Source organism: Ciconia boyciana, chromosome 1 (assembly GCF_034638445.1).
Source record: "Ciconia boyciana chromosome 1, ASM3463844v1, whole genome shotgun sequence".
Lineage (NCBI taxonomy): Eukaryota > Metazoa > Chordata > Aves > Ciconiiformes > Ciconiidae > Ciconia > Ciconia boyciana.
This window is the reverse complement of record NC_132934.1, coordinates 110,587,049-110,659,137: the sequence shown is the minus strand read 5'-3', so window position 1 is coordinate 110,659,137 and position 72,089 is coordinate 110,587,049. Positions and strand designations below refer to the sequence as shown.

The 72,089-nt window shown below is 40.7% G+C and overlaps 1 protein-coding gene across 2 annotated transcripts; it reads right to left on the bottom strand.

Moving 5' to 3' along the window:
• Positions 1 to 13,107: 13,107 nt before the first annotated feature.
• CXADR (CXADR Ig-like cell adhesion molecule) lies at positions 13,108 to 50,558 on the bottom strand. Of its 2 annotated transcripts, XM_072844553.1 has the most exons (8): positions 50,401 to 50,558; positions 31,944 to 32,113; positions 31,087 to 31,291; positions 30,565 to 30,720; positions 28,333 to 28,455; positions 27,858 to 27,996; positions 27,317 to 27,503; positions 13,108 to 14,361 (listed from the first exon to the last, which is right to left on the bottom strand). In XM_072844553.1, exons 1-8 carry the CDS (start codon positions 50,453 to 50,455, stop codon positions 14,320 to 14,322), a joined length of 1,077 nt encoding a protein of 358 aa, XP_072700654.1. In that variant the 5' UTR covers positions 50,456 to 50,558; the 3' UTR covers positions 13,108 to 14,319. The 2 variants fall into 2 exon arrangements, with proteins under 2 accessions (XP_072700654.1, XP_072700646.1); XM_072844545.1 differs by lacking the exon at positions 13,108 to 14,361 and having other exon boundaries at positions 23,885 to 27,503.
• Positions 50,559 to 72,089: the final 21,531 nt, after the last annotated feature.

The following is a 72,089-nucleotide window of genomic DNA, read 5'->3' as shown; positions in this document are numbered from 1 at the left end:
TTTCACATAATGTGAAATTCACAGGATAATTTCACTATCCTGTTCCCTCTACAATGTCTTCCTATCCTTTCATATAATATCATTATGCATCTTCCTTTGGGGAATATGTTCTACACAAAAACCCCCTCGTCTACAAGATCAAAAATACATGATATCAAGAAATCCTTTTGTCTCTAAGTCAAAAGCTAAGCCACAGACTGTGTTGTTTCTTTGCATGTATATAATATTTACTTATCAACTACAGCCCAACTCTATCAACTACAGCCCAGTTACCTCTGAACACTGCAAAAAATCAGCACACAAATAGGCATACAACATCTGTCTCCTTATTAGGTATTTATCTGTATTCACTACAGGTTTGTTATTCATCCTATCGTGTGAATGATGGATTGCACATAATTGCCTTCTCATCTCACTGACCTATTTGTACGTTTTAGTAAGCACATCTAAGGAAGCTGGGAGAGGCTGGAGTTCAGTACAATTGGGTAATGCTCAAAAATTCATCTAATTGCTAGTAGGTTGCCATATACATCAGTGTCTTTTGTACAGATATATATATGTGTGTGTGTATATATATGTACACACATATACATATGTATATAGAGATTTGATTTTTGCTGTTTGTATAGTGAACTAACACTATAAAAAAAATCACATGCAGAACTTCAGACATATGATTTCAGTAAAACTGTTCATATGTACAAATCAAACATCTGCTTAGGTACGTGGCTATACTGGTACCCAGGCAGCTTGGAATGATTTGCAGGGACAGGAAGATTTTAGAAGCAAATCTATTTACTATTATTACGATAACAAATGATCGCACATGCCAAGTTTCAGGTGCCTTTAGCACCTTGTCATGTCTTGGAGGAATTTTAAGAGAAGCAAATATATTTTATAAGAATCTGGTGTCATCTCTTTCTCTGTCATGTACACATCTACAGGTTTCCAATCTGTCACAAGAGGAAAACTCATTAAGTCTTATTTGGTATTCTTCTAAAGTTTGTCATTAATGTTTAGTAACAATGAATTCTAAATACAGGTAGGTTTACAACACTCCTAAAGCAACCAAGGAGCTTGGGTCCTGCATCATAGTCCTTCTATCAGTTCTTGCAAGCCCGCATTTCCATGTCTTTGAATAAGAGTTTCTTGTATTAAAAAGATAGAGTCTGATGTTTGCTTTATGGCAGAAGATCATTGGTATGTTTCAGTAGCAGCACACTGTAGATGAATGAGGACATACAGAGTTGCATTACAAATATATAAAAAAGACAACATGTATTTATACTGCTTATTGCAGAAATACACCTGAACATCTTTGTCACAGCCTCGGTGGATAAAGAGGCTTTCAGTGGAGTTTTTGACCATGAAGGGTAGAATACATACACAGTGTGGCCAGCAGAAGTCTTATTTTAAAGGATTTCTCCAGCTGATGTGATGCATTTTGCCAAACTTGACCTCATTCCATCCCAGCAGTTTAGAGGTGTAAGTCTCCCTGTCACTTTTCATATTACGTTGTTCATTGCTGGAACTGGTGTCTCACCTAGGACAGTAGGCACCAGGGAAACAACCCTTTTGCCTGTTTCAAAAGAAGCTTCAAGAGCAGTTGCGATCTTCTTTTCTTCTCCCTTACTTCTAGCCTGCTGCAGAGTCTGAAGAAGAGACCAAGCTGATGATACAGGGAAGGAAACCTCTGACAGAATGATGAGTTTGGGATTGAATCAGAAGCAACTGGCTGACCTTTAACTGGAGCAGGGAGCAAGCTTCCCAGTGCTTGTTCAGGCTTGCTCTAAACACAGAAACCATGGTGCAAATTCGCTCTTCGTCGGTGAATCCCAAAGTTTTAGCTTGCTTGCACCTCTCCCCGGTGTGTCGGGGGGCAGGGGTACAGCCAGGACTATGGGCTGGAGCTGTTGCTGTCTAAACGGAGGAGACAGTAGTGCTGCTGGATCAGGACTGACCTTATCGTAAAGCTGCCTGGATCTAGAGCTTCAGCATGTGTTTATTTCCATTATCGCAATAACGGCTGGCTACTTCTGCTCTTCTTCCCCAAGGATTTTATACTGCACAGAAAATTTGAGCTTTCCTTCAAAGCCTGCCTCCCTTGCATACCAAAACAGATACCATTTCATACACAGAATGTACACAATTTCTCTCCTTTTAGTGCGTGATGTCCAAGTGAGTTCTTGTCCTTCACTTCTCTTCCCATCCCTTTACAGCCCCCCAGAGCCTGGCTCTGGACAGACGGTGCTTTTTAAGCCAGCAAGCCAGCTTTGTGAGGTGGGGAACGCAGGGAGTAATCATTTTATCTCTATTAATAAATGGCCAGAACCTAGGTCAACAGGGAGGCGGCACACAATTTGTTGTGTAAAATAATGACCTCACAGCTACAGGCATGATGGAGTAAAACATTAAACTGCAGAAACAGGACATTGCTGGGACATTGCTGTTTATATACGGATACCTGGTGTTTCTAAGCACCTTGTTGCTTATATCATGACAGCCCTACTGAGCTGAAAGACAGATTAATTTAGCAACATACACTATCAGTAAAATGGCAATAAAGCTCTTCTTCAAGCATCACTAAAATATGAATGACAAACTAGAGAACCAGTGGGACTGAACCCTGGCCAGATAGCGTTGTCTTCCCCTTGTCTCACAAATCAAGCTGTAAGCTGCAATGGACGATCGAGACAGAACCTTCAAAGCAGCGTTTAAACCTACATGCAACTGCTGTCAACGAAAACGCAGCTTAGGCTGCTTCCTATCACGCCTCCTCCCTCTCCCGAAAGTCTGGCCATTAATTTCCAGTTGCTTAGTAGTATGTCACATGATCTGTCTTCTAGACACAAACTGTCAAAATGCTGTTAATTAGTGTATGAAAATCCATTTGATAAAATATTGTTCTTTAAAAAAAAAAAAACCAAACCACAAAACAAGCAATGAATTGGCTCACGTTGGAGCTGTCTGCTGCATTATACAAAGTGCCTGCTTCAGTGGACAACTAATCCAAAGTAATCCTCTTTTGAGATCACTTATTCACCATCTGATTTGCACTGGGAATGCCTGCTGCTGCAAATTATTCCAAAGTGGCAGATTACTTTATTTTTCGCTGCCTACACTTTGATCTCCGGAAACAGAGAGAGCACAGTCTTTCCAACAGCTGATGAAATAAAACAGAAAAAAATAAGATCCACATATTTTTATAAAGTCATCTACTGGAAATAAACCTATAACAAACATCTTATTTTGGCAGTCATACCTCAAATATTTATGAAGGGAAAGTTCATAGGTTAAAAGCTTTCATTAACTTTTCCATAATCGTATCCTCCAGCTTCCAATTTTGTCTTTTTACCTAATGACTTACAATTCTGTCAGTCATTTCAGCTAATGCCTAATTATACTTTCTCTTCTTTTACTCGCACAGCTGTTGTTGCTGGAAGAATGCTGACCTGGTGAATGCATTGGACTTTGATACAGGAAACGTGATTTGGGGTTATCTTTCTGTTGCAAGGCTCCTTTTCGATCTGTGCTACCTTACTTAACCAACCCCTGGCTTGGCTCCCTCTCTGGAAAATAAAGACAACCATTTGCCCGCCCCTTCATTTCTCAGCATTTGGTTGGCTTTCTGTTCAGACTATAAGGTCTTATAAGGTCTATGTGGTAAGAATGGGTTTCTTACTGTTTGCCTGTAGTGTCCAACACAGCGAGGCCAGTCTGGGTCGGAACATTTAGAATCGACCCTACCTAAGTATAGCAATCGCACATTATTTGCTAGTGGTAAGAGTAAGCATGTTTCACATTTTAACCAAATTAGCATCTGAAAGAAGAACATTAGTAGGTTTCTCTTTCACTACATTCCTATTCCTTAACTACATCATAAAGGGTAACAATATTGTACATATGAATATATGTGTGAGGGTTTTTATATACAAAATGTTGTGGGTTTTTTTTACTTTTCATACTTGTTTCATATTTTTAATCAAATATTCCCCCCATAAATTGCCCTTTCATTAAGTAATTCCAGCAATTAGAGACTAAAGTGGAAAAAATGTCAAGTATCATGAGATACAATAAGACTGCAGAATATAGCACTTTCTCCATATTTGTATGTGCCTTTTCATGATCAGGAATGTATAACATAAAAATAAATCATTAAGGAGGAAAGTTTTGCTGTGGTTTTCTTCTCTTCAGCTACATAGATTAAGTTAACATTAACCAAGCCAATAAGGTAAATCAGGATTACAAACAGCGAACAGAGGAGTACAGAGGAGATAAAAGGACAGAAATATTTTCAGATTTCGGAAAGCTTTTAATTCATGGCTATGACACTTTGCCATATCTAGTGAATACACAGCGTGCTGGTCCCCACTTGAGTTTCTGGACAATGTACAGCAACAATATTAACAGTAATTTAAAAAACATTGACATTACTAATTAGCTTGAGGCTAATTTTATGAAGCCTGTCAGATTTCCTAGATGACTGTATGATATATCCAGCAGAACTGAGTATTGGCAAGAGGCTATTAACTACATTTCTCTCTTCTGTGTCTGCCAAAACACATTGAAGAGTCAATGGATATTCCCTACAGGAACTTCCAAAGAGCAGCAGTGTTCAAATGCATATAAGCAAATGCAAACCAGCTTCCCATTAGAAGCTTTGCTGCTTCTGTAGTGAAACTGACTGAAACTGATGCTTTTGTTATGCACCCAGCTTAGATCTCAGATTTTGATCAACACAGATTTCCAGAGGCAGCTACAGTACATCCTTTGCATTGCTTTTAATGAAGCTGCAGTTTTCATTCTTAGCTACATCTTGTTGCCTGAGCAACAATGGTGTGGATTTGGCTTTCTTTGTTTTTCAATTCTACTCGATCAAATTAAATGAAAAAAAAAAATCATCATGGAGCTCAACAAAAAGTGCCATGCTTTTCTAGCCCCACCTCCCTTTGATTCAATGCCTACCCTGTCCACAAGTTTTGCCCCAAAAGAAATAAAAAAGAAATTAAATGGGTACTTGCTGCACAAGTTTACAGGCACAGAGCTTCATTAGCAGCATCTGTAACTTATGGCATACACTTACTCTAATAATGCAAGTTACTTGACAGGAAATATTAAAAAAAGGAGAGAGACAGGAAGGTAGAGAGGGGAAAGGGAAAGTGGCCAGCAGGGAGAGCAGCAACAGGGTCCAGGAGGCTTCGGAGGCTCTCTCCCGTGCAGCAGTTGACAATGATGATGATGATGCTTTTTTGCCATGCTTTTCCTTTGGTACTATATACCGGTTCTTCCTGGCCCACCACTCGTGACCAACAGTCACGTCGAGGGATCTGCAGTGGCTGGAAGAAGGGGCCTCTCTGGTGAAGTTACCTGGCCAGTGGGAACCGAAATGAGAGGCATAAACAAGCTTCACGTAGGTTCCCAAGCAGTTTTCCAGTGGCATGAGCGCTTGCCTTTCATCCGCTTAGACAGAAGTCAAACTGACAAGCTAAAGACAACCCCAGTCTTATTTGCAGTTTTGCTTTCTAAATCTTATTTTTCAGGGTTTGTATACCAAAACCATGTTGTCATGCCCGGGTTGCTCACAATGAAGATGAGCCGAAATCTGAGCAGAATAACTGTTTCTAGCTTTATGTTTGTGTACTGTCAATTTTTTTTCTCTTTTTTTTAAATTTTGCCAGAAGAGAGAATTCAAATGCAGATTTTCTGAAAGTGTCTGTTTAAGATTAACATAACATGCTATTTGGAAATTAGGCACTTATCTCCAAACGAAAATCTTTCAGAGAAGGCTTTCTGCTGAGAAATGTTAAGCTTGATGTTCCCTTTCCCTTCAGAATAAATTAATTGTACAGAAAGAAAACCAGACATATTCAAATGCACGGTTTGTTATATCCTATGAATTTCCACTGTGCCTTAAAAACAAGTAACAAACATAAAATGCATTTCTTACAGTGCTCATTGCTGGATAGAATTCATGCCAATTACAGGGTTATATTAACATCTCTGGGAAAGCATGAATAATATGAAAGTTGGGAAACACGTTTATTCTGCTAAATATTAGCTCATAGCTTAGACATTTTTAAAGGAAATAACAGTTTGACATCTAGTTGCTGTTATTAACTTTAAATATCCATCCCTGTTCTAGTATTATATAAGTGTTGACAATTTAGTAAAGCAAAATCATATAATAAAATTGGAAAACCACCTCAGGGAGTGCATATTGTAAAAATATATACACATACATATAAAAAAATAATATAAATATACATAAATATGTATATATTACCTAAAATCAAAGAATAAACTGTATATCTAAAAAACATTTAAAAAAAAAGGAAGAACAGCAACTTAAGCAGAAATGGTCAGACAAGCAATCATAACTGCTTAAAATTTCAACTTTAGTTTAAATTCGTTTTATTAAATACATTTTTCCCTGCCCAGATATGGGTTTATTATTGATTTTTATCACAAGCCTCTCTTCAGTGATGTACTCTTGAAATCTCACTCTTTCTGAATATGCACATTCCCCATACATGAATCATCTCACAGCAGGACAAACCTAATCCTTATTCTTCTGCATGACAGCGCAGTGCCAAGCCAGTACATTCAGGGGACACAACAGAAGAGAAGCCACCACCAATATCAGCGTACAATATATTGTTTATCTTTCTTCCATACATTTTCTTGCTTCAGGCAACCCACTGACATGCCAAAATATGGCTTTTTAGTGTAATATAATAGGACAACAATTTACTTGTGTACAATGCATTTTATAAATAGTAATAGCATTATTTTAGGTCAAATAACAGTTGGACTTACTCTCCAACTAAAGGGATCAGTGGAGTTAGACCTAGGAGTCAGGAAAAGCGGCTCTGAAAGCCCACACTTTCCCCTTGGTCCCTTGGAGCTCCATGTTGTGAGAGCCACTTTCCTGCTACTAAAAGCAAAAAAGCAAAACATGAGTTTTCCATCCACCACAGCTGTAGCCAGGGAGTCTGGGAAAGGTAAATAAGCACGTTTTTACAGGAGCCTCTGCCACCAGAGGCCATTCAAAAGGCTCTGGCCCATGCCAGCGGGATCCCCCTCCCGCTCATGCCACCGGTGTCCCCTCCGGCGGGCGGCACAGGAGCCCAGCGCAGCTGCCTGATGCCTTCCTGCCGCTCCAGGCACCCCCAAAAAGATCACCATCAACAAGCCTGAAGGAAGATGAGATTGCCAGGTCCCAAGCTTATGTGCATACTGCTAAGAAAGAGAGGGCAAAGGTCCGGTCCCTGGGCTACAGCTTGTCCACCCTGATTCCCTTTTTTAGCAGAGTTGTCTTGGAGACACCAACTGGGGCATCCAAAATAGCACTAGGGAGTGAGCTTCCTCCCCACCGTAGGCAATCAGAGATCCAGTGCTCAAGCTCATTTCTCTTTTGCTTAGAAGTATACATGTACCCTGGGCTGCGTGGGGGAAGCCATCATCCTCCCTTCCGGTCCCATACCGATTCCTTGTGGATGATCACTTTGCTTCTTTCCACAAATAATAATAATGTGCTACAGGAGACAAGAAGGCAGCTTTGGTCAGATAGCACTCTCAGTAGTGGGGGTTTAGGAGTGTGGGCAGCCAGGGACATAGGCTGTCCATAAGGGGCCATATTGCATCAGAAAGATAGAGAGGGTGTTAGGTGCATACGTGCTCCCTTAGTCACCTGTGTGCAATAAGTACGACTGTTGCATTCTTGAACAAGGTGCTCAGCTGACCTCTAGGACCCTGAGCCCAAGTGTCCACTATGACAGATCACAGAGCATCTAAGTATCTGCTAGTGGTACAATCAAGCCACTCGGTTGCGGTCAAGCCCTGGACTATGAGCTGCTTGGCACACAAGTGTCAATGGGATTCAGAAATTAGGAGACTGCCATTGCAAGCATATGTTAAAAAAATAATCCATATTCCTCATCAAATAAACTGATAAAACCTTACTGAAAGAATCAAGAAATGTCCTTCTTACATGCCTCAAAATTTTTATAAAGAAAGAATAAATTACTACAATTTTCTCTTCTGATCAGCTATGTAGAAAAGTATGTGTGGCTCTTCGTACTACAAATACGGATTTTTATATGTTAGCATTTCCGTTGCTTACTACCATATAAACTAGGCCAATAGCATCTCTGCAGAGATTCTGCACTACAGTCATTAGAATTTGTATCGTGACATCAAGTCAGACCCATTGCTTACCACACCTTTGCTCTACACAGGTGCTTCCCAACAGCATCTCCTCTTCTGGATCTAGGTGGAGCAGCTGAAGATATTACCTACCCACCAGCTCCTTTTTGCTACCAGATAGTTCTGCTGCCATAGTAGAAATTGTATTTTTAGCTTATTGCTAATAGAAGTTGTATCATTAGCTTACTGCACTGAAGCCAAAGCAGAGGCCCTAGAACGATAAACAACCATTGCACGGTCAAACACTGATCACTGAAATACAATATTGAGAGATGACAAAAGACTCCTCTTGCTTTAAGAAAATAAGAAAAAAGCCAAGAAAGGGAAAAAAAAAAACCAAAAACAACCTTGAGCAAAATGTGGGACACCTGCTATGTCCTAGGAAAGTAACCCTCCCACCTCCCCATCTTTCTGAGCACATAATCCAGGGTGAGAGACCAAGGACTAGGAACCGCCTGGAAACTCAAAATTCTTATAAAAGGCTGAGATCTTTATTTGAGGGAGAGGCAGAAGGGCAGAGAAAAGAAGGCCTCCACCTCAGTTCCAGTTTCCCTGCCCAAGAGGCTCTCAAGCCACCGCACAGTCACCTCTGGGACTCAAACCGCCCGGGATGGCAGCTGACACTGGTAACTACAGGGCATCGGGTCTGTGTTTTGGGATTGCATGCTCGCAGCTAATCCAGGTGACGATTGCTATGGACCAACACTTTGCATACATAGTGATGATGACTGGTAATGCTTATTGTTAAAGACAGTTAGTCTAGTAAAATTTTGCTCTGAGATTTGAAACTAGCCTAGCTTCTTCTAAGCACTCCCATCATGGAAATGTCTAGTTCCCGATTTAAATTATAAAAAAAATATATCAAAATTTGGAATTGAAAGTATGAAACTTTTCTGTCTGTCATAGGGCAGGTTTTGGTGTGTTAGTACTCTCTTTCCCAGTTTCAGCAACTCATGTATGGCTTCCTTTGAGGAGTCCTGCAAGGCTTGCATGCACTTCGTTTCCACGTTAGTGCATGATGTGAGATTTATTAGAATTAACCACCTTCTTTTCTGTTAACATCAGGACTAGGACTATCAGAGCCTTTGGAAAAGTTTGTTTTCTGATAAGAGGACTGCATGGAAAAAGGTTCAAAGCTGAGAAAAACGTATCTGAAGGGAGCATGATTTTTCTGCAAGGACAGCAAATTCTTGTTCTATTAATGGTGCTTCAATCACGAGGACAGAGAGAACAGACATGGCAAGTTAGACACTCGGAAATGATAAAATGCAGCATGACCCAGTGTTAATCCAGAAAGCAGTAATTCCGCTATTATTTTTCTGTCAAACAAAACTTTCATGGCTTATGTTGTGATAATTGTAATTAATGCCATTTACTTTGTAACTGGGGATTTACTTACCAATAACACAGTACATACAGTGCATTGTAAACATTTTTGCATATTCAGTATCAGCTCAGGCTCCTGCTCACGTCTAGCTGCTTCTTGAACGTTAATGCAGCTTGCATTATATTATATAAGCAAACAATTCAAAATAAACTACTTGAAATTCTCAGGGAATCACATTTTCCTGTAAACAGTGAAAGTCATATGAGGAATACAAATGAACTGGAATGAACCACACTAAAGTCATAGCTACGTCATGTTAACAGTCATGTTCAAATCCAGTAAGCTGGGCCTTGGGTATGACGATTTCAGCAAACAATCTTTGAACATGGCATCAAATTGTGGTGAAAGATGCTGAGGTTTCCTTTTAAGTAATGGTTTCCCTCTTTACCTTCCACGTTACTGGAGTTGAGACTGAAGTAAGCTATTCCTCTTCATTTGTATTTGATCCATCTATATTTTGGAAGACCTGGAGAGAGAAAGAGACCTGGAGCCTGCAAAGAGAACTGCAGTGCCAGTGATCCAACTGCATGGCCACTGAAGCCAAAGGTGATTTGCCCACGTGGATGTTTCACAAGATGCCTTAGGGAGAGACTCGGAATTACTTCAGAGTCACATAAAGTAAGTGCATACATTTTTGCAAGCTCATAGTTAAGGACAACATCAGCATTATCAACTACCATCTCCTTTAAGTATTAAAAGAAAAGTGGCAACTGCTGCCAGCATGCTTTATCCCAACACTGACTGGAGTGGGATGCCCTGGGAACATGCTCTGGATACCTATGGACACTCGTAAAGGTTCATACGTGTGGTAGCCAACGGGATGCACGTGCAATACAACGCAAGCTGTGCATCCTATTTAGACTAAAGGGTTTCTCAGCAGGATAGGAGGCTAGAGGTGCATGGAAACATCAGTGTCAAAAGCTGAGCTGTCTGCAGCCTTCCAGCACCTTCAACTTTACATGGCAGCTGAGGATCAACTTTTTTGATGCAGAGAGAATTTGGGTACATGCATCTTTTTCACAGGATGACAGAAGAGCTGAAGTTGGAAAGCACCTCTGGAGTTTGCCTAGTCCAACCCCCTGCTCAGAGCAGGGCACTCAAGTGCCTTGAGCCCTTTTAGCACTGCTGCTGAAAGCAGTTGTCCGCCTTTTTCTTGTACTTTGATCCTCGTTTCCACTTTCACACTGCCTCCTTCCCCTGTTGTCAGCACAAATATTGGTGCAGCCGCCTGCTGAACTGAAATGATGAACATACCTGAGTTAAAACTACACTACACCATATGTAAGTAATTTTAAATATCGTGTCTCTGATGTGGCTCATGGCAGCTGCACCAATGCTTATGCTGACAAGATAAGAGGTAGCCCAAGGCCAGGAGAGAAAAGCCCAGAGCCAGACAGGCTGGGCCAATTCTTTCTGTAGCGTGCTGAACTCTGTCATTCAAAATGCATATGCTAGAGTCACGGTTTCAGGTTTCTTAATTTTATGCAAATACTTACAATGATATAAATTCAGGCATGGATACAGATGTAGCAATGTGAAGTTGCCTTGCACTGGCATAGATTTTCCCATTTCTGCGCCTGTTGCAGCCATATTGCCTGTAGAGCAAAGTTTGAATCCCAAGCAGCCCCTAGACCATGGGAAAGTTCATCTGGTGAACTATCTGGCTCACCCTAAACCCTAGGCAGCGTACAAGACACCACCAAGGCAGTCTGAACCCACATAACCAACCTCGGTAGCAGCTTGCAACATACATTTTCCAAAGCCTACATCAAACCTAAAGGTCTACATGACTGCAAGGCTTGGTAACCACAAAGAAGATGCCAGTAAACGTGAGAATGGATGAGCACAGTGCTACTCTTCAGATGTCTGTAATTATAATGGCTTTTGGAGAAATGAAACTGAAGTGGTCTGAACTAAATGGCGTAAAGTATCAACTCGATCTAACAATTCCCATTTGATAGAACAACATATTATGGAGGGATGGTGGGAAAGCACTGCAAGTTAGTTTATCTGTTTTGTGGCAAAGATGCAGGCCACCGAGTATAGGTGACATTTAGGCTTTGTCTGACTCTCCAGGTCTAGGCCAGTTAGCTTGCATATAAAACATCAGATGAGATATTTTTGGGTGTGGACAAGAGCACAGTTACCAAACGAGCACCTGCTTGAACTTTCCTGTGAAAAGCAAGCCCTGGCAAGAAGTTAAGGTATGTGAAACGCACCACTTCTTCTCATTTAATAGTGTTGGCACAAGAGCCAGGGTGTTTTCCACCCGCTGACCATGCATGACCAAGCTATTCTGAGTATTAGATACAAAGGATAAACGGTTGAAAATTCATCTATAACAAAGTAAAAATGCCTGCTGACATCTACAATCAGTCCTGAACACCACCTGGTCACGATAATCTACACAGGCATGACCTCTAGGCTTCATTGTTGTATATTCCAAGCCCGAGAAAGGTGGCAGAAAGCAGACTGAGACTCAGACTCAATGTTCAGACTTTGTGTGGCATCAGACAAGCTTTCAAACTTGTACCCTTCTTACGCCACAGCAATGTAAAGTTGACAACACTTACTTGGAGACCTCACTGGGGTAGACTTCTGGACTAAATACCCAACACACAGTACCTTTCAAAAGACTCAGTATTGGTATCTGGACATCTGATAAGAACATGTGGATTAGCCAAGCAACTCACTAGACAGATGACAAAGTAGTTGTGCAGTTACTAGTTTCCTGAAGAAAAACTAAATGCAAATTTCTTTGCAAAATGGACACACATTTAACTTCAATGACAGCATTTGTTACATACTACTTCTTTACTCAAAATATATGCACATTAAAAGTTAATTTAGGTAGGAATTTGAGTACAAAAAATAGTTAATTTCACTTATTCCTTCAAGAACATACTTTGGTGCATTAAGTTTTGCAGATTTTTCTGCAAAAAAAGAGTTCTTTTACAAAACTCAGTTTTTAAGCAAAACTATAAGCTTGCACAGTAATTCCTACCTTTCTCCTCCTTTCCTAAAACACCAGCAATTAAGCACTTAGATGATGGCGGTCATTACAGGGGAAAAAAAGACACTTATTCACCTTATATGGAGCACACCGTAGCAAAAAAGGTAAGTTATATCTATAAATCCTTACAGAACACACGCTAAACAGGCAGTTGCTGCTTCTTGACCAGGCAACTTTGATACTGATCCCAATGGAATTTTACCCTGATTAATTACTTGCCAGATTCACTCACAGACAAGTTGAGGCAGCATGGAGTCAAAGGAGAGAATGAGGAATGTAATGTTTTGGCATAAAAACAAGTGCTTCTTAAAGGCAAAGTATATTTTTTGTAATTATAATATTGAACTTAGATTTGGAATGATTTTTTTTAAAATTGGCTACTTAAACCTGTGACATTTAGAAACCCTCCTCTCTTTCATTTTTTTCAAGAAGACATTACTATTTTCTTAGATGGTTTTATTTGTTTTTTTCATGTGCAGTGACAAAATGGATTACATGGATCTTTTGGTCAAAAGCATCTGAGTTTATTCTAGAATTAGCTGCACTCCTCTCCAAAACAGAAGTAAAAATAATTCAGTAAGTAACATGTTTTTTCAGCATTATAACCACCAGTTTCACCAATGAATTATATGGTTTCCTTCAGACCACAGCATAACAGATATCTCTGGATTAAGGTTTAAATTAGTATCTACATATTTACAATAGTAAAAAACCAGCACGTGCACATACACCCAGTATTTCTCAAGAGCACAGAAAGATGTAGTTGATCAAAGACAGGTTTAAGTTTGCATATGCTCACTGCTACTTCCTAAATGCTGGGGTGTCGTTCAGTGTGCTCTGACTTATGCGGACTGTGACAGATAACGAGTTATCAAAAATGCCCGAGTACCAGCAGGGTACTAGGCTCCAAAAATTAATTACTAAGCTCCCCTCCATGGGATCAGTCTACAGTAGTCTCATCCTTACATGGTTAGGTAGATTAATATTTTCATTATGAAATCATACCCAAAGTCTCCATGTCGCAGGAGGGAACAAGGACCCCATAACTAGCCTGGTTTAAAAAGCACGCTCTTCTTCCCTCTGGTCTCCTGCAGGGTAAGTTGGGGAGCCAAAGGAATGAGGCAGTGTACAGACATAAATTACCACAACACCTGCATTAACAGATTATGCTGAAGCATGTGTTAACTGTAATGTTCAAGTACATTTTATTAAGTGTTATAAAATATATACAATCTTAAAATACAGCGCATTTCACACACAGGTTGTAAGACCTCATTGGTATCACTACAGCATTGAATAGATGATACACTTCCTATCAAATCAGCAGACCAGAGAGCTAGGAAAAAACAAAACTATTCCAGATTACAATCTCTTTCAACGCCCCACTGCTTTAGGCTACATTTTCTACTACCTGAGTTGATTTTGTTAACCTCACGAGCTTTTGAGTCTCCATGGTGGTGGGGCAAAGAGGAGTGATTGTGCACACTTTTCAAAATACAGAACTAGCAAGAAAAATGTTGGTAGTCACTTTGTAAACTTTGCATTAAAAATACATAAAAGAAAAAACTTGGTACTTACAAAACCGAATACAGCCTACTTAACAATCTTGAATCTAAAGTGAGATCAAGTAAAAAACCAGCACTTCATTTCATAATGTACTTCAGTTTCACCACACTTGAAAGTCATGCAAAAAATGATGCCCGTTTCTTCATGTCTATACCACTGTTATGTCACCAATCTTGTGTGCGATGTCATACTATAAAAAGAAAGAATATCATTAATCTATATTAACAAGAGGCTAGATGCTGTAATAGACAGTAATTAAACGCACGATTCCGATCATCACCCAAGTTACGGTCATTCAGATGAGAGTTTATACCAGTGTGTCGCAGAAAACCAGTGCAGTGGTGTAGCAAATTGACTCCATTTATCAGTAGACTTTAAATGACTGTAAGCTTAACTTAATAGCAAATTTTCAGTATCTTCACCTAGGTTATTTAAAATCCTTGTGGATTTCCTAGTGCATATCTACTGCCATCAATTTTTAAAGTATCTGTCAAAGTCTGCTTAGATGGCCGTCTCCCCAGTTTCATACCAGTAACTTAAATTATCAAAGAACCACACATTTTTGTTGTTTACTGCTAATCCAGCGACTCATCCCAATCTGCATACTTGGTTGTTTCACCGTTTCCTCAGAAGTCAGTTCTAGTTCCTTGACTATTTTTGTTGACTTTTTCTGGGGATATACTTTTTTGCACAAAGATAGTAAAAAATAAATCTTTGTTCCAGTTACAGTTCTTTAATAGCTCTGTATTCTTTGACTTAATATTCCAAGACTGACACTGTAAGAAAAAACATAACTGAGCATTTTAGCTGCCACTCCATGCTGCAAAACTGCCTCTTCTATATGCTACCTGTACTCAAACTCTGCTGACAGGCACCAATATTAATTTTCCAAACACGATATTCTAACAGAAAACAACTCTTCCTAATTAATAATCCACAAGCATATATGGATATATTGCTTTTACTTTATCTCATTTTCTTACTCTACTCTTACAGGTTTTTGTATTATTATACTAGTCCTCACAGATTTTTAAAACATGCCTCAATGCCACAATAGTTTCTCTGTAAGACCAGTAATTAAAAAAAACTGACTCAGGCTACCCCTGTAACATCTCACTTTCTTCCTTGCAAACCGTCACATTGCAATTAGAATTACACATCAAATAAAATCTTCCAGTTGCATGTGACAGTAAAAATAATGTGAGTACCTTCACAAAACCTTGCTTGGAAGCATAACTCAAATCGGTACCAAGTACTGTTTGGCATTAAGTCACCACATTTGCCTTCTTTCTATTTAAAGCTATTATCTAGCATGAGAATTTGTTTTACAACTTCATTCTGGCTATTGTTTATATACTCATTCTTCTAAGGAATGTAACAGTGTAAAAGTGCATTTTCAGGATCATTTATCTAACATTTTCTCCATTTTGGAAGATTTTTTCAGCATATTTTTTTTTCCTCCTGGAACTTATTTTCCACCCTAACCTAATACATCCATCCTCAGCTCTAGTATCACAGGAATAAGAACCCTATTATCAGCCTGAAATTGTATTTGATCAAATTAACTGGTATTCTGTAAGAGGCATATTGATTTGGAATGAACACTAAGGTGAGAAGTGTCCTTTCTGTCTGTATTCCTGTCTTTGCACCACAGCTAACACAACATTCCTATTTCCGACCTCTTGCATTAATAGCTCTCAAACAGATAACTAGTTAATAATTAGTAAACGTATGCTTTCTAAATAAAGATTAAGCTGCTCCCCACACAGTTCATCCTATCCCACTCCATTGGAAAAGCCTGAAGAAACAGAGCTCTTACATGCCAAAAAATCTATAAATCTAGCTATTCTTAGGGATAAGGCAGGCGTGCGAGGCTCACGTAACGACGGCTCTCCATCAAGCACGTCCTGTTTGCTCCCTTTCGTGAATGAGTCAAGAGACAATTAACATTCCCTGCTTATGAAGAAAAAAATCTGCTATATGGCACACAGAGACTAGCTGGGATGGGATGAGAGCTTTTGATCCCCCTGTTGTTTGGAAAAGCAAAGGTTTTTAAAAATCAGATGCTTAAATGAGCTCAAAAGGCAAAAGGGAACAAATACAACATAATCTGTTCTTTGCCTGCACTGTCCTGATACTTTCACTCTTGATTTTCTTCTTCTTTCCTTCTCATCTAAGTAAATCCCTACCAAAAAAAAAAAAAAGTAAAGAAAAATGCAGTCTGGCAAGTGAACCCTAGCATGCAGACAGAGGTTATTCATGCAGCTGTGATAAAGGAAAAAAAAAAAAATCCACCCACCAGTGCTGTAACTTATAAACAAGATGTAGCAACTCTTTTGGATCTTGCAAGGAAAAATATCAATTAATGAGAAACTGCTGTCTGCCCGGGTACTTGCAATCATAACCTTATTACGTTTAAGCTGGAAAACAGGGGCCAGCCTAAAATACAATAGATGGTGTACTTAGTGTACAGTGCCTAATGCCTAAACCAGAGACAAAGGAGTGAAACTGGTTAGGAACAAAAACTATGATAGAAAAGATCAGTAAAAGGAATGACCCTCCACAAAGTGTGTTAAATAGCAACATACTATACTCAGAAAAGGGAAAAACTGTCTAAAAATCCATCCTGCTTCAGTGGTGAAATAAATCCCGCAATCAGAAATAAAAAGGCAGCATGTCATAGAAAGAGGAAGGCCAGCCACTCATGTAAGTGGGAAGCTGGAGGCAGAGGAAAGTTGTATAAAAAGCCAAACTCAGAGTAATTTGCTGCTGACAGGGCCAATGCAATGACGACAAGAAGGAGCTTTACATCTCTCTTTATGTATCTCAGCCCGGCAGCGTAAGTATACACAGCTACATACCTCCAATATCAGTAACGATGAAAAGAAATACTCAACACATCTTGATTCTCTATTTGCAAAATAAGTAGGATGAACTACCTTATCCTGAGAATACTTTCCAACACACTAGTAAGTGAGCAGCAGGGCAAAGGGTGGTGAGGGAGTGTCAAGTGACCCAGCTGAGTGACGAGGGACACCAGCCCAGGTGAATACTCTCTCCTACATGCTGCTGAGTGGAAGGAGAAAGAAGCGGCCTCCTTCTGAGGGGATGCCAAGCAGGCATCCAAGCTGGGATCTCCGACAAAGCCTCCAGAGGAAACACATTTCCCCTTGCATTGGAAATGGGCTTTGGGGGATCCTTCACCCTCATGAAGCTGCCTAGTGAAATCTGCCCTACTATTGTTTTTACTACACCTTGAAATACCCAGGTAGCACTAGAAGGACTGGAAGAGTGACTTGTCAGGACAGAATTAAAAACCAGCAAACAGCAGGAGACACAGACAACCACAGATGTTCTGACCAAGGTAACTATCTTTAAATACATATATTTGAAAATTTTCTGTGATTATGAAAGAAGTGAAAATAAGCCCTAGATGGGCAGGTGCTGAAGACTGAAAAGACTCATCAAGGATAGCTTTAAAAAAAATTACAGTGAGATGGGAAACTCTAGTTCCAAAAGTCCCTGTAAGTCAACAGAACTATCTCCATTCTAACAGACGCGGAAGCTGAGGAATAAGGAGATGTCAACATTAAAAAAAAAAAAAATCACATGGCTAAGTCATGACAGAGCCAGGACATCAACCTTAATCCTCCACTTCATTAATCAGACTCCCTTGCCTTAGGATTCTTTTAATATTGTTATTATTGTATTATTGCAGGTGAGTGAGCTTCTGTTAGCCGTGTCGAGCATTAAGGATGTCCTAAGCTTCCTTGCATGTTCAGCAGTTTCCCCCGCATGTACAAACCATAAAGCCAGCAGCAAGTTAACTAGTTAATATGGTTGGCACAGACATGGGATGTTGTCAGAATAAAATTCACATGTGTAATATAATGACCCAATTCTCACTGTCAGTTGGATACCCCACTCAGAGTGCTCATTAAAATCCTAGCTTACCCAGGTAACACCAGCAGCCGGGAAATTACACTAATTCAGGCAACAAAAAGAACTGTTGAGCATAAAGCCTCTAACACTCCTTGCAGCTCCTTCATCTAGGAATAAAGGATTTTAGTAGGTTGTCTGAGATTTCTGCCTGCCCACCCACTTCATGCACTATTAAAAAAATGACATTCATATGCATATATCATATTTAAATAATACACCTAAAATACTTCAAGTAGCAACATAACCTTGATTTTAAAAACATGTAATTGATGTTTAAAACTTCAATGCCTTTCAAGTATGCAAGTCTAGCGTGATCAGAACTGTGTTATCTGTACAAGAATCACAATTTTCATTGTCTTGCTCCTAAAAGAAAACAAACAGATACAATTACAATGTGTCTGAGGGATTTTTTTTTCCTGAATGAGCTGTAAATGAAGAAACATCATTGGTGACCTTAACTTCAGTCAGAAGAAAATAGACATTTTAATGACTGACTCCAAGCTCTGGTCCCTACTAGTCAATCAGGCTTCAGTTACACTTTTTTTTGGTAAAGAAAAGGAATGTAGAAGTATGTACTTCTAGCCTAGCAATATAGTGTGTGTAAAGGTAATATAAATATAATGTTTCTCACCACAACTGTTAAAACCTATCAAAAGCTACATTCATACCTCAGCTGTACGTTTCCTTTAATGATCTCTGTACAGTTTACAGCTTTTTGTCAGAGCTTACACAGAAAAACATCTTAATTGATGCAGCTTACAATAACCTTTTTCTTACCTAAATTATTTTCCTGAGTAAGGAATAAGAAAATAAACTTTCTGGCATCTAAGAAGGTTATTTTGCTTTCTGTTGGAAAACCTAATGTTTCTTAGCAAGTCACTGCAAACCATCAGCAGAGCCGTACGGTCACATTTAGCCGCAGAGAGAAAGGGATGCAGGCTGCCCACCCGTCAGCCACAAGATGTTCAGTATTCCCAAACACAAAATTTATTACTTTGTTTCAATACAAAGCACTCATTTAGCCATAAAATGTTTTTTTCCAAGTGGGCTGGCATGGTATGGGAGACCATGGCATTTTTTTTTAAGTTCTGTGTTTTAAACACAGCGAGTTTTCTCATCTTAAATAGGGATACAAGGTAATTAAATTAAATAGGTTACATAAAGAGGTCACCCAAACCACAACTCAAGTCTGGAGTGAGAGAAAAAGACATTGCAATTCTTAAGCAACTTCATATTGTATTACAGAATACAAGGACAAAACCAGGGCAAGACCAAACAGTTCATTTGAAGCTGTGTCCTTTTAGTAAGTTGTTATTTTTCTTGTGTACCAACAAGAAACAGGGGAAGATATATTAAAAGTAATTGCAAGCTTTCTTTTCTATTTTACAGCTCTTACAGCTTAGATGAACTGTTTCTGCTCTTGACAGTTACAGGATTAGAAGTGACATGGAAGGGCATTTTATTTATCCGGATAAGAAGTTCGGTGCTAGCAGCCACAACATAAGCTTTTTGACATGTTCCACAAACCACCAGCTGTGCCCCAGAGTTGTCATCTTCTTTAGCAGTCACAAACAATTCAGTAGCTTTATGTATTACTACCAGTTGCCTCTATTTCTGGTCTAAAGGTATCAGTATCCCTCCCACCTGAGCTATTCTATTAGTAAATGGAAATCTTAAGTAACAATTTTATCTTGATCTCCTACAGTTAAGTAAGGCACAGCACCAATGTTTTGACTTCAGCAAGTATTTTCTTAGAAACACCATCCGTTCAGATGACTAGCAAGATGCTGCGAGCTGGTGCTGCTGCTGGTTGCAATCAGAGACCTTAAACACCGAGAATGGATGCTCTGCTACAAGCTTTAACTTCTGTGAAATTTGACTAACCCTGACTGCTGTTTCACAAGTAAAATATTACCAAGTGATATGAAATAAGGAGATCCAGATTCCTGTATGGGATAGTACTTTCACTTACAAATCACGGAGCAGGCCAAATCGCAAGCCATTAAAAGGTGTTACTTCACTTGTACAGTAGTAACTGGCCACAAGAAACAAAATCTCAGTTTCTTTCCTATTCACACAGAACATAATTTGCAAAACTGGCATACCTGGAAGCCCTTATACTAATGGTAGTAGATGAAATTACTTTTATAGCTCTTTACCATCTGATTTACTACTCCTTGATACCACATTCTGAATGAGTTGCTACCTAACCTCAGTGATCACTGCACCCCCGGAGATGTTTGGGCCCAGAGCACCAAGAAGCTGTGCTGTCACCATTTGCCCTGTGCGAGGTGGTCAGAAGACTTCAGTCTACAATTTCTGCCTGTTTCTTTATACAGTAGTGTTAGCTATAATATAACAAAAACCATCACATACAGAAATTACTTCACGGTAGGAAGAGTACAAGACCCTGCAATTTAAGCAATGAAGATATGCTGGCTATATAAGCCACTCAATGCAAAAAAGTTTTGCAGATTGTCTGAAAACCCCTACATCAGATGCTGCTGGAAACCAGAGTAGGGAAAGGCTTCAAGAAGTTGGGACAGTGCATTTGTGTTTCCAGAATTCAGGTCCCTCCTACAAAATTCCCCACAAACTGATCAGACTTGCTGCTTTCCTCTCCCCATTTTGCAATTAGGAAAAGTACTCTGGGGAAAGAGTCCAATACCCTCCAGGTACAGCACTCAACTTTTGTCCTGCCTGCCTGCAGCTCACAGAACCACAGCCCTGAGAAGTGGGACAACTGTCATTGCATTGCACAGCTTTCTGCGCTTCCCAGTGGACATACTGCCTCCAGAGGTTTTTCCCCAAAGAAAAAATTAGATTACTGAAGGTAAAGTGATGTGCTTTCAGATGTTAATGTCTCTTCTAATATTGCCATGTTTTAAAATTGTTACATAATCAAGTTGTGTAACCGACACACTCAACTTCTTTATAAAGCTGCTCCCCTCCCGCCATCCAGCAATCCTGACGTTGTACAAGGTTCCTGTACATGAGTTGCACAACTTTCCTAATGTTTCCTGAATAATATGGCAGAATTGTCATTCATCTGGTCAATGCTATCTTAAAAAAAAAAAAAAGGAAATATCAATGACTGTGCTGATCCACTGAATATGAGGACCCAGCTAGCAGCTGCTGCCGCTAAACGCTACTAACTTTGCATATTCAAAGCAACCTGTCCAGTACTCAACAGCTGAAAGTTGAAGACTTCAAAACTCCAACTTATGAGGGTGACACTAACATTGACTTACAACAACATGAAAAAATCAAAGGATCCTTGAAGGTTCCCTATTTTCAGAAACTTGACTTTGAATGGAAGTCAGAAGCAGGGACAATGCAATCCTCCAGGCCAGTTTTCTGCCAGAGCGGTTATTTTATAAAATTAAAGGTTCATATTTTTCTCCTGATAGCTGAGCCTGTACCATTCTGCAAAAGGCCTAAAGCAAGTTGAAAAAGCAACAGAATCATCTTAACTCAAGTACACACATTATTTTTATATTAAGATGCAAGTCTTCATGCTGTGAGCAATCACCTACAATCATCCCACAAGCAAAAGGTAATTTTAGAATAAGCTGAGCCTTGGAAAGGTAGGCAACATCATAGCTTTTTTCACTCTACTCTTGCTTTTGCTCCTTGATCAGCTATTTTCTTCACAAACTCTTTTGGTTTTGTTTTAAGGATTTTACACACAAGGAAGCAAGGCTAAGTCGCTGGCATTAACTGTTTTCTAAAACAGTCTAACAATTAATTGCTTACCAGCATTATCATAGAGCTTGAAAGAACCCAAGCTTCTCCACCTAAGAAGTAAGTTTGATATAGTAAGCTCAAAGTACACAAAGATGTTCAGAAAAAAAAAAACACAGCAAGACAAACTTTTTAAGAAACTTTATCCAAGACATTGTCTAATACACATGTAAGGACCACAAAGGTTTTGTAGAACTACCACATGATGAGTGCCCTATAGTCTCTCAGGAGACACTCAGGAAAGCGCTAGCTGCTTTGTTGGAATTCCCCACGGACAAGCTGGAGGTACTCAGCTTCTCTGATTCACAATCTCTCATCTCCAAATAAAAGACGTGGAGCAGCTGAGGCATTCAAGTGCCATCTGTGACAAAACTGCCACCTTAGGAAAGGACCAAAGTCTTGAACTTAAGTCTTGACGTTAACGTTAAAAGGGTGTAGAAAGGTTTCTTAGAGCTCTACAAATAGAGACAAATCTGAACCTTCATTTTTATTAGGTTTCCTTTTGTATTTAAGCACAACGGAAATAGAAAAATTCCTAAAGGTTTTTCCACCAGTACTCCACTTAACTTCATATGCTTTTGCACACATGTATCAAACAGGTTTTTTTAGATATACACGAAGAAGTGACTGAAAACAGCTGGCATGGCACAAGCACACATTATCATATGAAGATATGCATATATTATGAATAAATGTAAGCTAATTAGGCCACCAATGATATAAACATAATACATGCCATTAATGCAAAACACAGCCCATTCCAGACTTTGTTCCCTGAAACTAAGTACGTGCTCAAGATGACACTGGAAAAATTGCATTAATCTTAGGTAAAATTACAAGGTCAGTAATCAGTTGGTTTGCAAGGCCAAGGAGTGGGGAGTATCCCAAGTCAACTTCATTTGAATCAAAAGAGATGCATGTTAACTGACAATATAAAACCAAGCATTTTATCAACATGCTTTGAGTGCTTTAAACCTGCTTGTTTGAATTCTAAAAGACAAGAATCTATCAGTTTCAGAAATTTTTGGTTCTCCCTAAAATAAAGAGGGATGAAATTTAATCCAAAGTTCCTTTGCAGCCTTATGTTTCAGAATAACTGCTGAGATCGCTCTGGTATGTTTTTAAAATTGATCACTACATCTGTGTATCTACAACTGGAAACCACAAATAAGTGCATGTTTTAAAATATCTAAAGTTTTACTTCCCTTAGACATTAATGGGGGGAAAAGGCAAGAAATAAAATTATTAATGCCAGCATGGTATACACAGCCATATTTATTAGTTCACTTCCAATTACATAAAGAGAAAGCTGAAGCCATACACAAGTGCTGCTTTAAAATAAAGACAGACTACTGTTTTCTCCAACAGTTTTATTTCAAAAAGTACACAAGTCTGTCGTGGAACTACAGCATTTTAAAATTTTGGATTTTGTTTTTACAAATTCACTCACAATGCTTGTATTTTAAAATACCATTCCCCCAAAAGTGTGAATATAAAACCTCAGACCGAAATTCATATCAATATGCAAGTCCATGCTTTGTGCATGAGAAGCGTAACATAATATCGTAACATTTTGGATTCCAGGAAATATTATTGCTCCAATTTCAATTGAGCTGTGACTCAATGCTAGAGGACCAATAACCAAAGGGTCCCATAAAGCACCTATCAAGTGTATAAAACAAGGTGTAAGTGACACAAATAGTATATCTTTAGACTGGAACAAAGATCTAAAGTGATCCAGAATATACACTGTTAAGAACAAAACCAAAAGCCTATCATGGAAACCAGTAATATACAATATTCAGCATTACAGAAAAACTTGCAATTAAGAAGTCTTACTTGTACTATTAAGCAGGAAGCATACATCTAACATGAATGCGACTATCAGTTGTTGAAGATGTATGTATTGTACATTTCTTTCAAAAGTCATGTTTTACCTGTCCAACAAGGCATTTCTGTGCACTACATAGTTTTGGAAGAAGTATTCATTTTTAGATAACGAAGTTTCACACAAATATCTTTAAATATCCATTTCAGAAAGTTTATGAAAATGCTTGTAATGTATGGACAAGTGTTACATAACCTCTACAATATTACAAGTCTAACACTTTATTCACACCATGCTAAAATTGAGGTTTTTCTTCTATATATAGTAGTCCTCAACAGGCAAGTTTACAGTCATAACATTAACTAGAGGTTTCTTGAGTTCACTTAGAGTATTTACATAATGGTACCAGCCCCCCCCCCCTTTTTTAATAAAATGAGACATTAAAAATGCCACCTTCTAACTGGTATATCAGCTGCCATTACATCCTAGAAGAGTTCTGTTAGCAGAGTTATCTGTAAGATCGGACACCTCACGTGTTTAACCAGTTCGTCTCCTACACAGCTAGAAATCATTGCTAAACTATAGTAGCTGCTTTTGAGAATCATAATCCAGTGTAAGTGAACAATCTATTGACTAAAGAAATAATTTATAATAGCAGTATTACGTTTTCATAGTAGTGTTGCATCCATTCAAAAAGGCATGATGATACCAACTTGAGGCAAAGCTTACCCCAAGTCAGAGGTTCTTTATTTCAGTTAAGGACTATGTCAGATTCTATTTCTTTTATTTTCCATGCAATTACATAAATAGACAGACACTGTCAAGGCTGCTAAGCCTAACAGCTAGGCTCTGAGGGCACATCATGCTGTCCTTCTGTTCTGTCCATTTATTATTTTGTACAAGCTGACAGAGCATTAAGCATGTGTAAACTCTGCTCTGTATGCTTTAGTGAGATAAGTTTCTGTTCGAGTGTCCTAGGGCTTACCTGACTGAAAGAACAGGGTCTCAGGCCAAACAAAAAAAGAAAAAAAAACAAAACAAACAAGAACCAAAACCAAACCCAAAAGCAAACAAACAAGAACCAAAACCCATATCTAATCTCACCTATGTCCACAGATGGCTAAGAACCAAATTCAGTAGGTTTGTTGCCTGGTTGCTTAGGTTTATAGCTATCTCTCTGTCTGTGATTCAGTTTAGTTTTGTACTCAACTTGCATTTATAACAACTACACCCTTTTAATTAAGGAAGGCCTTAGTTTCAAGGTAAACAATCAATGTATGATTAAAATCTTGGAAGTCTCTTCTATCACAATAATTGGATGCAAGAAGATGTCTCCTCATCTATTGTTCTTCATAAGCATATGTTTGGCACAGTTACTAAACCTATTATTTACCACACAACTCAATCATCCACCTCGCTGGTACAACAACTGAACAGTTTTCAGGAATATAAAACACTTCATAATTATCAATTGAAGGAGTAACTGACATTTTGAAATACAGAACAATACAGAGAGAGCCACTGAAGTCACATCCAAAAATAGGCATGAAGAGGTATAAATAGTACATAAGAATCAAGAAATCAGATCACAGTGTCACGTTTTAAGAACTGTACCATCATCTAAGCACCTGTTCAAACAGTAAATTTAGGCACCAGAAATTTTCATAAAAACTGAAGTTACAATCAGGCAAAGTTTATTGAAAAGGCACACATGAAAGATAAAAAAACCTGATCTCTAACAGTATCAGTTTACAATCTAAAAAAGTCCCAAATGTGTAAAACTAAGTCTAGAATACTTAATAGCCATTCAAGTTTCTAAATTCAGCATGAAGGGTATGTTCTTTACAGTAATAGTGCCAGCCAGAAATCGTGCACCTAACTACAGATAGGACAAACATTTAGTAGTAAGCCAAAGAATTTATCACAGATCTATAAGCAGCTACAAAACAGCAGACACTAAACCTAGAAGTTTGGGGAAATGTTTTCTCTCACACTGTTGCTACATACAAATAATCCTAATATCTTTCAACAGGCTATTTGGGTATTTCCTTCATCAACATCATTGCCACATACTATATGCCTTTAGAGTTTTCCAAAATACCTTGCAGTTTAACATCTATAGCTAGAACAAGCTGAAGGGACTCCCCCTCCTGACCCCCAGCACAGGATGAGGAAAGAAAGTAGAAAATAGGAAGGAAGAAAAAAAATCCACAAAGATTCAAACTGCACTAAGCTTTAAATCCAGCTTCCACAGGTATATAATATCAGCCATCAGAAGCTATCAAAAGTCCTTAAGTATGTGTGAAAGTAAGATAAGGAATTGTTCTGTTTCTCCTGTAATACTTTAAGTTTGCACAAATGGGAAGAAGGGTTTTTAATCTTCAAACATGAGATTTGTATCAACAATTCTGGATAACTATCTCCTCTCAGATTCTGGTTGCATGAAACTCTTGCTCTTAAAAGTCTAAATGTCTGTTAATAAGAATATTTAGGGCTGTTGAAGAAGCAAGGAGAATGAGCTTTAAACTTGCAAATTCATACAGAAAGATATTAGCATCTTAAGTAAAGGCTAACTACTGCTTAACCTGTATATAGGAAAAGATGTTTCCAAAGTGATGTTAGAGCAAGAGGACAGATATCAAATACCAGTTACTTAACAGCTTTCATTAAAACCCCATGGAGCTTCTAGATAATCGGTTTGGAAAAAAGGGCACTGCCTTAGAATCTAAACAGGCTTTGGAAAATGCAAGGTACAACTAACTTAAGACCTGTATAGAGATACATATTCATTCTTACTGTGACAGTAACAGTTGATCTATAGTTTTTAAAGCTTAGATACCACTACCAACAACCTCACAGGACCTCATGCATCAGATAACATAAGTTATCTGACATGACTATAACTATTGATTACAGAAAAATTCATGTTTCAAAGAGCTTGCAAGGTCTCCTGTCACATTTCCGCTCACTGAAATTTTAAATTCAGAACGGATTCATTAATTGAACCAATCAAAATAAGAGCTCAAAAAGTGCTCCAAACAAACATTACCAGGTTAAAGAACTGCATAAGTACTCAGAGTTTGAACAGAATTCAAGGTCATCCTCAGTATTTCAGCCCCCTGCAACTACATCAGACAGTGGCCAAGTTAAAATATTTGTTATTCCAAAATTGAGGATAAAGTTTCAGGAACTCTGAGAAACTTCATGGTCTACATATGAAATGCTTTTGTTACTTCTCATTTGTGTCTCGCTGTTACATATTCAGAACTGCACATCAGCTGACAGCGTCTCTTCAGCAACCTACCAGAGGTCCAAATACCTTCAGTGTCCGATATTTATTTAGGAACTTCAATGCTTTTAGCAAATAGTTCAACTGTCATATACTAATAAGTTTAAAATTAAAAGAAAGAATTGGTGGCTTTTCAAACTAACTTGTTAATTTTCTTCAAGGAAAATTGCATGCCATTGGTTTAATGAGGGATGGAACACAGTAGTTTTCTCTAATACTTACAATGCACACTTAAAAAACAGCATTTAAATTAATAATATTTTATACTATGGACCCATCTTTGCTTTGTGCTGGAATCATCACAGGAACAGCTCCCATTCTACTTAAATTAGGTGCAGCTACCTTTGAAGGTGCAAAGGTCGGGTTTTGACCAGGAGTACGTTCAAAGTCTTCACTGGGGACTTGGCTATACGGAGTTTTGGTATATCCTTCCATATTTGAGGGAGACATTGAACCCAGAGAAGAACGATTGCTGCCTATGTAGCTGCGGGCTGTTGAACTGCGACTTTTTGGAGGTGGAACATCTTCTCTGAAATAAACAAAAAACCAGTTGCAGAACAAGAATTCAGTCACTGTTACTATGTGGGAGTTTACAAAACAAATTTTCAGTTTGTTTCTTTCTGTTCTGACACTGTAGCCAAAAGAGGCTCACATATTACTTTAAGTTAAAAAAAATTCAAGTATTCATTGCCTTTAAAATCTTTACTGAAATTAGACATGACTATCTACACCATATTCAAAACGAAAAGTTCTGACAAGTTGTATGTTAATAAGCTTTCCAGATTAAGACAGAAATCTCAACTAAGTCTCTTACTTGCAGAAATACACATTTAAAAGTTAATCTTCAAATAATACTGCTCAGAAATTAGAGATATGTTGTTACCTGATATCATGATGTACTTCTTTCTCATATTTCTTCTCTCTATGTTTCTTACAGCAACAGAAGACAAGAAACGCCAGTATAGAAAGACCCAGCAGAGTTCCTATAATAGCTCCAGCAATTATACCAGCTGTATTTATAGCTAGAATAGATAAATAACAATACTGTTTGTTAAGTGTTGAATTTATACAACCAACTTCTTTTCTCTCAACATTAAAAACAGTATGTTTCTACATGATCCAGGTTAACTGAATCACTGAATCAGAGCGTATGCTTCCATCACATGCATTTAAAACAATAGTAAGAGTTACAGCTTTCTGCATAAAAAGCAGCATTTTGGGAAGTAAAGACTTGAAGTGGCAACCATCAGTTACACAACAGGATTGGGTTTTTTTAACCTTTTAGGAGTTTAGAGAAGCAAGATTATTCAGTTTTAATACACAAAACACTATGTGACCATTACACAGCAAACACTTACGAGGGGTGACATTCAGCTCAACAGAACATTCATCCGTGCCAACTCTGTTTGCAGCAACACAATTGTATGTACCAGAATAGTCTTGAGAAGCATTTTTCAAGAGAAGTTCCCCTGTATTTTTATCTACAAACAACAAAAGGTAAAGGTTTACCATTTTCCAAAGTTTAATTCCATATCCAGTACTACAGAATTATTAATCTAGCACATAAACGAGATCTTAACTAAAAAAATGCTGTATTAAAAATACCCAAATAAAAACAAAAGTCTATCACACTGCAAAACACTATCATTTGTAAAAGCCTTTTACCTTGTTAGAAATTTATTCCTCAGCATTTGACTTTAATATTAAGCCTACAGACTAATTGCTCTGTCAACAGAAAGGAATTTGCCACTTTGCTTAAAGTGGCAAATCCCCTCATCCTAACACAGAATTCTAAAATACAAAATATTAACTGCATCGCAGAAGTACCTCCTTCTCTACTCTGTCTAAACCAATTCTACACAACCAGCTCAGATGCCTGCAGAACCCATGTTCAACATGAGGTAGTTCTAAACACTGCACTCCAATGTGTGACCAATTAAGTCTAGCTATGCTGACAGAGTAGGATACATGAACCATTGAAAAGAAAAAGAGTATTTCCCCAGGGCTTCTAAAGCCATTGATAGCTACCTTTATCAGATTCTACTATATGAACTTCAAATGGTTTGCATGCTTTAATTGCTAACAGATTTGCCATCATCACTGCAAGAGACTTAGCTCTTCCTGCTGAAAAAGAAGTTAGGTAGTATCTAGATTCTTGAGGAGGTAGTATCTAGATTCTTGAGAACAGGTTCAGCGTCCCCAAACCTATATTCACAAGCCCAAAGCAAACATCGTTTTATCGAGTTACATGCCACTTTTGCATACTTCCTCAGTCATTCTTGTCCAGCACTGATACTGTCAATTGATTTATTTGTTACCATGAGACAAATTTGGGAAGTGGAGAAAGAAGGGGAATAACAACAGAAGCTTAAGATCTTGAGTGGTACAGAGAAGGACATTAGTGATCAACTGTTCACTGTCAAAACAATAAATAAGAGATATCAAACAGCACTACCAAGAGGCAAGATCAAAATGAAGAACAGCACAAGGTTCTTCATATGTAGCCAATTTTGAGAGATCTGTGTTCTAAGACATTACAGATTCTAACAGACAACAAAAGTTTAAGGGAGACTGAAGAAGTTCACAGAAGTCAGGTTTTGTTTGTTTTAAATCAGTTAAACTGAAACCACATCTGAATTTCCTGAGGCATAAGTTAAGGGAGGATGTGAGACCCCTATGAGGAAGAACCACACAAGTTCTTAACTCCCTCTCCCCTAGACATTCACTTTGGCTACTTTTAGACACATGATACCAATTTGTCCTGTACGTCCTGCACTACCTGAGTTAAAACATGTCTATTTGTAAGCAGATTTTTAAACTGCTTTATCTGCAAGGAAAACTCACCATCTCAAGGTTTAAGGTTTTCATAACTACAAAGATGAAAAAGAACTGGTACTGAGCAGTACTTTTCCAAAAAAATATTCTGGAATAACTTTCAAAGCCAAAGCTCACAAATTAACCTTCTACAAGTAAGTTCTCACAATAAAAATCCAATACCACCACTATAATAATTTAGGATCCACCAGTCAAAATTCATAATGTATAACTCTTTCCTGCATGTCAGCTCTTTTAAGAAGAGGTAAGCCTTCTCTTCTCCTTTACACTGGACAGCCTTTCTTCTAAAGACTTGTACCCCTTTTTAAGGAAGAAGTTCTGTCACTTGATCAGAAAGTGAAGATCTCAGTTCAATATCTAATAAAATTCAAGCTTTTTATCTCTGTTTCCCTGAAGGCAGCTCTAACCACTGGTCTACACTCTTCCCCACTGTCCACCTGAGCACAAAAGCAGCCAACATCACCAACAAAGAGAACTCACAACACTCATGCACAGATGAGCATGATGCTGCAGCCTAATGGTAAGAATCTCAACTTAAAGCTTGAAACATTTCCACTTATGAATTTAAAAAAAAAAAGAAAAAAACACACTTGTTTCAAAGTCAGTTTTATTATCCAGTGAGAGGGTAGAAGTGACACTTATCTTGACTGCTCTATACTAAAATTAAGCATGAGGTGTTCGCAAGGCAACGTAAGCCAAAAATACAAATGCAATCTTTAAAGTATTTCAGAATAATAAATAAAGTTTGATAGTACTCAGCATGGATGTGGCAGGAAGTTCCTGTGTGCCAGATACTCTTCTCCAGTCATAAGACAAAAGTGGGGATCCTTCTTGTGATGCACATTTCAAGATAACATCTTTTCCAATCTCCTGTGATCCTTCAATGGAACATTTAGTTCTTGCTGGCTTTACTAGTAAACAAAGTATTATTTAATTAATAATAGTCACAATAAAAATGCTTACTAGTTGTGTTCTAGTAGGTCAGTCCATTTTGCTAAAGACAAAGCCTGTGCCACAAACCATTTCTATGCATGGGAAGATTTTCTACGAAATACAAGCCACACACAATTTTTTTAAATGCTCATTATTCTGAATATTATTCCCTTCATCCCCGAGAACAAATTATGTCCACCCCTCGCAAAGTCTCAATATTGAATGCATCATCATAGATTCAGTACAACTTTGCCTGACAGAAGTTTTCATTTTATATATCAAATACAGGATGGAATAAACACATAAAAAGTGTCACTGAAAATTCACAAAAACCATTATCTTACCAAGTACAGTCAACTGTATTTTTTGGCTTTGAACTCCAGGAGCCTTCTTCACTTTGCACTGGTATGTGCCAGTGTCTGCTGACTTCAAATTCAGGATATCCAACGAACCATCACCAGATCTGGGATCAGGATTAGTAAACTGCATCCGCCCAGTCATAGCAGCATAATAATGATTATAAATCCTGTCTACAGCATACATAATTATCTATCAAAAAAGAAATATGATTCAGAAATCCACTTGGCATTTAAACATTCAAAATACTTTGGTATCTTCAGATTCTTGACAGTTTCTTTCTACTGTTTTAAATAATCCCAGAGGCATGACATAGCCAAATATCTCAGTCTCCAAAATATCACACACAGTACTCCAACCAAACACCTGTCCAAGTAGCAGCATGTCAGCATTGACTTCTAACTGAAAGAAAACTGTCTGAAATTGCTCTAATCTTCATTTTGTCAAACCTCTCCACTAAAAGGAGTAATCTTTTTGATAAGGCTTCTGAAGAAAGGAAAGAGTTAATAACTAACAAAAAGAGATAATGTATTTAAAAACAAATTCCCATAAATCAGTTTTCAATCAGGAAAATAATGCAGGTACAAAAGCATAGTTTATTTTCTGTAACTGAAGCATTTTTAGAGTTCTCCTTTAGAAGACAAGTTTATAGTGAGAAATTTCTTCACATTTCACACTTAATCTGCTATTCCAAAACTTCCACTATATCTCATATCACTGGTGCTTCAAAGTAATTTAAGATCACAAGCATCCCAACCTGAAAAGGTGGAAGTCAGTAACGAAGTTCATACATTGACCTACTCAAACAACTGAATTAATACTGTCCAAAAAAGTCTCTACTTACTATTTGTTCCTTCTTTTGATTATCTGCTGGTATCAATACCCACTCAATATCTAGTGGGCCTTCATCTTCTTCTGAGAGTACAAAAGTACATGGCAACGTAACCTTCTCTCCTTGTGCTTTTTCAAACATTGATTGGTCAACTGAAGTTATGCTTAGGCTTCTTGTTAGACCTATAAAAAATACATCTTTGTTTTAAAAACACTTCACATGTAGTTTCCACTGTAAGCATTCTATTATGTATTGGTATATATTCAAATCCATCATATACTTTTCCTGTATAGAAATCATGTCATTAGTCAGACTTGTCACTGCTTAAGAGATCCTGTGCGGTATGTTACTGAACACAATGCAAAGTCATATACTGTTCATTTGGCATCATATCTATCAGGCAGTTATATCTTTCAAACCATACAATTTTTTTGTACAATTCAAGTCCCATACAAAGCTAAATAAATAAAAATTTTCAGCAGCAGGTTTTTCAAGTTATTAGAAAATCACCTTACCACTACTCCCTCATTGGTAAAATGAGAGCATGGAACATTGATGAAGCCTGCCAGGATAGACAGAATTATCGTGAGGTCTTGGATTAGATCAAGTTACGCTGCCTTGAGGTGTAAGGGCTGTTCTATCTACAGGGAGTGAACAAATGAATCCTTTCCAAAAATCTCAATGAGTTTAGATTTGTTCACCCTTTCTGTTTGTCTTACTCCTCAAAAATAAGACTGTGTAATCCTTATCTGCATGCCTCTACGCAAAACGTGTTTCCAAACAACAACTTTTCCTCAATTCAACCCTGACAGAGAATCTACATAGTGACCCAAACAGACTTACTCAGAAGGCCTGAAGCAAGATTCCCCTTTTTTTACAACAAACACAGGTTTCCCTCATCAAATGTATAGACCCATACGTCACAATCAGGAAGTAGAAAGCTCCGCTCGCTCTTTACAGAAAGAAGTTTGGCATTTGTACATTCACTGTTTGTCCACCTTGTTGGGTACCAAGCTCAGATTTTCAGAGTCATTTTGTGTGTGTAGGTTGCTGCCCACCATAGCTAGAGAGTCACACAGATGTTACCAGAGACACAAGAGATGCAAGACCACAAGCAGACTGGCCAGTGTGAAGATGATAGATCATTTTGGTGCTTCTGTAGAATCACAGCCTCAGATGAAATAAAATTAAAAATTATAAACAGTGCATTGATGCTCTAACTTGCACTACTACATATAGTAGAGAAGCTCTAGTGCATTTCTGCAGTAGATCAGACTGCAACAGCTATCCTTCTACCTTACTAAAGTTTCGCTCTGCATCAAGTCTTTGGATTCTTTTCCTGATGTCAAAACAAAAGGATCTTTAATAGGTATTTAAAAAAAAAAAATCATTCAGAAAGAGAAAGCACCTGACATACTAAATTCCAGACAGAAGCCTCCAAGAAAAGACCTTCACAATTGTTGATAAAACACACAGTTACAAATTAGGTAGGATTATTTAGCTTCCTGCCATTGATGGTATCACTTTGCATGGCAATACCTCCATTCCAGAAAAAAAAAAAGAAACATAAATCTGAGGTACAAAGGAGATTTAGGTGCAATGTTTCTTACCAACCCATTTACATCTTTTGAAAGATAATTCTCACAGGTTTGTATCACCTCTTTTTTGACCACAGTAAACATATCTGAGCAACTAATTCTCTGCTACTATGTTGAATTAACACTATTTCCTAAATGATGGACTGGCTGACTTGCCACAGATGCTATCCACTTCTGAAGGATCCTTTCAGATTTCCACGTGTAAAACTAGCCATTCTAAATCCCTTAAAAAGGTAATTTGACAAGTGAAATATATTACAGTATAATCCTTAAGTTTGGTCAGCTTTGCATAAACAGACAGTATTACTACTAGCCACCATCTCTAGAAATGGGTAGATTCAGAGTGTGTTTCATGTTTCCACAAAAGAATGCAAATTCCTGATCTGTTTGTCAGTGACTTCCATTCCCCTCCCCCCCACTGCCTCATTAGGGAACTGTAACATAATATTCTCAAGTTCACCTCCAAATTGCATTTCTGCATTTTCATTGTACTATATTAAGGGAGTGAGTTGGGATGTCAAGTACAGTTTAGCGACTGATGATGAAATACGTTACGATGCTACTTCCTTAAAAGTCTCAAATTTGTAACCTGGGAAATGAAAAGCTTTCATTCTGAACTAAGAGTTAACCACTGAAGCACTACTACTGCTCTGTGACAGCATCTCCAGTAACACTTACCTTGCCATTTGAAGTTCCACAACAGATGACCATGGAACATACATTTGCTTTCCTCTCCCCACGAGGGGACCTGCTGAGGATTTCAGAAAGTGTTCGGTAATTCAGGGAAGAGGAACACAATGACATCTGCCTCTTCACAGTGGGTAGCGGGTAACAGAACTCATACTTTGGAGATGCTACACCACCTCTGCACTACTAAAAAGTATAAAACCTCTGATATTTAGTTGACGCCTACTGAAACGCACAACATGGCCTGCTGAAACACAAACTGGACACGAGTATTCATATGTTGATTTTTTTGACTAATTTTCTAAACAAACAGGACTTGTACAATCAATGTTTTATTTCTCTCCCTCTTCTGCCATTAATTGTTCATCTCAGACAATTTCAACCAAATACAAAACCAGAAATAACAGCCAGTGCAGCCAGAAGTCCCTGAAGTTATTCATCTGTTCTGACATAGCTAAGAAGTGTTAGATTCTTCAATTATCTCTTGCCTCTTCATTGCCAGACAACTCCATGTGAGTATAATTTCAAAGTGGACATTACACAACCTGTTTCTCCTTCAGATGGCGGAACACTGAGAAAAGGAACAAGTACACTGGGAATGAGGAAGAAAAATTACATTAAGAGCTGGGAGTACTACATTTCAGGGACGCACTCCTAGGAAACTAGACTCCAGTAGTCCTGCCTATCACATGGTAGCTTGCTTAAAGTGCTTTAAAAGCCACAAATAGCAAACAGTTCCGTCTAAGCTTCTACTACAACACTCATTTCTCTGATCCAAAGCATATGAAAGACACAACATAGTGACCATAAGCCAAATAAAAGCAGAACTCAACAGCCTAAAGTGACTTGCAGGATATTTATCCGACATAGAACATTGTTACAAAAATTGAAACTCTTGAAGTGTGAGTAGTATGTTCACACACACTGATGGCATGTAAACACGTCAACGGAAGATGAAGCACATGAACCTCAGGATTGCTCTCAACAATCATTCCTGCACACGAAGCTTGCAACACACATTAGCTGATATGAGGTACCCAAACATTGGTCTGAGCCTTCTAAGTCTCAGAGATTTTTCATAAGTCTCAATTCCTTTCTTACTGCATGTCTCCCAACACCACATTTTTATTATACTAGTGCTCTGCAGTCTCATTCTTACCTTAAGAACTCAAGCATATCAAGCTATTTTCCACTTTCTCTATTTTTTTTTTCAACATTAGAATGCCAGGCAGAAGCAGCAAGCATCTCAATTAAGGACTGCCACTGCAGGCAGTGTTTTAATTTGTATGGCCACAAGTACCCCGAGAAATGAGGGCTGCTAAGTTAGAGATGGGATCCACTTGACAAAGTGGGTTAGGAACATCCTCATCAAATCTGGTGACAAGCACTTTAAATGAGAGGTCTATCAGGGAATGGTGATAGAAGTTTGCATCTAAGGGAGGGAATAAGAGATTCAAACATGTTAAGTACATGGGTCAGGTTGGTGAGAGGAAGAGAGACCCTGGCAAGGATAAAACATCTGGAAAGGGAAACCACCTCAAGCACCTGTACACAGAACTATGACACCGGAGTAACTGAGACATGTGGGATAGCTCACATGAGTGGAGCTTTGTCATGGATGCATACAGGCTTTTTAAGAAAGCCAGGAAGGAAAGAACAGCAGGTGAATTGCCCTCTACCTGAAGGGGCAGCTGGAACACAGAAAGGTGTTCTACAGGACGGACAACAGGCTGGTTAAGAGCTTGTGGGTCAGGATTAAAGGAGAAGTCCATATGGGCAACATCACAGTCAAAGTTTGTTACAAATCACCTGATCAGGGTAAGAAAGCAGATGAAGTCTACTTCAGCAATTCCCAAAAGTCTCTAAAATTACAGAGACTGGTTATTGTGGGACACTTTAACCTCCCTGACATCTACTGGAAGAGCAACACAGCAGGACACAAACAATCTAGGAGGCTTCTGGAAGATTTCAGGGAAAAACAGATGCTAAATGGGTCAACCCATTTGATACTTTCTTGGAATTGCTTTCAACAAAAAAAAGGAAGAACTTGCTGGGGATGGGATCAACAGCAGCCTTGACTGTAGTGACCATGAAACAGTGCAGTCTAAAATCCTGAGTAAGGAAGGCACATCCAGTACAGACCGTGCACTTCAGAAGGGCAGGCTGACTTAGCAGGTAGAATTCCGGGGGACAGTTCTGAAAGGCAAAAGAGAGCTCAGGAAAGCTGGCAGGTATTTAAGGACAACTGCTTCTAACCACATGAAAAGTACATCCCAACACTCAGGAAAACAAGCAGATCAATCAGCAGCTTGGCCTAAGGAGGAGGAAGCGAGAACAGTCTACCAAGGGAGGAATACAGAAATATTGCTCAGGCATGCAGCGTCCCTGCTAGGCAAGTCAAAACTCAGCCAAAGCTGAAAGAAGCAAGGGACTTAAGTGCAACACGAAGAGCTTCTATTAGTAAAGAACCAAAGAACCAGTAAAGAACCAAAAAGGAAAATAGGACAGGTGATTTAGTGACAGCTGACACAGACAAGACTGAAGTACTCAGTGTTGACTCTGCTTGGAGCAGAAGGTTGGATGACTGAGGTCATGTCCAACAAACAATTCTGTAACTGCATTAAAAATCTATATGAAGCTGATGCACATAGTGACAAGATGACATTTTCTTCAAGCCTTCCCAAGCCTCACCACCTTCAGTTTCCAGTCAAATCAGGCAGATTCAATTTCTTTTCACTCCCCTAGTGTGCTCCTCAAAACATGAGTGGCATCTAACTGCTGGTACGTGACAGGCAGACATTTTATCAAGCTGAGTAAAGATCTGTATTTGTTTTGGTTAGCAGGGTTTCATGGGTAAAATTTCAGACCTTTTTCAGACTTGTTTTGACACACCAGAAAGATGAGGGTTCCTCAAGTCAGTTACCCCACTTATTCAAAGATGCTTAGCATCAAAATATCTAATTTTTAATTGCAGCAAACAAATCACTGCAAAGCTTAGACTCAGAAGCATGCAACAGATTCTCAAAAAACAATTGATAACTATCAACACAGAAGTGCAATTTGTCCAAATACATGTATATCGTTCTCCAAATATTTTGCAAGGAGAACACATGACATTCAGTTGGGGCAAACAGAAGAATGAACCTTTGTGACTGGGTGACAAAAAGACAAGTACCATTCCTCAATGCAGAATAATAAGTATTATCCCTTATAAAATTTTATATCAGAAGAAGGTAAGAGGTCAATACACATTTTGGATTCTGAGCATTCAGATTTAAGTTTCTTAATGTGGAATAAAATACTTTTTCTCTGGGAAATTGACCCGCAAGAGCACTGCAAACTACATCTGCATGACTGCACAAGTTTTTCGCATGATTTCTGAAGGGGTGCAAACCAGTATACCATCTTTAGAGAAGCTGTATTTCCTTCTGAATATCTGGACATACCTTCGAATACCACTCAAGTGGAACACAACTTAGCAAACTACATTATTAATATTTTTAAGAATAATCTAGGGAAAATGAGATGTTTGATAGAATTTGATGGACACTGTTTTCTAGTATAGAAGAATCTTCAACACAGAAAGCAGACAAGAAATTAAAATGGAGCAGAGCTTGCTCCATTCCAACACAGATACAAACAGAGCTGTGATACAGACTAACAAATAACAGAAGGCAAATTTTCATTGGATGATTTATTTATGCACTTAGTATTTTCTTATTTAAATGAAAGAAGTTATAAATTCAGGATACACTAAAATTCTGGATTGCTGGCTTACACAAATTTAAGTGTAAATTTAAACTTGGCATGAATGTTTCTGGCACCAGACAGTGCTGCATTACAGAAGCGTTACGTAACCCAATAGACACAGTCCCCCCCTAAATGGGCAACAGGAGAGGAACACAATCAGCTGGAGCAGCAGAAGGTATGGCAGCTGACGTACACCGAGGGGGCAGGAGCAGGGGAGATGCACCACGAAGGCAGGACTGCCGCCAGGTTCAAACTGATGTCTGAAACAACAATCACTAAAGAGCACAACTGCAAAGATGCACAGACTGCTTCTACATGGGGTAAGAGTTGAGTCAGAGATGCTGCTGTACTTAGAACCATATGTGATCCATCTGCAATCTCCATTTGCACAGTACTTCAACTTTACTAGCAGGCTCTCCAAAAACCATCTTGTTTGCCAATACCTGCTTGTAAACAAGGAATGGCTGTAAATCCATAAATGCTTTTCTTCACAGAATGAGGCCCTAAGAAGTAAATAATTACAACCAGAAATGTGTGCTAGTGCTTTGAGAGATACGAGCTATAAAATTCACTCAAGAGATGCTTCAGCTTAGACTCTTCTTTCAAACACAGATTATAGATGTAGCTGTGATCACATCTTCTCACTGGACAGACTTCAGTCTCAAGAAGCAACTCCCCACCATCCTCATTTTACTTCTGAATATGCCTCTCATCCACAGTTAATCTCCTACTTTTTTCAGCTAGCTCTAGTGATATTACAAAGCAAAGTTCCCCAACTCTCCCCTCTCCCACCTCCGCTCACACAGAAGTCCTACAACATCTTATTTCAAAACCACATTTCTGAAATAAGGCCCTGTAGAACTGAGGGAGTCAACTTAAATTTACACCCTTGGCAAGTAGGGAGTACACACCGAGGTAGGTACACACTGAAGAGTGCCCAGCTGAGGGAGACTTCCCAGTGTTTACTGGCACAATCTAAGACAAATCCTTCATGGCTGAAATCCCCACAAGAAGCCACCATGTCACAATCTTCTCCAGCTTCTTCACTACACAAAACTTCAGTATCCTCAAGTGATGCCAAAACAAGCCTCTGCAAGGCAGCGTGCTCTTAATGACGTACATGGATTAAAAGTTGCCTTTGCAAAAGTAAAGGGAAAAGAATATTTGATATTACTCATTTTAGTGATTTTTACAGCACCCAGGAGCTGAGTCACATCAGCACAGCCAAGACAGCCACAAGCTGCAGAGTTTGCTTATGCTGTTTTGCCACAGCTTATCATAACTGACTGCACCACAAACTGAATCCTAGCTTTACCAGTGGGACCTTTGAAGGCCAGAAAGCCTAGCTTCAGATTTGCATTCTCAGAGTTTCCAGCATCTTACCTCCAACAGCAAGAGCAAGGCCCCATTACAGTCACAGCTATACTATGAAGCTTTGGTACATTTAACTTTTTACGTGTCATAAACCCTACAACTTCTGGCAAGCGTCACCATACTGCAAAAAATCCAAAAAATATCATGTCCCTGGTCCTGATGAGCTCTGACACAGATTAAGGCAGGGTTAACCCCACTTCAGTTTCTGTAGAAGTTATATCAAGCTTCAGAAATTCAGGCTAAGCAACTTGGGGAGACAGGGAGTGAAGGGAAAAAGAGTCGATTCCAGTTTTTCAACCAATAATTATTTTCTCAACTTTACTGTTTTTCCATGGGACACATGACATGGAACAACACAAAGAAAGGTTGCTAACAAGTCTTCTTTAACTTAGTAAACATTAAAGGAACAAGGCAAGAAAGAAGAAAAACAGAAGTTTAACAGAATGACAAAAAAATAGTTGTCTTCTTTAGAAGACAAATTCAACAGAAAGCAAAGAAAGCAAATTCAACAGATTTGGGGACTCTTGATATAAAATTATCTTTTACAGCCAAAGTACACAGATATTCTCATCAAATGTTTCAGGACAGAATCCAAAATACGTATTAGCTCAATACACATCCTATTAATTTAGTCAGGCACTTAGGTACTGAAGAACACTTAACCTTCACAGCAACCTCACCTGAGGCAAGAATAAGCAAGAGGTGAGGGAAAGGAACAAGCAAGCAACAGGCAATGAACTACCAAAAGCAAGATAATCATGCAGCAGTGAATAAAACAAGAAAAGAAAAAATGGCACAGCATTACTGCAACTGAATCTATAGTGGACATGTATCTGAAAAGCAGGTTTGGGTTTAGTATGCAATAATTGTAGAACTTTGCAGAGAATTCAGATTTTTAGGATAATCCACCACTGATAAGGGCAAATCGCAAAGTTTTTTCTAACAAAGAAAGCACTGTCCTGCTAGTATCAAAAGTGTTAAACAGTTAATGTTTAATATGCTACACAGACCACATTTTTCCCATGCTTGACACTCTAACTGTGGTTATCATAAAATGGTACAATACAAATTTCATAGAAAAGCACAGTTCACAGTAAGTAGTAAAAAAACCACACACACACCATCTTAGCAAAAGCATCAAGCACTTCTAAATCCAACATTTTCAAAACTATTGACATTAACATACTACATATCCCTCTACTTAAACCTCAAAAAGGCACAATCCAAAAAGGTTAGAGAGAAGATAAAAATTTGATTCTCTGTACTAGCCTATGTCCACTAGGCAGAACACTGATTAATCCCCTGAAGACAGAGATTTAACATTCAGACAAAAGATGTTCACACCTGCATTTCATACCTCCCACGATAGTGCCCTCTAAGCTCATCAGGGCCACACATCTTAGTGAAGCCCTTCTACTACGCAGAAAAGATACAGTTTACAGAGCCAGAGAAAGTAAAGACAACCCAGGAATAAAAGCACTCGCCTAGAAAAGAAGAGATATGGCTCCCAGTCCTTGCTCCAAATACTGTCTCCTCCTTCCTAGTCCATTTAGTCCCAGACTAAACATAAAAATACTTCAGGAAACTAAATCCACAAAGCAATTTCTGGAGAAGAAAGCTTGAGTTTTGTATGGACACTTAGTGTTAACAGAGGCAATATTTTAAATCCCTCTCTTTCACATTTCATCTCAGCTGCCTTACCGATAGCAGAATGAAGCTGAGTGACAGAACTCCCAGAGCTCTGGTCTGGTTAAGTTTTCAGGACACTTTTTCCACAGATGGTGCAGCTAAAACACTTACGTGCACGGAGGAAGGTTCTGCCATAACCTACAAAGAGAAGGGTGATGAAACAGCAGGAGCATTTAAAGCAAAACACAGGAAAAAAACCTGCATGTCAGAATAAGCCTGGCAAAGTTCTACCACCTGGATAGTCAACACCACTGCTGCTGGGTCTCAAAGTGGGTTTGTATTTCCAAACTTCACTTCCTCTGAGCAAACAGGGTGGGGGGAGCACCACTGTTCTGAGGCACATTTACTGGGCAAAGTCTCCCAGTTGTACTCACCCTTAAAGTAACCAGTGTGTTATTACTTCTTCAAATCATGGATTTACTTTCTCCCTGCCTGTTTCTCTTTTCATCTGCTTCCACAATTAAAGAGGATTCCACTACTAAGTCTTATATTCCTTTCTACTGTCTGCTCCCCGACTCACAGAAGAAACATGGTTTTCAGCAACCACTGAAATCTGACCTGTCCCAAAAATTGAAGTTTTGCCACTCTAAGATCACAATTTCTGCAGAACAGCTCAAAAAGCCCTATTCCCCTTCAGAATACCACAAACACCACCTTAAGGCGATCTGCTTTGAAAAGAAGCCAAAAGCTGAAGCAATCCTGCATTGGCCTAGCCTGAAAAATCTGGCAAAATACATCAATTCAACAAAACCATTAAGTTACTGAGTATCTACCAGAGTTCACCTGAATCCACAAATCCTCTGTCAAATCACACAAGAAAAAAAAACCCTAAACCAACAGGAAACAGGCTAAGCATACTTCTTCAAAGACAGAAAAAAAAAAAAAAAAAAAGCTCTTTCATTCCGGATGTCCTCAGCCAGCATTAAATGAATAGCTCTAATTCGTGTAGTGTTGCATACCCATGCCCCAGTTTAAAACATACTGCACAATTAAGTCAGAAGTTACTTAATCCTCCCAATCTAATAAAAAAATTCTTAAGAGCCATATAAACAGAACTACAAATAACCCCAACCCTGTAAATACATAGCATAAGCTTAATTTCCTTCCCAACCACCAATTCACTGAGATCAGCTGGAATTGTCATGCAACTAAGAAAACCTAAAAGTCACGGGCTAAAGCTTTAGTGATCTTTTACTTCCTTTCCCCCCCACAACTTTCGCTTCTTCCCTGACGTCCCTTTTGCCTTCAGATTCTATCCAACATCGCTTTCCTTTTACAACTGTCCTTGTGCTCCTTACTTGTTCAGCACATTCTTGCAGCTTTTTTGTTGCTAAACCCAAAGTCACCAGCCCGAGTATCCTAGCAACTGCAGCAGTTGATGACCTTCCTCGAGAGGGACGTGCTTATCAAGTTGAGAGGGAGCATTTGTATCTCCTTACTGGAAGAAAGGATATGCTTTTGGGGACGGCAACATAAAGGGGGAGGGGGTGTTGTAACAAAAATGGGGATTAATCTTAATTTTAAGCACAGGAGTATTGTTTAACCCAACATCTACAGAAGATGACTGTGAGTTCTGAGTTTTAATGCTTGGTCACATTTAAACGATCCAGCATGACCTAATTCAACTTGGCAGTATTCGGGGAATGACAACTAGAATACTTTGGATTTGCTGAAGTCCTGCCCTCTCATCCTTGGGTTTGATCCCGTCACCTCCCTTTACGCCCGTATAACACTTTACACAAAAAGGCAGAAGCCAGAACAAAGAGTCGGCTCCGCTAAAAACTGACACTGCACAGGAAGTTTTGCTTTTTCTCTCCTGGTGAGGTTCTCCGAACGAGAGTCCCCCAAGCACAAGGTACATGGTGGGAGCCCAAAGCCAGAGACAGAAAAGCCGTGAGGCTTGATAAGGGTTTGCTTACACTGCCAGGGAGACCCACCCACAGAGACCAATTCCACATTACCCCTACACCGGCCACGCTGCTGCCAGCTCTCGGAGCCAGCGGTGCTGCACAGCCCCAAGCCGCGCAGCCACAAAGTGGTTTGAATTCATGAACTCGCCCAATAGGAAAACAACATACTCCAAAAAAAGGAGTTTTCTTTTGTATCAGCTGAATGGACTCACGCAGCAGCTGCGTGACGCTGCTCTGACACAAGGGAGGGATGAAGGAACCCGGCACATCGCTGGAAGTAGCAACAACCTTGACAGACACATGAAGTTACACCAGATGTAACCACATCCCATCTGTAACGCGGCTAGGTGTAATGTGAAACTGTACCTTCAGACCACACTTCAGAGCCATTAAGGAACCACTAGAATAGTATTAAGAAGTGTAAAATGCAATGAGGACCAACCATTACAAAGACGTTTTTCAGCCAAAGCAAAAAAAAAAAAAATCAAACCCCACATCCTGACATAACTTATTCACACAAAAGCCTGCCTCTCCTCTACGAAGTCTACATCAACAGCACGAGTTGTTTTTGCTTTTAGCCCTGCAAGTCACTTATTTTCCAATTATAAACTGATATTGAAGGCTTATACAGTCACTAAGCAATCAAGTCACATGATTCATTTTTTTTTCCTGCCAATTTGATGGCATTTAAAAGGAAACTGAATGAAGCAGCCCTTTCGGAGTGTGAATGTGTTAGGCACATCTGTCAGTCAATGCATCAGGGAGTTAAGTACAATCAAACACTTAACTGAGCAGCCATATTATTTTCACTTGAGTAAAGGGGTTTTGGCTCTTCCGCGCTACTGAACAAGCAACGCTTTTTCCTAGCACATGCAAGTTTTGCATTAAGATTGAAAATTACTTCATTCTGTAGTACAGGGTTGGGTTCTTTTGTTGTTGCTGTTTTTTTAAATAAAATGTGAAGCATCACAACGACAGAAATAAGTGGCTGGCTACCTGCTTTTGCTTCCCTCCCTGCCCCCCCCATGTAAGAAAAAGCCAGAAAGGAATAAGCTCAAAGAATTAGAATATCCACCCTAAATAGCCACAAAGTTAACTAGTCATGTAAAAATTTAGGGAGGCTTTAATATATATATATATACGCACACACATTATTTTTACTGCCTTAAAACAACTGAGATGAAACATTCCTTGTAGCTTATGCTGTTCATACATCTAAAAAGAAGAACTGAAAATGCAGGATCAGTCAATATATGAAATTTCAATTCCCTATACAAACTTACTCTGCACAAGTTAAAACAGTTGTGAATTTAAGAAATTCTCATCCTTCCTTCTACGCACACCAAATATTTCTTGTTGATTAATCATCTTTCAACATACTAAGTGCAGATTTTAGCTATAGGGCATGAAAAACACATATATTAAAAAATGTAGTAGCAAGTGGAACTACAAAACTTGTGACCATCAATGCTTAACAGTAGCTGAAGGACATCACAGCACTGGTGAATGGCTCCAGCCTACAGCCGATAAAGCTTCAAGTCTTGCCTCTCTACCACATCAGAAGTTTTGAATACATGATCCAATAAGTAGGTGACAAAAAAAATCAATAGTAATATGCTCCACCCACACGGGTTTGAGGTTCCAGCTGACTCTCTTTTGTCACAACTTAGACTCGATCTCATTGAGTTGGATCAGGAAAAGGAACAGGTAGAAAACAGACCTTACAAAAATTTAGTATTTTTCTGAGTTTGAAACTCTCTGAACTGGCTCACCATGGAGCCAGATGAATGCCAGGTACAACATGAAATGGGATGCAAAAATAATCTTTGTGGTAACATCTAGCCATTCAACTGATTGCCCGATTGAGCGATGTAGCCAGACTCCCCAGCTAAGCTCCCCCCAGGCCAAGGTTATACAGACATTTCTCTCCCATGGGAGAATATGGATCAAGGAGAACAGGGTTTCCTCCTCATGCTCTTCTGCCATCCCTCCAGTCACTCATTCCTGCCCTGTACCAGGACAAGTTGCTGGGAAAACTCTTTCTTGTTTCAAATCCTGCAATCTAACTGGTTAAAAAAATTAATGAAAGTTTTAAGCAGCCTCGATTCCGACCCATTCACCACGCACTTACACAGTCGAGGCAGTTGTGCAGTAAAGGAAATGACCAGCAAGGATGCAGGGGCTGCTTATGTTCAAGCTGCTACTGAAACAGGTTTCCACAGAACTATAGCTTCACTACCACCTACTCCCATGGCAACAGCCTGAAATGGTTCTTCTTATAACCATCCCTGAAAGATGCAAACTAGTAAAAAGAGGAATTCCCTAAAAAGAAAGAAAGAAAAAAACAAAAGGGGGGGGGAAGAGCCAACATAAGCTAACTATATATTTAGCTAGCACTAACTAAATTGATGTAAGGGGGGGGGGGAAGCATTCTTACAAGCTGGTGAGCCACACAATTGTTGGAACTTGTCCTTGTTCATGATGTTTCACGTAGCATTTAAAAGTCCCATGAAATGAACCAGAGGTTGCAACAAGAGCAAAAAGATAATCCCTGCCATTAAAAGCTTATGAATGCATGCAAGCAACAAATGATTAAATTACCTATGAAGTATGATGAAACAATATTGGCCCCAAAAACAAGTTCCGTAGTCTGTACAAATCTCTGTGGACACTGTGGCAAATGAGTTTTAAAACGGCCCAATACTGAGGCAGATTCTAAGATATTTACAAGGAATGTCTCGAAGCATGAATGGAATCAGTAGCAAAGCATCCTAGTACTCGTATGTAAATATATTTTTTGCAAAGCAGCAACATAAGCTAAACCAGCCATTTAGGAGCGGTAGTTTTATCTCTATATTAAGCGGACTTGGCTTTGGAAGAGGCTGTGACAAGCACTGGGAAGTGAAGACAGACAGGCAGCTGAAGTTTGATGCAACACAGGGGAAGCCAGCACCGGGGGGGAGGCAGCCAGAGGAGACCAAAGTGATGAGCTATAATAATCTTTGCAGCAGCATTCTGAATGCATAAAACAACTTCTGATAAACACAAGATTAGTTAAGGCAAAATGACTGTAATTCAAATCTCATGGTCAATGTCACAGCAGTAACTAGTTGATTAAGTCATCTCTGGTTAAGTTTTTCCTACTTCTTGAAACACTAAGATCTGGGAAACCTAGGAAAGGAGTCCTTCAGATAACTTCAGATAACTTTTAATGTCAACAGACGCTTAAGAGCAGCTTGAACCCTGCAAATTGTTACAATTACTCTGCAATTGTTAAGCGGACCAGGTTTAGTAATTAAGAGACTGCGATAGGAATGATCATTTAACTCCTGTGGTAGTCAAATTTCTTCTAATTTAAGCTTCTGTAAGATCCTGTTGCATGCACAAGAACATGAACAGGCTTAAGTTCCTTATTATACATATGTGACAAAGTGTACTAGTCACTAAATGCTGACTTACCATGTCTGCATTAGGTTCTGGTCCTGTATGCATGTTATTGGAAATACTTTTGCAAGTTTTATGAATAGCACTTAATGATAGGGCAATAACCATAGACTTTTCTCAAAGCTTACCTGAACTTTATTTTTATTTAAAAGCTTAATATTCTATTAATAAAGCATCACACATTGCAGAATTTCAATATAGTACAAAATTACCTCCTACTACTGTAAAAAAAAACCAAACAACCAAACACCAAAACCCAACAAAAACAACACACCATCATGACAGCAGCAATAAGAGATATCACTAAAGAAATTCCTGCCTAGTTATTTACCTTAAAACTCTACTCAAACTCTTATCCTCAATTTGAGCATTTATGTGCACAGCATTACTATTTTGTATAACGTATCTTCTGAAGGCTAAATGGATCACCACAGATGTAATCACTTTTTTATACCTATACAGAGATAGATACTAATCTGGCTATGTTAACATTTCCTAGTTACTGAAAATTTGTGTTCTGCCATTACACGTTTTTAAAAGTTTAACAGCCATAGGTCACTACCTCATTTAGGTAGTTAGATCAGGATCACAAGTTACATACCTATATTTATTCTCAGCCTTCTAAAACCCTACACAAACTTGAATTTGCTCCAAATGGAATGAGATTATTTTCCCAACACTGTATAGCCAGGAAAAGTTTACCAGTATGTACACAGTCACCCGGAAGTCACAGCATAGGCAAACATGTGCTCAGTGCCACTGGCAATGAGAAACAATAGACTTTCTTTATATTGGCTCTTGAGATGACCATGCATTCTGGGAAGCTTAGAATTAATTAAAAAAAAAAAATACAGCAGTTTACACATCCATAAGACCTAACAAAATGATCTGGCAGCTCTTAGCATCACAACTAAGCTTTCCTCTTCAAACCAGAGTTCTGCACTGCCCTTTGGAAAACAGTTTAATATCAATTATCTCAATAAAATATTTCAGGATCTGAAGAGGTACATCACTTCTATTACCCTATTCCAGGATTTGTTGATGACAGCTGTACAGTGCTCATTTAAGTTAAACAGAATTTGTACATTTGGGGACTCCCCAACTACTTGAAATGATTGATCATAGTTAACTACAATACACACCAAATGGCCATCAAGTTCTCACTCACCGCAGACTTGAAGAGCATTTTTAGATAGAGAAGAATTAGTACAATTAGAAAAGCTGTTATGAGTGCAGAAATAGCCATCCCAATGTAAATTCATACCAGAAGTCTGCAAGAGAGCAGAAGACTGAATTTCACCACACTGGCCTGTTTTGTGGTCATCTTCCAGAAGCACCAATGCAAGGAGAAACTGCCACAAGTTATTTATCAGTTGCACAGCCACGTAATACCGAGGCAGTCACTAGAATTAATTCATTACTAATTACAAAGATAGAGCAGAAGATAACTGTTCTCCCATAGTACCCTGACATGCTCAAGGGTGAACTCTTCCCTTCCTGCAAGGGAAAGGAAGTTCCCAATTCAGTTATTTATGACTGTGAAATTGACCTTAACAGAGGGATTAAACCCCCGAGCAGGGTTCAGGGACAGCTTAAATCCAAACACTTTCCTATTTCAACATGTAATGGTATAGCCCTGTTGCCTCCTGAAGGTGTATTTTGTACAGGCAAGATAAGCCTCATTATTTATACAATATCAGTTATTTTGAATCCTCTACTTTCAATGATAGTGAAACAAGTGGGGTGGGTGGGGAAGCTGTGAAAATAGCACAGTGCAAGCCCTAAAATACCATGACAAATTATTCCAGTACCACAAACCTAAGTAAAGACTTCAGCACCTAGACAATCCTCCACTGCCAACAGCTTTCACTCAACTGCACACAAATTAGCTTCCTTCCTCTAAATTTGGTCCATACGGAGAACAGCAACTTACTGACATCCATTCCCTCAGTGAAGGAAGTAATGTCTACCTGGAACACAGACCCAGAAATATTATTAACTCAATGTGATGGAGGAAAAAAACACAAGCAAGCTCAGATGATGTATCAACTCCGATGATATATATATTATTAAATTATTTCCTTCAGAGGACTGTGAAATGTGCATGTCTTTCAGGGTACAGTCATCGAAACAACTGTACAAAAGATATTTTTAATCAAAACACAAATATATTACTTTCTTTACAAAGTCATCCAACTTCACAGTGAGGTCTGAAGACACCTGTATACTTCAATAAAGCTAAAGTGTAAAAATTTTGCTCTGGTTTTACATTTCATCATATATTAATTATTCCTAGCTTTATAGTATCATAGCCTTTTATATCCTAGCAGTGATCCAGCTCATTTGCAGTACATATAATAATTCTACTGACAACAAGGTTTTCTTTCAGCTTTAGTTACATGAAGTGTTTCAATATAAAACTTAATCACTAACCCAGTTAACTAAATACTCGTAACTCATAGTTCTTACACAGCATCTCTCTTGTTTCTAACTCTGCTTAGAGAAACAGAGTTAATGCAGAACTACCAATATCCTTTCATGCAGGAGATCAGAGTTCTTCACTCCTTTATAGAGGCAGAATTTTGATCCCATGAGTAATTTCCCAAAACAGCGGTGACATCAACAAAGGCATTAACATTTCAACAGGAACAAAAACTGGCCTCCTGACACCGCTGACACACATTTTACTGTGAACCTGAACCTCCATAGGTGTTTTGTCATCTTTTGTAGTTTCACAGAAGTTTGGGTCAACTGTAGTGCAGCCTAATTTTTTTTAAAGGTATTTTTAGGAAACGTTAACATGGCACTCCAACTGAGTTCATAACAGGAACCTAGTAACATCTGATGTTTGAGATGAAAAACGCTTGCCTACTTCTTAGTAGCCCAGGCACGTTTGGTTTGTTTTTGTCGGGGGGGGGTGTGTGTGTGTGTGTGTGTGTGTGTTTGAGAATATCTACTCCTTTGTTTTCTCTCAGCAAGAAAAACAAACGAGTTTAGCTCCATCTAATTCAAGTCCTTTCCCCCCACCCCCAAATTCTCTCATGTTTTCTCCACAGAGCGCAATCACCACCATCGAGTCTGGGACAACTGGGTTGCGAGGGCTCTCTGGAAGCCACCCGGCCCTTTCCACCCTCTCAAAACAGGGCCGACCTTGAAGTTAGATCCAGACACTGACGAGGTATTACACGTGCAGGGTTGGGTTTGGTGGTTTGTTTTGCTTTTTTTAATTTTTTTGTTGTTTTCACCTCGGTTTTCACGCGTGGCTCTTACTCGGCCGCACGCCCGCAGCAGGAGCCGCTCCGGCCGCCATCCCGCCGTCCCTCCCCAGACGCACACGCCGCGGGCCGCTGCCCCGCCGGCCCGGGGAGCCGGGCGCATCGAAGGGCGGGACGCCGGGAGCGACACCGGGCGGGCACCACGGCACCGTACTGCCGCCGCGGGCCGCGCCGAAACCCGCCGCGCAGAGACCCAGCCGCCACCGCCTGACAAAAAAGGCACGCCACGGGAGACGGACGGACGGAGCCCACGGCGGGGCGGGTCGCCCCCCGCCACGCCGCGGGCTGCCCGGGAGGGGGGCGGGCAGAGGCGGGCGAGGGCGGGGGGAGGGGGGAAGAGACAAACCGCGGCAGCGGCGCTGGCCGCTCCGCCGGCGGGCGGCGAACAAAGCCCAGGTCGGCCCCGCAGCGCGCCCCAGCCGCCAGCGCCGCCCGGGCACCGCGCCTCAGGCGCCGCTACCCGGCCGCTCCCGCGGGCGCCGCCCGCCCGGGAGAAGGGCTGGCCGAGACGGAGCCCCCCGCCCAGACGCGTCCCCTCCTCAGACACACGCAGGGGCGGCCACACGGGCGGAGGTGCTGCGGGGCGCGGCGGGGCAGGCGCCCCCCGGTCACTGGGGGAGAAGCCGGGCGGCCAGCAGCCCCCGCCGCCCTTTCTCCCAGCCCGATCCGATCCGACCCGACCGAGCCGCCGCCGCCTCCCTCCCTTTCGGTCCCCTCCCCTGCACCTGCGCCCGGCGCCCACCTGCGGAGCAGAGCAGCACGAGGGACGACAGCAGCACCGGCAGCGGCGGCTCCATGGCGCGGGGCGAGGGCGGACACCCGGCGCCCCTGGCTCCCTCCCCGCGACTCCCGGCGCGCACCTCCCCCGCCCCGCGCGCACCGCCCAGCAGGTGAATCAGTCCAGCCCCGTCACTTCCGGCCGGCACCCGCCCCAGCCCCCCGGGGCCGCCGCGCGCCTGCCTCCGCCCCCCCCCAACGGCCGCTCGGCAGCCCCCGCCCCCGGCAGCGGCACCTGCCGCCGCCCCTGCCCGCCCAGCGCCGGTGCGGGGCCCTCGGGGGGGCCACACGGGGCCTCCGCGCCCCGGCGCGGCTACACGTGTCCGCGCACCTCGGCGAGGAGCGGCCCCGCCCTCCGCCGGGCTGGGCGGGGCTCTCCGCGCCTCGCCCGCCGGCGGCGGCGGCGGCGGCGACGCCGCCTGCAGGCAGGGCTAACCGGCGCCGGGGCCTGCCCCGCCGCACCGGCCGCCCGGCAGTAGAAACGGGGCGGCGCGTTGGCCCCAGCGCCCGAAGGCCCGCGGGAGCGGGTGAGGGGTGTCCGTGGTAGCCGGAGGGACGCCCGGGGCGCCACGAGCGCGGGGCGGGCGGGCTGCGGTCGCGGTGACCGCCGTGAGGGCGAGGCACCGCTCCCGTCGGTAGCTGCTGGCCCTTGCTATGACCCGGTGCACCAAAAAAGACTCGTCTTAGGCGGTCCCCATAGCAACGCTAGTGCGGTGTCTTGTGCTTCCCTCGTACAGAGCGTACGTATTTCGACTGAAAGATCTGGAATTGAAGAAAACCAGCAAACCAGACAAAAGGAAGATAAGAGCGTTTGCGAAAGGGTACAATCAGAGTTTCTTCTACAACGTGACGCAGCTGCACGACGCCCAAAATGGCAGCCCCAGATCATTCTGGAAAAACATGGCTTGCGCTCCGGGTACGGCAAAACCATCAGTGACGTTCATCAGAAGATCAAGCAGACTTGACGAGGTTTATTCTCCATAATTGAGTGCGTTCTGTGAATTTATTGCTGTGCATATATTACTCTGTACTGCAAGAGCAAAGCTGTTAACTGACACAAATGTGTTTCTGTCGCTATGGTTTACTCTTGTAGAGCAAAGGGATAAGTTGTATTGGTACCATCTCCTTTGTTATGTCCAGGGCTCTGTCTATATTAAGAAAGCGTCCCCATAACCAAATATTTACACAAATGCAAAAGCTATGTAGTCCATATCGTGCAGTCCAGACAAATTTTGAAAGGAATCGTATTACTGTTAGTTATTTTTCTTTGATGTCTATAATAAATAAAGTTCAAATACATTTTTGTATGATTATGTTCTGTAAGTATGAGATCAGAGTTTAAAAAACAAAGTTCTTCCTGTCCTTGTTGAAAACGCTGGACCAAATGGGTAACTACTCATAAGGGTATTTTCCCAAATACTTAGCTAAAAAGGAGGTGTTACACCTTTCATTCAATAAAGGATTCCTAGTGATGAAATCGGCAGTGTCTCCATTTCTGCCGGAATAATGAATATAGGAACGTGCAGTGACATCTTTCAGAATGGTTGGTTACTCTAAGTAAAGCAGCAGCTTTTACCTGCCAGCTCAGAATTAGTTTTTTGATAAGTAGGGTAAATGCATTCTCAGTTTCCGTGAAGGTACAAATAAGTACCGCTTACATCTTGTAAGGACGTGACAATACACGGTGTCTGTTAGGTCTCCTTTTAAAAACAAATCTACCCAATAAGATGCTAGATACTATACATAAAGCATAGAATTTTAAATTGGGAGATTTCAAGCATTTTATTTAATGACAGAACAGAATTGTCTTTCCCTTCTATGAAGGAAAGAAAATATCATTCATGTAATAGTAAGCTGAAGGAACCAGAACCTCAAAGTGGGGATATTCAGATTTTGTTTTCTTCTCTTGTTTTATATGTGCTGCAGACCTGTGCTTTAAAGGGTAAGCTGACTCGAGTATCCTAGGCTGACTGGATGAGCGAGGTTTTCTGCTGTACATCCACTTCTGTCAACACAGAAATTATATACCATGGAAAGTATAATGAGGCAATTACAGTCATTACAGAAAGAGAAAATGATTCGTCATTAGAATGGAGATGCTCACCGTTCTGTGAAATAAATCCTAGCTAGTAATTAAAATAAATACTGTACTGCATTTAGGAAAGATGAGGTCCACACTTCGTCTAGCCTAGACAGACCTAATCCTGGTCTCATTTAAATCAAAAGCAACAGTGATGCAGTCATGTTCACACTCCTGAAAATTGTTCACGCTCCTGCAAATTAAAGAGCACATCAGAATACAATGTTTACATAATAATTATTTTTAAAAAGCAAAAAATCCCTGCTTCCCCACTGCAAATGTTGGCCAGGCTAATAAGGCATAAAGCTACCAGATTTATTAGAGGATGTGACGTTCTATAGATTCTGAGTGGCCTACGCTTCCTGGAACACCAAACACAATGAGGGAAAAAGATAACTGTGAAAATGACCAAAGCTATTCCACTCACAAAGAAAAAGGTCAGGTTCAAAACTTTTTGAACAGATTCCTACTAATGCCCGCATTTTGGATCAAGACCAAAAAAGGCTCCAGGGTGAAGGCAGAATCCAGTCAACAAGGAAGAAATATCCACTGGGGCAGAGGCCTACGGTCTCGACCCACATTTTGCAAATGGATATTTGCAAATGGACACTTTATGGAGAGTGCTATCTCATGCTCAGGGGTCTTAAGATCTATGTTAAATATAAACAATTCATTTCACGTGTTTAAAGTTAAGAAAAACTTCAGTATGAGAACCCCTACATCAGTGTCAGCCTAAATTTATAGATACCTTGAAATAAAAGAATAATACCCATACAATCTTTTTTTAAAATAGGTTTTTACACAAAAAGCACAAATTCAGAAGTAATTTTAAAATAAGTTCATAAAACGGTGTGGTGGGACTGTTTGGTATATCCAAAACTAAACTTTTCAGAACTTGAATAAAATGGTTTGCATATTTCTGCAACTTCCCTCTACTTTTTGAAGGGAAATTATCCACCAATTTCAACTTGAGGTTGTGAATAATTTGTGTTCCTTGCTTTGGAAATGCTTCCTTATCTGCCTGATCTTCCACAAAGTAAAATTACTGTTGGTTTGGTTTTTTGAGGGAAGGGTGGAGGAGTACCACCTGAAGTTACCCACAGGCTTGACCTACAGAAGCAATGAAATGTAAATCATCCATGCTTGCGTTACACAGATCACACAGGACGTGACCATGCCGTACAAGGAAAATGGGGTTATTTTCTGTTTCAGTTTCCATCCTGTGCTGGAGGAGCTGCTGTGGTCAGCCACTGCAGTTCTCGAGGGAAAATTCCCCGTAGGGCTGTACATTTCTTAACATGGATAACGACATGTCTCAAGAAGGCTAAGAGAAAGAAATGGGGAAGAAAGACAAAGAGAAGGAGCAAATAGTACCCTTGGACTTCGGGTCTGGATTTCTACTTGTAGGAGGGAGCCATTGCATTTTTTTCTAGGGCGCATTTTCTTCCTGATCAGCAGACTCCCATCCCTTTACTCTATAATTCAGGGCAGAGCCAGCATGAGGGAAGGACGCAGGGGTATTTGGCCAGGAGAGGGGAGATGATGTAGGGGGACAGGACTTTCTGTTCAGCAGCTGCAGGCTGCTGCTGTTAGGTGCGAATCCACCTGGAGGTTGGTCATTTAAATTGGAGGTGCCACAGTCCTGCTCTCCCCCCAACCCCAGTATTTCCACCTGTGCTCTTGTGCTGGCACGGAAGCTCATGACACTAGCCGATAAGTTAGTTCAGGAAGCCAGGCTGGCCAAAGATTAATACATTTTGTTTTCAGCCAGCTGAGCTCCCTGAACTCTTTTCCTGCTTATTTGCCTGAGTGCCAGCTGGCATAAAAAAACCCGTGGGCTGGGTGGCAGGCAGGGAAAGGGCAGGACTGTGAATCAGCTGAGATCAGTTTAAGCTGCTGTGGCACCACATCTAGAGCTGTGAGAAGGAGAAGGTCGAGCTTCTGCAACCATTTTTTCCAAAATAATTTTCGGCGTTGCTTATACTGGTGTCTGCGCCCCGTGCCCCGAAGAACAGGCCCTCTCGTACTGCTAAGCTTTTTGGCGCTAGCTGTCCTTATCAGCATTAGTTAAACCAGCCCAGGGCAAATCAGGCTGATATGCTGAAAATAGCTGCCAGAGTCAAGATATAGTCTACATTAAGGTCTCACCAACATGGGGAGATTACAGCAAAGGATTTTAGAAGGCAAAGTTACAGAGCGCTAAGTATTTTGTAATAGAGCTTTGAGCGCAGGCTCTCACGTTGTGTCCCAACTGGCAGAGCCCGTAGCAGCGTGGCATTCCTGAGGCCAGCGTGTGCAGCCTTCCAGCGTCCCCGCTGGGATGGGTCCAGCGATGTATCACCACCCCCTTCCTCACCCCAGCTTCCACAGGGAGAGCAGCCTGGTGATGCCATGGAGGAGTCACTCATCTGCACGCGTGGGGTGACCGGATGACTGGCTTCTGCCTTTGTCTTTAACAACCTTGGGCTGTTTCCTATTAAGCTTTCATGTGCTTGCTACCTTTTTATAATGACAACTAAATGCAATCCATTACTGAGGAAAATAAGAAGAAATAAAGGAAAAATTAGCCAACAATAGCTGGGGTTTAATTATCCTTAAATTCGGGTTAATGTTTTTCACAGACTGTCTTGTTCAGCGTTAAAATAACAGCTTTCACATTTAGCACCTCAATCAAGTGACAGTCGCTATCAGGGTAAAACTCACACCTTGCTGTGGTCCTCTTTTGGAGAGACAATTTTTAGCAAAGACGTTTTAAGAGGGCAGCAATTTACACCTTTGTGTCCCTGTGATATTAAAGTTTAGAAATATAATTTGCCTCAAATAATTTTCTCTCAGAGATTACTTGAATGTTTGTGTCATTTAGCCACAAAAGCAGTGGAAAGAAGAAAGAAGGAATGCTAGTTCCTTACCGATGGCAGTGAGAGTTGACCCAAACTTAAAGCTACATATTTAGACTTTAAAAGGGAAGCAAAATCCATGTAATACAACATAGATTTGGCTTGGTTAAAGTCCAGAAGAGGAGTGCATTGTGTGATTTGTCTTTATAAAAATATCAGTGCTACATATCTTTTATTAGTTACATATTGGAGGTTTATTTGTATTCAAACTTTCATTGCATATGCACATGGCAGTAAAAGTGCAATATCTGTTGGCTGGAACATTAACGCAACTGACAATACAGATCTGTCCTGTAGCAAACTATTTTTCTGAGCTAATATGCACCACAGGGATGCCTTGATTGAAGAAAACTTCCCTTAAAAGGAAAAATAGATGTGATTTCCTGAAGTGATGAGGAAGTGCTTCTTTAGCAGCTGATCTGAAGATTTGCTGTCTCCAAAAGAGGTGACATTCACATTCCTCTCTCCTCTTTTCTCTCTCTCTCTTTACACTGAATTTCAGCTGTGACATTTGCTGATGTCTGTATAACCGAGCAACAGCATTTCACAGAAGCACAGTCCCAGTCCCCTCTCCCCGCTTTCAGCTTTGCAGTCACCGTTTTCCCTTGTGCCAGCTTTGATAGTCATCTGACAACTTAGTGAGGCAATTTAGCTCACCAGACTAGCAAATAATTACTCCCCTCCACTTTTTTATCAGCTTGGTTTACCTGCAGAATAGATTACTGACCATTGCTGGTGCCACAAAAGCAGCACAAGCACAGGCTAGGAGGAGGTGGAGTTATGAGAAAGGATTGGAAGAACAGGCCCATGCTTGTTGGTTGTAGCAATAACTAGATCTTCTCAGCTGCCTCATGAAATTTGGCCTTTAGAGGGAAATCAGCTGTATCACGGGGCAGTTGTGTTGATGCACAACTACACTTGTGAAGAAGTGCTGCCTTCCCACTCCTACAACTGGCTCCTTGTGGAGGGAACTTGGTGTGGACAGCCAGCATCCATCCAGGGGCTGTACCCCTAACATGGATCTTTAAAATTACAGCCAGAGAAAGAGAGCGGTTATGTGCTTCCTCGTAGGGTTAGCATGGGTAATGCTTGGTTTGGGTTGTATTCTCCAACTGGAGCTGCTCAGCACTGGGGGGGATTCTTGCATGGCCAGGCGGGAAGTGATCATTACAGAGCTAAAAGGCCAAGGGGAATATGGATACCACCCGTAAATAGGCTGAAAGGTGAACTGTAGAAGCTGGCATCTGTGGATAGAAGGAGGGTGTCTCTAGTATGTTTTTCTAGTGCCCAGAAAAAAAGGATCGTCTTGTGAGAATCGAACAGGCAAGACTAGGAGCAGGATCCATGCTTGCAAAGGAGAGAGAGGAGAAACAACATCTGAAAACCAAGAGCATTCATGAGCAAAGAGCAGTGGGAAGGGGTTTCTCCAACCCCTCAGGGAGTACAGTTGAATAGGAAGGTAATCACAGATATGCCAGAGGCAATGGCATTTCATATCTAATCCCAAAATTAACTCAGGTCAGTTTTAACAGTGCAGAACTAGTAGCTGATGGTGGCTTGGACTGCACCATGAGCTTTCAGATTATTTTGTTTGTGCAAGGCTTTTATAAATGGTGCTTTAGCACTTACTAGCCTCTTTAGTGTCTGTAGCTACCACTTAAGGCACCAGTGACATTTTCTGTACTGTTACTCAGCTGACACTGTCCTACTAGGCAGCCGAGTTTCTCCTGGTTGTCACTGCTGACATTGTCCAGTCAGTAGGAGGCTGCTCCAAGCCCTTTCCTGAGATGAAATCCCCGAACCCCTGAGGCAAGATCCTCCATAATCGGGGGAAATTACCCTTTCATACCAAGCTTGAGGCATACGTGTTAAGTAGTATGAGGGTGACCTGGAGTGCACAAGCCTGCTATGCAGTATTTCTAGTGACTGCCTTAACAACTGTGTTGAGATACAACCATTAGCCAGTGGAAGAAGCAAGAAGGTGCATTAAGACAGAAGCCAACTGCACGTAACACTCACTTCATCTGACATTCATTTGCTTATTCCGCCAGTGAGACCAGATCCCACAGGCATGCCCAGATCACTCTTAATGTCTGTGGCCTGCCAGCTCACGTGCCTGAAGGTCTGGGTACAAGCCAATGGTGGATGGAAGAACAGAGTGTCAGCACAAAAGACAGCAGGAGGAATAAAACAACAGGGCAAAAAATAAGAGATAGGGAGTGCAAGTACAGGATGGGAAAGCAAAGTGTTTAATCTCATACTGGCAAACCAATCTTTGATGCTGATGTAAGGGTGGTGGTCATAGCTGAAGATCTCAAGAACAGGTAGGTAGGTAGGTAGGTAGGTGCCATTTCAGGTCCGTCAGCTCGTTATACGGAGTCAGTTGCTTAGATGCTGCACACTTTACTCATTGTCCCACACTTCACCTTTCGCTCTTTACTGGTGTGAGACACACTGCGCTCAGCTGGCTGCTTTCTGAAATATTTCTTGCGTAGGTGTCTGATATTCCCCTTCCCCGGGGAAACCTGGTTGGTTAGCTCAGGGCTGTAAAATCTGCTTGTCCCAGGAGTTTAGGCGTTTCAGGGTAACTGCAACAGTTCTAACAGCCAAGCTCCTCAAGCGTATCTCAATGTTAACTGCCATTGCTTCCAACAGAATAGTTAAATAACACTGAGGATCTGTATGTTGGGGCCCACAGTTATGCAGATTTTGATAGTACCTCCATCTAATACCTGCTGTCACTATACATGATATCATTGAAGAATGGCAATTATCTCCCATTTGTTTGAAGCCTTGTGCTGCTCAGTCTTTTCTTTTAAGGCATCAGCTTCTACTGTCATGAGAAACAGAACCTTCATTAAAAATGAACAAATATCAGAACCTGTTTGCAGCTGATAGACTGGGAAGAAGACCTGCAGAAATCACAAAAAACCACCAAATAAAAATACCCTTAGCTTTACTTTTTTAAAGAAGAATTTTTTTTTAATGCAGTCTCAGTATTTGGGGGTGCAGGGAGAAGGGATTTACTCATAAGTTTTTGGTTGGCAGTACTACATAATAGGGTTTCCTAGCCCTTTCTGAGATGGATGCCACCTCCTCCTCATCATCATCATTTCCACAAACTCCTGCCTGTTCTTGTTAACCCCCAACCTTGCTTCTTCAGGTTCCGTTCCTTAAATTCCATTTTTTCTCAGGTGGACATGTATCCAGGATACATTTAACTATGGCAGTCCCTAAAATCCTGAAATTTTGTCTAGCAGTGCCTAGGAGCTTGAGAATGCTGAAATTGCTGTTGTGAGTCACTTATAGATGTCCTTGCTCTAAATTATGTTGTGTATCAAGGGGGTTCTGCACAAGCAGAAGAATGGATGTGACTGCCTAAACAGCAAACTGCGAGTAAAAGAGTCATACTGTTGGCCCCATGTTTCTTCCACTTCCAAGATATTGTCCTCCATTTCTCTTACCTTGGGTACTGATCATGTACCCTCGGAGTAGGTCCAGCTGACTGATACATTGGCAAGGGCAGCATAAACCACCCTTTGCCCTTCATTGCTTCCCTCATCTCAGCCACACCTGCTGGATACAGCAGGGACTTTGGCCCAGGGAATCCACATTTTTTTTCCAGAGTAAATTTTCTGATTGTCCAGGTTGGAAGTTCTGGAAGAGCCTTCCTCCATGGAGGCAAAAATAAAGGTCTAACAACTTTCTATGCAGAACTTGACCAGTTTCTGGAAGGGAGCTTGGCTGGTGCACATGGAGCATATGACTTGGCTGCTTGAGATAGCAATGGACGTTGCTCGCTGACCCGAAGAGAAGCCCTCTCAAAGGTGCAGGTGTGCTTTGCCAAGATTTTTCTTCCCTGCCCAGTGCATTTAAACAGCGTCCTGTTGTAAGAGACAGTTCCAGTTTGTGTTCCAGGTTGACCTGGATGCATTTCTGTGCTGCTGGATCATTTAACATCACATTGCTGTAAAATCTGTAAAAATTTCACTTGGTGAAGGTTTTTTTCTGTGAGGTTTTTTGGTGGTTTTTTTTTTTTAGGTAGGGTTATGTAATTTTCCTTCCTACTGTATAAACAGGTTGGGTTGGTTTCAATAGTGCTTTGTAATTACATTAGCTCAGGCAAAAATGCTGACAGTGTAAGGAATACATATTTTTAGTGATAACAACCTTTGTAATGTCTTGCGTAACTATTTACAGTGAAACCTGGTTTAAATGGCCTCCCAGAGAACCAGTGAAAAGTATTTGCCCAGTAGAAGTAGCCCCTAACTGGAAGTCTAGCACTGTTAACCTAATGGCAAACTATAACAATGCCATTGCATATTGAAAGTGGCGCTTATTGCAGAATTGTGGTGTATTTGGGGACATGCTGCAAGTAGTCCTCTACAAATAAATGCAACTACTTTTCAAATTCTGTAATTCGTTTTTTTCTGGGAGCATTTTCTCCCTTTCTTCCACGGTTTCAGCTTATTGCCTCTTGTTAAGGCAGATTTCAGTGGTGAATGTCATCCTGAATTATATTTTAATCTTTCATCAATTAGTGAAATGCTCCAGGAGGATGAGCAAAATGTATTCAGGAGTTCAAAGCCACATGGCATGATATGGAGAGGAGAGTGGGGAGGCAGGACAGCCAGAGCCTTAGCTTTGCTGTTTGTTGAAATCTCTGGGCAATTTGCTTCATCTGTCGGTTCCTCAGTTGTTTCATCTGAGAAACTGTACAAATAAATATTTGCTTGTCTGAAAGGGACAATATGAAAAACTCAAATCAGTAACTTATACTTGGCAAAACACTTTGTCCTACTCCTTCATACAGGAAATACTGGAAGTGCAAGAAATGTTATAGGTGCTACGATGTCCATTTCATTGGACAATTTAATGCATTTTATGACCTCGCACTGAAAGTTCAGAGATCTGTTTACACTACAGGGTGGCAAAGGCTGATGCTTGGTCTGCAGTGAGATCAAAAGAAGCAGTCCTGGCCCTTCCCTTCCCCCATGCTCTCACTGCTCCCTGCTACTCCTTTGTGCTTGGGCAGTGTTCATTGCCTTGCAGCCGCTGGGGAGAGGGGATCAGGCAAATCTGACGATTTAGGAGAAGGGAAAAAAGCACCAAGCCAGGATAGATGAGGGTTGGGGCCTGCCTCTTTCAGCAGCAGCAGCAAACTTTTAGATCAGCTCAGCTGTCTTGTGAAACCTTATCTTGAGACGGCACGTATCGATGAAAGCTATTGATGCTTCACCTAAGTAAAGGCTGCAAGAGAAACCGTGGCACCACTGGAATGAAGGGCCCAGCTCCCACCGTCAGAGCTTCCCCATGCCAGCTGTGGCTTCCTATCAGCCCCCAGGCAGCAGCTTGGGGTGGCCTGGGCAGCTGCCAGCATGGCCCCGCTGATGGCAGCCGCCGTCTTTGCCCACTCGCTGAATCCGTTCCTGAGTCACTCGCTGCTGGTTATGGGTATGCATATGAGGATCTTACCGCTCTCTACAACTACCTGCAAGGAGGTTGTAGCGAGGTTGGTGTCGGTCTCTTCTCCCAAGTAACAAGCCATAGGACAAGAGGAAATGGCCTCAAGTTGCACCAGGGGAGGTTTGGATTGGATATTAGGAAAAATTTCTTTACTGAACGGGTTGTCAAGCATTGGAACGGGCTGCCCAGGGAAGTGGTTGAGTCGCCATCACTGGAGGTATTTAAAAGACATGTAGATGTGGTGCTTAGGGACATGGTTTAGTGGTGGACTTGGCAGTGTTAGGTTTATGGTTGGACTTGATGATCTTGAAGGTCTTTTCCAACGTAAATGATTCTGTCATTCTGTGATCAACATATGCGTTCACGGCATCATCGCAGGATGATCATTTTTGCAAAAAGATGAGGATGACCATGTGGCTGGGATTATTACATCAGGTAAAATGATTGTCATTTTAGGTAAATCTGCTATTAAAAGACTGTCAAAACTATGTATACTGTTGTCTGTTTGTGCTACAGCAGCGTCTAAAGGCTCCAGTTATGAATCGTGGCTCTACTTCACTAAGCATGCATAACAAAATGTTGATCTGTGTCCTAAGTAATGTGTCTACTCTGTTCTCTGAAGCTAGTGTTTCTTTTCAGTGCTCCTAAAGGTGCACAATTAAACTGTCATAATGAACCCAGCTATTTCAAAATACATTCTCAGTAAAGATAAGTCACTTTAATTTTACTACAAAGTAATATTACTCAGATGGTAATTGACCTGGCATTGTAACCTCATGCCAGGTCAAACATGATTGATTTTCAGTGTGACTTTATTTCATAATAGGCCCTCCTTCTTACAGCTGTAGCCTCCTAGCATTTTTTTTTTCAGTCATTTAAGATGGTACTATTCCAAATGTTTTTCTTTTCCCGCTGTCAGAGATTACTACTCCAACAGCAGAAGCAGCAAAACAGCAAGTGTATCCACACCTCAGCTTCTCCAGTTTACTGTTTGGAAATCCATCAAATCAAAGAGCTTTCAGCTCATCAGCTTCAGGATGAACTGCAGTGACCAGAAAAGGAAAGGAAGGAGAACAACCCTTCTTTTTGTTCCTGCTGTTGCTGCCTCACATAAATTTTGGCAGCTGGAGGCTGGGGGGGGAGGTATCTTAGTGGAGGGAGTGGGGCAGGACACTCTATAAACTATCCTTTTTTTTTTAAGCAAATCTTTATAATTTGATTTAGCTGGCCTGAAGCTAAGTATTTTATACACGGCATCCCTTAGCAGTGCAGACAAATCAGAACTAAACCCAAGTATTTATAATCTTGACCAGAACTATGGAGAGTACACTTCTCCCTACGAATATACTTAATACCATAAATTAACTGACCGTTTTGTAAAAAAAAAACCCCAAACAAAAAAACAACCCAAGGTATAACATAGACTTGTAATTTAGTCAATGTATGCAAAAAGTTAAAAGACATCTAGTGAGGAAAAATACTAAGTGCCTCTAAGGTAAGTACGAAATGGACAGAAGGAGATGGTTATGATACGAGTAATAACACCTAACTGCCTACTTACTAGCAAACTATTCATGTTTCATGGGAGAGAGAGAGGCTTTAAGCAAGGACGTGGAATAAATTAACTTAGTGGCCTTACTTTTTTTTTCTTTTTATTTCTTTTTCGGGGGGGTCCTTTGATGCCACTGAGGATCAAAACAGAAAGCAGAAAGGTGTCATGGGCAATAAAAGATGATGCCACCTGGCAAAGCAGAGGCCAGAAAGGCGAACAGATTGAAAGGATGTAAGACAATATAGATAGAGTAGATCTCAGCCAGCACAGGACCAAATCAAGTGGTATTTGTGACATGGTGGAAAGATGGAAATAATGCAGACACACAAAAGCAGAGGTGGTATGGTCAAAGTGATGAGCCTGGAAGAAAGATGTGTTTATACTAGAATTTAGCAGACAAGATTGTATCTGCTAAACTGGGGGAAAAGCGATGGCAGCAGCTTATCTATATGACCCTGCTATAACATAAGAAGCAAACGCTTTGTAATTTAAGAAAAGCTTCCCATGAAGTTGCACAGCAATTACTTATAATGCAGATACAATTTGCCACTAGTTGAAGACAGGGAATAAACTGAGCCTCAAGTGTGTCTTGGGCTATGAAGACTCCTGTGGTGCCCTCAGGACCGGGATAAGGCTTTCTCCCACCTTGCCTTGTCAGATCCTTTCCAGACGCCTTATGCTTTCTTCTAATAATATCTATTGCCTTTCTCCGTAGGTGTATATCTTTTAGAGCATTTTACAAGCGGCTAGTATCTCTTCAGATAGTCAAAACAATCCTGGTGTTTTGATGGGCTTACATTTTGCTTCATGGATTTAAAGTGAAGACCACACAGTCTTCCCCTCACCAATTACTATTCAGGTATCTTTGCCCCTATCATGTTCCGCCCTCTCCTTGTTCACATACAAATGTGAGCTGTGAGGCGTATTATGAATGTGACAGGATCCGTGTATTTCCCAGCGCACAGCAGCTACCCTCGCCAACCTTCAGGACCTCCGCTGCCACCAGTAGCAATCTGCTGCTGGCACAGGGACTGCTACCTTTATGCAGAAGAAAGATTTTTCTCAGGACCGAGTCCAAGACTCACACCAGAAATACTTCAAACCTCCCCATGCTGGCACTAATATAAACCTCATTCTTTTCAGTTCTTTCTTTCTTGAGTATCACAGCTAAGATACATATTTACTAAAAAAACAACCAAATAAAACACCTCAAATGCTATTCTTTCTTGCCAGAGAGGAAAAAGATTGAGCCAGATGCTGATCTTTATGTTTCCACTGCTTATCTTTTATATTTGTTATCTCTTCTTTTTGTTAGTGGTTATAAAATGATCGAGTACCTTAGAGCTGAGCAGAACACAGCCATGTTAGAAACATCAAAGGCCGATCAGGTTGGAAACAGGGATTAGGACATTTTGACACTTGTTTTAAATGCATTGGAAGCACACTATGACCCTGCGAAACTTCCCTGGATGGAACGAGCTGCCCGTGTAGCAGCTGTGCCACCAGCTGAGGTCCGCCCTGGGAGAGGGCAGGCTGATGAACGCGGCTGACTCGGAGCAAAGGCTCGTCCCAGGATTTCCAACGTACCCGATGATGGGTATCCCACCTGTTCTCCCTCTCTGGCCACTATAACTACAGGCGTAGCATTCAAGAAGACATTGTAGAAGAGACGGGCTTCACTCTCTGGAGGTTAGGCTACTGACGTTTGACGGGGAAGGTGCAGTCCAGTAATGCTGAACAAAGGCTCCCGGCCCCTCCGGTCTTACCCTGCACCAGGTCTCCCTCTTCTTTAGCTCACATCTTTTCAGGCAATTCTGTTACAAAACAACCCCTCAAAAATTTGCCTCAGCACCAGCGCAGGGACAGTGAGCTGCAGGACCGCCGGGAGAAGCAAACAGCAAGAGGGAAGGGGCAGATGAACGAGGAGCTGCTTAGGGCTCGGCTGGGGAATGTAGCGTATCCTCCAGTTGCACCGAAGGAAGGGTACGCTGGCCTGAGCACGGGAGAAACTAGAAAGAGGAGAGGAGGAGACGCAGCCTGAGAGACGGGTTTGTCCCCGTTAAAGAAAGTGTCAGTGACATTTGTTAATAGATGTGGAGGTAAGGTACCCAGTTATAATCTCCTGTATTTGCAAATGTTGACCGCAGGCGATACAAATGAGGGATGTATTAATAGGAGCAAATAAAGCTAGACAAATAATGTTTGACACTTCCCTACATCCTCTGCTCAGCTAACTCGGTACGTGTCTACATTCAGAGAGCTTTTTGTTAGGGATACATGGGCAACAGTCACAGCAAAAAGTGCTTCAGGTAAAATAGGGTGATAAAGGCAAACTGGACCGAGTTCAACAATTTAAGTGCATTTCAAGCACTAATAAATTCATAAGCGCTGCTGAAGACATAATCTTTTAACAAAGTGAGGCAAATAAACAAATGTAAGAGCTAGGTTTGTAGTTACCCTACGGGAAGAAATAAGAAACAACCAAATGAATAAAATAACTCTTTGAGTTAAAGAGCCTGCAGGAACCATTTAAATTCAAGCCAACACAGATGACAGCTTCAGTTTTTAAAGACCAGGAGGGATGCTTAGAAATGCAAACCTTTTTTTAAAAAAATATTATAATATTCAGAATAATTCGTTTAAAGAGCTCCTTTTCTGAAGGTCTTCAGGTTCTTAATTGTGTCTCTGAGTGAGTGAGGCTATTTAAGGAAAAAATAAGATACAGAAGCAGAGAAAAAGATGTTGTTCAAAAATATAATTTAAAAAAGATAGCCTTTAAAAATGTAAAAGAAGCCCAACCTTCCAAGAAAAAAAAAAAAAGCTCACACAAATATTCCATTGCATGCAAAACAAAACAAAGCAATTCTCCAATATATTAATCAAACTGTGATGCTGCTTAATTTGTAAGTGTAACTTTCAAAACAAAGGGATGCTCTAATGATTTTGTTGCTGTTACTATCATCATTAACGTAGGCAGAAAGGATTTTTTTAAAAATGTGCCTGTTTCCTTACATTAGGAATTCACTGTCTACAAAAAAGGCCATTCAGATTTCCAAATATATGTTAGGAGTTCACAGCAAATATTGTTTTAAAGTCTGTTTTCTTCTAAGAATTAGTCAACATCTTTGTCACTTTATAGTGGCACTCTAAATATACTATTTTGTGCCAGTGTAACTGCATTCACACAAAAAGCTACAGTGATGCAAATGCTCTTCCTCCCCCTCCTCAAGTGCCTACGTTCAAGAATTACCTTCCAGACAAGACAATCACAGACAAGACCAAAGGCAGGAAAAAAAGGAATGTTTAAAAGAAAAGATACATCTAAAAATGCAGGCCTTAGCTAGACATGAGAAAATAAACAAAAATAAATAATTATATATAAAAATCCAGAGTGCTTTTAAGATTCTGAAATTACTCAAGCAGCATTGCCAGCATGAGCTAGTTCTGTCATGAACTACAGCAAGAAGTGAAAGGTGAAAGTTACCGCTGTCTTCCAAAGTAACTTTTTTTTTTAATACAAAAAAAATGTTTTTTTCTGAATTTCGGAGATCTAGAGAAGTGCTTTCTTCAGCTAAAACCAGAAGTCCATAACTAGAATCCGACCTGAAGTAAATCAAAGGTAGAAAAAAATTACTGTAGGGCATCAACAAAAAAAGAACGAAAATTAATACAATGGATGGAAAAGTGGAATTAAGCATGGAAAAAAACACTAGCTGAATCCCCCCGCCCCCGGTCTTTTTTGTTTCTCTTCTTCTGAATGGGATTATTCTTTCTAAGTATTCCATTTATTTTACCAGGCAAAATCAAACACAAAGAGAATGCAGGGCAGTCAGGAATGTAGCACTTTCACACTGAAATCTGATACCACCAAGCTGGATGTAGCCTCCCTAAAGCACTTTTTGGTGAAAGGAGGAATGATTAGGAAAATGAACTCTGAATCACATTTCATTGTGCACGGTTCAGACAAAAAAAAAAAAAAAAAAAAAAGAAAACCACAACAAAAAACACTAGACCGAAAAGGCTACTAACTAACAGCTTGGCGGAGAAGGAGAACAGAATGAAAATAAAATATTCAAGAGATATCACTGGAACAGCATGTTGACCATGTGAACTTATTAAGCGATTTCTCAGATTTTTCTCAGACTTTTTCGCACATAAACAAACCCAGCTTGTTGAGAGCTCAACGTGCAGTGGCTATACGGGGCTCTATATACAGAGATAAAGCTGACCAGCCAACAACTGCAACAGCCTGCCAAAACACTATCATCTTCTAGGAAAACAAATGGCAGAGCCTGCAACCAAAGCACTTCAGGCAAATCCTTCCCCCCTCCCTCCCTCCCTGCCCCTGCAGACCCAGACTCAGCCTCGGGCTGGCCGCCCCGCCAGCGGGAAGGTGCGATCCATAGAGGAACAGCGCTGCTGTTTTCCTTCGGTGCTGGTAATGAGCTAGGAGGCTTTCTGGGAATTTTTCTTTCCCATCAGGGAAAACACTGATATGCCTACCTCAGCAATTAATTAACGAACTAGCTTCTTGTAACGAAAATGATCCTCTCTGCTCTATGTGCCTTTGTACACCTCCACGGACTGAAAATACAAACAATCTGGTAAAAACGCCTGGAGTTAACTACCCCAGCACATGGCACAGTAAACCGGACCAGAATAACGACATTTGTGGCAACCCAGCACCTAGTTGCCATACGTCCAGTGCCTCCTCCGGACGCTTCAGAAAAAGGAGGTCCGTGGCGTGACTTGAGGGTTAGCAGCCGCAGCCTGTGTCCGCGGTGCGAGTACCTGCCCTGCGTTATTTGCCATCTATTAACGATGATAACCATGGCTACAGACTGCCACTCGAGGTTTGCCCCTACAAACGCATTTTTGGCCTCTCGCCGTCATTCGCAGCGGCTTTATTGGCTTTACCGCTCAGGTACCCTCTCTTGCGGCCCAGCTATAAGCACCAGGAGCGGGGCTGCTCCTAGCAGCCTCTTCCACGCAGCTGGCTGGCAGCAGCAGGGCTGTTTGCAATAACAGGAACTTGAGGCATTTGCTCTTTACAGCATCATTAGCACCAGAAAACAGGAGCAGGGCCAGGGTTTGGCTGGTTTTTTCCTTTTTGTTTTTTCTGTTTTGCTTTCTTTCTAGGGGTACTGCCCGGAACGTCAGAAAGAAAGGGCAGAAAGAAGCAAAACGTGGAAAAGTAAAGAGAGATGGGCAATCAAAATGTACAGGAAGAAAACAAAAGAGAAAAGAGACAGAGGAGGAGGAGGTGCCGTAAGGAATGAAAATAAAAAAATACATTCACACTTCATTCCTACTGTATGGGGTGTTTCTCTGTAAAGCTTCAATATATTGCATACGTGCACCCATGTCTCCCAGCGTCTGGTAAACTGCTGCATTAGAAAATACTCCTGTCTCAAATAAAATACGAAATGCTCTTGTTAGATAGATTCATATTTCACAGCGCTCTAAACCCATTCAACAATTTAGGTTATTTATTACCATATAAATGCTGAAAGTAACCCAGGACTGGGTGTGTATACCTTCATTTCATTTAACTGGTTCATCATATGTTGCTTCTTATTTGCTGCCTTTGTCTGGGTGGAGTCCTATGAGAACTGGTTCTTTCACAAACTTCTCAGTTCTGCTGCTTGTGAAATGTACGTAACTCATCACACAGATGCATTCACTTTCTAAATATACCTCTATGCCCTTTATTATTCATGCTAACCCAGCAAGAACTTCCTTGATCTGTAAGACTGATAATATGATCGTTACATTTAATGGCGATTTCTCATGTTTACAAACTTTCCCAGACAACCTTTATGAGTCAGAACCAGGGATGAAACACAGCTGAGTGCAGTTCTACTGAGCTACTGATGCCAGCCCGGCCAGCCAAAGACACTAATTGAGCCGGAGAAATTAGAGAACATCAAACAGATCAAGAGGAATGTGGACTTCTATTGCATAGCGTCAACATCCTGGGGGTTGTCTATTAAGGGAGAAAGTGTTCTTGAGTGATCAAGTAGTTCTGCATAAATACATTTTATTAAGCAAGGAATATTTAACCTCTTCATGGGGTATACTTGTAAATACTGGAAAACCAGTGTTCAGATTAGAGGAAAATGTGAGGCGTCTACTGTCTAATGGGTAAGAATGGGAACAGATGTTGGGAGGAGAAGAAAACGTTACGCCCAGCCGCTGGTGGGAGGCAAGCGCAGTGCCCGTTTAAGGTGTAGGGTCTCGAGGAGCGCAGCAGGAACACAGGTAAAAAGTTGCAGCATGAGAGGTGGCACTGCCTTTCTGCCGTCAGTCCTGCACGCAGGGGTTAGGGCTGGCCGCTCCCTTGGACCCCTGCATACGTCCTCTCTGGGCTATAGGTGCTACGGACCACACTGAATGCCGGCGCTTGTGGAGCAGAAGCTGCCTCTCTGCAATTGCCTATGCTGCTGGCCTCCTACATGAGGTCTCTGACCTGCGGGCACCTGGGCTGGGCTCCTACATGTTTTGCACATAGAGGTTTGGGAAGTAGGCACCTCCTGCTGCAGCCGGAGACTCCCCAAGTCTCCAGTCATTGCCTGGGCGGAGCGGCCTTACCAAGTTTTGATTCTGCATGAGCAGACATGCACGGACGTTTAACACGTGGAGACCTTGCAGTCTACAGGTTCTGTACATTGAAGCAGTACCACAAAGGGACTAGGTGATGAGATGGCACATAATCTTACAGGTTTGTTTTCTTCACGCTGTCTTTTAATGTTGCAAGAAAATGCCGGAGGAGAGATTGTTGCCGGTGGTGTTTCACAGCTCGTCATTTATTGTGGTTTATTTGGTCACTAGATCAACAAGGAACCTTGCTCTCTATTCTGTCAAAATAACTTCAGTTACAAAAGGACTTGCTATGAGGAAATGAGCGCTAGTGTTTGAGCAGAGATTGCTGAAACGGCCAGTTGGCTACACACCAATTAAAATCTTCTTTGTTCAAAAGCTCATGTAAAGGAGTTCCAGGATCTGGATATTTCCCACTCATCAGAAGGCTAACAATTAGGCTTATATTAGAAAAATGTACAAACTTATTGACTGACAGTTAGACATGCCCAGTGTAGCTTCTGCATCATGTCAGAAAAGTGGGAATAACTTAAAATTGAACTTCAGGTGCAAAGGAAAGGAATGCGTCTCACTGAGTTGACAGTACAACTTGAAGTTGTCCAACTTTCAGTTTAGTTTATCCAATATACTCGTTGAAAGATTTAATGAGACACTTGGCTGGAACTCAATGTTTTTTAACAGTTTTGTCCATCAGTTTCCAATTAATTAGAAATCTTTATTAGACAAAATAATTGAGTAATTCAGGTGAGGGTGGAGTATTTTCAAGTAGAATCAGGAGATAAGCAAATCTGGGCATTAGCAGCTGGTACTGATGGGATTGGGGAAAAAAATGGACACACGTAGAAAACCTCTTATTTGGGAAAACTGCTCTGTAAGACTTAGCTACTTTGATAACTTTCAGCTAAATACCTCTATCATTCATCTTTTGAAATATACTTTTACTCCATTCACCAAAACATCTGAGTAATTCATTAATATATTGTTATCATTTCAGACTTTTTTGGGTTTGACAAGTCCGATAATTTTTTGTCATTAATTTGCTCATTATTCTGACTGGGATTTTTTGGCTATTTGTGATCACCCATACTGCCTCCTTTTGTTCACTACTGAAGTAATATTGCAGTATATGCGCCCACACCCATGCTTTTGACATGTTTCATTTCTTGCATCAGCTACACAATGACTTTTCAGGAGAGTTCAGCTGTAGGCCATAATTTGCTATAATAATAAAGTTCGGGGTCAGAAAGTTAGATGTGTGTGGAGTCCAGGACTTCACATTTTCAGTGCTGAACACCAGAGTACAAAGCTAGGGAAGGAGACCTGTGACATATTTGAAACCTGATGTATTGTGAAACACAGGAGTGCAAATAAACATTTCGTATCAGCAGAGAGCATACGTTCCTAGACAGTCTGCTGTAGACGCCTATGGTTCAAGAAGCTTTCCTAGACAGTCTGCTGTAGACGCCTATGGTTCAAGAAGCTATCTGATGTTAGTATCGTGTCCTCCTGATTTTCATCGTTTCTTTTGTTTCCTAATTAACATTTAGATGTATTGTAGTCCACTGATTCTTTAGAAGGGCTAATTTGGGATGGCATTTCTTTGCAACAGCTAAGTCTCTGGTTAAAGCAGTAATTCTCGGTGTGGACAGTTCATGAGGGGGAGCGAGTTAAATTAATCATGCAGCAAAATGTGTAACACTGCAGAAGTCAATGGAGGCACTTTGCATGTACACCAGTGCTGCTAGGAGCACAGCTCTCACCATTATTTATAAATGATGTGGAAGATTCCCCTCCAGCAGCATATTGATTTAACAGCCTATAAACACACACAATAGAATACCTTCTGTTGTTCTCAGTCCACAATCAGAGCAAGTTCAAGGACGTAAACCCCAGGTATTCGCAGCTAGGTTACTCCAGTGAATTTACACTACATCCGCTAGTGAACACTTTTCTGCTCAGCTTCATGCAAGAGCAAAGTATCACTTGGAGAAGTTCAGGACAGAATCACATAGAAAGGAAGCGCCATAACTGAGTTATGCTGTAGAAATGGGATCACTGGCCATAGCCACCACACAGCAGCCAAACAAAGGCGGACCAGATAGTCCAGTATTTAATCCTGTTTGATAGGCACTGGTTTCTAGACAGTGTTACTGGGAACAAAAAGAGCAGCGTGTACACCTACAGGCCACTCAAGGAGCACCAGAACCAGGGGAACTTGATCTCCTGCATATTTGTCATATGCATGACCAACTTGGGTGCTTTTCCTGCTGCTGGAGGGTCCTGCTCTTCCTCCCTCTGCTTCCTCTTGGCTTTCCCAGGTAAACTCAAGTGTATTGTAAGGTATGAGCTCACACAGCAGTTTCAGAAGGTAATTACTGGAGTCTCTATATGTTGTAATGACAATTAAAGCACATTAATTATTTTTGAGTCCTCTATATGTATCTGTGAAGTTAAACTGGCCAGCATGTCCTGAGCTATTGAGAAATGGGGAGGACCCACAGGTAGAGATATACAGAAATTGGAAGTATGATCACAAAAGGCTTGTTTCTGTAGTAAAACAGCTAAAAATGGGAAACTTTAGTCAGTAAGTCCCTGAACCTAGGTCCTTTTTTATGGTAAAAAGATACTGAATTCACAGAACTGTCACAGTGTACATGTTGGTGATGTCAAGTAGAGGTAATGGTGTTTTCAGAAATTTGAGAACTTCCCACGGCACTGATACAACAGGAAATAAATCTTCATTCTGAAATTACACTAGAATAACTTGATCAAAACCACAAAAAAAAATTGAAGAAAAAAAGCACAAATGCATGTGAACTAATATAATTTTATATTTTATGCGCACACACCTGCAGATGGACATATTACTAGGAATTTAATTCTATTGTTTTAGTTTTGAGGAATTAATTTATCTTTGCTTACAGATGGGCTTGAGATTATCAAGTAAAAAGCATGGGAAATGCAAAATCTTTTAGTATGATTCAGTTTATCAAACAGATTTACAGAATACTTTAACTCAAATCCATTTTTTTCTGGATGAACCCATCTCTGATCAAAAT

What these genes read in the sequence shown, in the direction of transcription:
- CXADR (XM_072844545.1), bottom strand. Translation starts at nt 50,455, where the DNA reads ATGGAGCCGCCGCTGCCGGTGCTGCTGTCGTCCCTCGTGCTGCTCTGC. An exon ending in ATCAAAAGAAGGAACAAATA is followed by an intron (nt 31,292 to 31,943) that starts GTAAGTAGAGAC and finishes CTTTTTTGATAG; the next exon opens with ATAATTATGTATGCTGTAGA. An exon ending in GAAGTACATCATGATATCAG is followed by an intron (nt 27,504 to 27,857) that starts GTAACAACATAT and finishes TGTTTATTTCAG; the next exon opens with AGAAGATGTTCCACCTCCAA.